Raw genomic sequence first — 72089 nt, forward strand, 5'->3', positions numbered from 1 at the left:
TGCACATTGGCCTGTGAGCACATGTTAAATTTCTTGTGTCTCCTTCCAAACGATCATGACCATGAAAGCAATTACAAACACACGTTCCTACTTTTGTCCTTTCATGACACCCAAGATAGATGGCTTTCTATGCACCTGGCTCTATACCTTGCTTTTTTAAACTTCAGAACGGACTCAAGAGATCCAGCCATTCTTAATTATATCGCAAGAGATGTCTCCATCTTGATATATAAAATGCTTTCTCGTTCTTTTTTCAGAGCTGCGTAACATTCCAGTGTAGGTTAGTGGGATGGATATCACTTAAGCTGTCCTCTTTGGTGGGACACATGGGTGGCTTTCCGTCTTCTCCTGTGACAAACAGTACTGCACATCTTCCATGTCATCGTGTCACTTGTGCCAAAATCTTGTCTGTGGGACACATTCCTACAGGTGAGATTTCTGGACCGAAAGCGGCCAGTGTGTGGAGCTGGGGGGGATCATTTTGGTGCAGCGGTAGCCACAGTGCTCATTTGGTTTCCTGTTTCAGTCATCACAAGTAGATGAATTAGCCAGTACGCAGTTTACATTTGCTTCTCAAGAGAATTCCTCACTTCTGTTATTGTTCATAGCACCAAATCTAAGGGGCAGTCAGAGCACTCAGAGTCTCACCTAAAAGGGTACCTCAGAACTGGCTGTGGGGAGGATGGCCCTGCCATTCAGAAGTCATGATCGGCACCAGAGGGAGACCCCCGGGAGATCCCCTCGTCCCTGTCCTGCTCTGCTTCTGTCCTAAGTGCAGAGGAGGTGAGGAAAAGGGAGGAGCCATGTCAGCTCTCCTAAGGAAGGGTGATCTTTGCCTCTGACCATGATGCGTGGACAGGAGTTCCCCAACAGTGTTCACACCCCGGAGTCCAAAGAAATTGTCAAGTCCACTAGGCAAAGTCTATTCTAGTGATTCTGGAAATAAGAGGAGAGGGTCAAGCTCATGCAGAATGATACGGAGTATGGCATCTCTGCTAGGAATCACCTGCTCGGTTTCTGCAGGTGGGCTGATGACACTGGCCCAAGTGACTACGGTCATGAAAGATGGCCCCCGAAGTCCTCATACACCAAGACTTCTTCTCGCCGTATTTCAATCCATTCTGGATCCCTCCTGCCATTCCCCCAAACCTGCCTTTGCTTGAAACACCCCAACTGGCTGTTCAGATGGCCCAAAACTGGGTCACTGAGGAACCCAACACCTCACCATGTCCACCACAGCTGTGTCTGGAGGACTCTGAGGAGGGCGTTTGGCTTTCCATTCCACACTTGGCACAGGTTGGAGGGGAAGGAATTATTTCAGTCAAAAAGGTAAAATGGATCAAGCTGGTGCAGACTGTGCACCAGCAAGAAAATGTGTGTTTAGGGGGAAGCACCAAGGTGAAGGGACATGTCCTATGGAGCGGTGATGGGATTCCCTGCATTTGTAATACTCTAGTGGTGGAATGAATACCAAAATACACACTGGCACACTCGCAGACGCTTGCCTTCAAATTATGTGTAGCAAGGACACGAATCGAATTCTTTCCCACAGTAGCATGACCGCTGGAGCAGGAAGTTCTACTCAGTAGACTAGCACATTCCCTACCACTCCATGGACAGGAGAGTGCTGTGACCTCATGGACTCACTTGATAACATGAGAGCAGCCACACGTCAGACTTTCCATAATAAATAATACTCTGTGTGTGTGTGTGTGTGTGTGTGTGTGTGTGTGTGTGTGTGTGAGAGAGAGAGAGAGAGAGAGAGAGAGAGACACGTTTGGCGATGTTTGAGAGTGGCTTTCTTTTTTTTTAAGATTTTATTTGAGAGAGAGAGTAAGAGAGAGCACAAGAGTGGGGGGGAGAGGGACAAGCAGACTCCCCGCTGAGCAGGGAGCCCAATACAGGGCTCGATCCCAGGACCCCAGGACCACGACCTGAGCCAAAGGCAGACACTCAACCAACAGCCACCCAGATACCCCCAGAGTGCCTTTCTTACACAGCAAAGATTATATATAGCAACACGAGGCTTAAATTCTATACCTACATATATGAATGTGCTTTTGTTTTATTTTCTATACACACACAGGATCAAGTTTTAGCTCTTCTATAACTAGTTAGAGATCATTCAAGCTCACAGAAACGTTGCGAGAATAGCACAAAGAACCCCTATATGCCCTTTACCCAGATCCAACAACTGTCTGCGTGCTGTGCCATTTCCTTCCTCCCTCCATATGGAGTATGTTTTCTTCCTGAACCGTTTTGAGAGTTAAGTTTCAGACATCATGCCCCTTTATGTTTAAATACTCCAGGTAAATTTTCTAAAAACTAAAACATTCTCTTGCTTGACCACATGACCATGATCAAGATAAACTTAACATTCAAGGTAACACCTACACAGCCACATTCAAGTGTTCTCACTGTGCAACGTCTTTCACAGTTATGTGTGTTTCCCTGATCTGGTCTAGGGTCTAATTCACGAGCTCCTGACATGTAGTCCTGTCTCTAATCTTCTTTCATCTGGAATGGTTTCTCTGCCTTTCTTGGTCTTCAAAGGCCTCGACGTGTTTTAAGAGTACAAGCCAGTGACGCTGTAGGATGTGCCTCCGTTTAGGTTTCTCTTATGTGCCCTTCGTGATTAGATTCAGGGTACGTGTTTTGGGCACGAATAGGACACAAGCGACGATGTGTCCTCAGCATGTCAGAGCTGGAGGTCCGTTACAACGGTCTGTCCCATTCTTGGTGATGGTAACTTTAGCCTTGGTGAAGGCGGTACCTCCAGGTTTCTCCACTTGGCATATATTTTTAAAAACCTAATTATTCTTAAGGCTTCAGGTTCACCTGGAAAATCCCACTATTTTCCTAGGTATTACTGTAGATATCTGTGTAAAATAGGCACACTTTCAGAGAGTTCCAGTTAAGATGACAACATGGGAGCCTCCTGAAGTCACCTCCTCCCACAGACACGCTCAGTCTGCACCTCCATATAGAACAAGTCCCTCTGTAAGAAACCCAGAAACTAGCTGAGTAACTCCTATCCTATCAGGCAAACGACAAAAAACAGGAGAAGAGACAGAGACACAAGGTCACCATAAACCCCATCCCTGGCACAGCGACACACAACCAGGAGGAAACTCACAACGTCCAGCTTCTCCCTGAGGAGTAATGGGTATGGACCCCACATCTGGCACCCCAAATTTTAAGACTTCCTTGAGAGATATGGGACCCCTAAACCTCTAGCTTCGAGAGCCAAAGGGGCATGTGTCCATGAGCTCCACAAGCTTATGCAGATGACCGGTAAAGGCCTCACGCGGACTCGCCATGGCTAAGCCCGTAGGGCACGACACAGAGGCAACAGACTGAAACGCCCAGTCTTCCCGTGAAAGAGGCCTATTTGCTTCATTACTCATTGCGGCCCAAGCAGCAGGCGTCTAACTGAACGCGTGCAGGGACAGACTACAACACTCCCCAGAGACCCCGGAGGACAGCGGATGCTATTTTTGTGCTCTTCCTCAGCCTTGCTCCGGCTTGCCAGTCCCTCTCAGAAAGGAGTTGGGCACACTTCTGGCACTCTGGTTTGGGGGGCTACTGTCCAGGGGATGCCCCTTCATCCTCTGGCTCTGGCAGCCAATTGGGCTTACCTTCGTGGCTGTGACAGGACTGCAACAGACAGAGAAACAGTTCTTAACCAGCTATCCCCCCAGGGCATGGCATAGAGGCAACATGCAGAAACACCCAGTCCTACCTTACGAGAGGCCTATTTGCTCCTCTTAATGGCTATGGCCTGAGAAACTGGCTCCTAACGTAAACACATTGAGGGGCTGATCGAGATACTCTACAGAAACTAGAGGATGCTCTTTGTCTCCCCCTCCTTCACTCCAGGACACTGGTGTCTCCCATAAAGGAGCTTCAGCACATGTCTCGTGCCCTGGTTTGTGCGGCTACTGCCCAGAAATGCCCCTTGATCACCTGGCTCTGGTGGCCAGTGGGGCTTATATTCCTCAGTCCTATGGGACTGTAACAAAGACACAGTTCTTCATCAGCTATCCACCTCCCCCTGCAGAGCAGAGTGCAGAGGCAGTGGACAGAAACACCCATCCCACAGTCTTCCTCTGAAAGAGAGGGCCCAGCTTCGGGTTAGCCTGCAGCCAGGTGCTGACACTGACAGATGTCGGGACACCCGCAACTACCCAGAGCCACTAAGAACAAAGAACGCTGCTTCAGCAATGTCCACGATTCCCAAATTATGGAAAGAGCCTAGATGTCCATAGACTGATGAATGGATAAAGAAGATGTGGTGTATATATACATAATGGAATATTACTCAGCCATCAAAAAAATGAAATCTTGCCATTTGCAACGACATGGATAGAACTAGAGGATACTATGCTAAGTGAAATAAGTCAGTCAATGAAAGACAGGTGCTGTATGATTTCACTCCTATGTGGAATTTAAGGAAAAAAAAAGATGAACACATAGGGGAAGGGAAGGAAAAATAAAATAAGAGGAAAACGGAGAGGGAGGCAAACTATAGGAGACTCAGATCTCTAGGGAAAAATCTGAGAGTTGCTGGAGGGTGGGGGGGATGGGGTAACTGGATGATGGGCATTAAGGAGGGCACTTGTTGTAATGAACACTGGGTGTTATGTAAGACTGATGAATCACTAAATTCTACCTCTAATACTAATAATACAGTATATGTTCATTGAATTTAAATAAAAAAATTTTAAGAAAAGAATGCTGCTAGATAATCACAAGGGTTTGAGAGACAACCTAGAGCTGGGTGGGGTTAAATGATAAGGTCCATCTCCTGCACACACCACTCCTTCAAGGCCAGGAGAAGTGGCTCTTTCATCTAATACATAAAAACAAATGCAGAGAGTCAAGGAAAATCAGAAACAAGGAATATGCTCCAAATGAAAAAACAAGATAAAACTGAAGAAAAAACACCTTAATGAAACAGGGGTAAGTGATTTATCTGTTGCCTGTGCCTTTGGTGTCATATCCAAGAAATCACTGCTAAGTCTGATGTCATGAAGATTTTCCCCTTGTTTTCTTCTAAGAGTTTTATAGTTTTAGATCTTATGTTTAGGTTTTTTATCCATTTTGAGTTAATTTTTGTATATGGTGTAACTTCATTGTTTTACATGGGGCTATCCAGTTGTGCCAGCACCATCCGTTGAAGATACTATCCTTATCCCATTGAACAGTTTTGGCACTCTTGTTGAAAAACAGTTAGCCATAGATGTACGGGTATATTCCTGGACTCCCAATTTTGTTTCATTGGTACATATGTCTGTCCTTGTTGAAAAAACTGATAACTGGACTTCACCAATGTTAAAAACTTTTGTGCATCAAAGGACACTATCAAGATTGTGAAAATAGAGCCCATGGAATGGGATGAAAATATTTATAAATCGTATATTTAATAAGGAATTTGCATCTAGAATAAAGAACTCTTACAACTTAATAACAGAAAGATGATCGTATTCTAAATGGGCAATGGATCTGAAAGACGTTTCTTCAAAGATACACATTTAGCCAGAAATGACGTTCAATATCATTAGTCAAAGAAACGCAAATCAAAACCACCATGAGATATCACTTCATACCCATTAGAATGGCTCAAATCAAAAAGTCAGGTAACAACAAGTGTTGCAAGGATTGGAGAAATGAAACCCTCCTACACTGCTGATGATAATGTAAAATGGTGCAGCCACTTTGGAACATAGTCTGGCAGTTCCTCAAATTATTAAACATAGAGTTCCCATATGACCCAGTAATTCTACTCTTAGGTATATTTTCAAGAGAAATGAAACATGTCCACACAGAAACTTGTATATGAATATTTATAGCATCATTATTTATAATAGCCAAAAGGTGGAAACAACATGAGTATTCATCAGTGGATGCGTGGATAAGTAAAATGTAATATCTCCAAAGGAATAGTATTCAGCCATAAAAAATGAAGTACTGAGGGGCACCTGGGTGGCTCAGTCAGTTGAGCGTCTGACTTCAACTCAGGTCATGATTTCAGGATCGTGAGATCGAGCCCCATGACAGGCTCTGCACTCAGTGAGGAGTCTGCTTGTCCCTCTGCCTCTCCCCTCTCATGCTCTCTCTAATAAATAAATAAAATCTTTAAAAAATGAAAAAAAGTGATTTATCTGATACAAAGTTCAAAATAACAGTAATAATATACTCATCAAAGTCAGGAAGACAAATGAACAGAGTGAGGATTTCACCAAAGAGAAAACATATGAAAATACCAAAAAGAAGGGCACCTGGGTGGCTCAGTTGGTTAAGTGTTCAACTCTTGGTTTTGCTAAGGTCATGATCTCAAGGTTGTGAGATTGAGCTCCGCCTCTGACTCCACACTTAGTGTGCAATCTGCTTGAGGATTCTCTCTCACTCCCCCATTCCCCCTCCTGCTTGTGTGTGTGTGTGTGTGTGCGTGCGCGCACACACACACTTTCTTTTTCGCTCTCAAATAAATAAATCTTTCAAAAAATACCAAACAGAAATCATAGTGCTTAAGAATATAGTAAGTGAAAGGACACGTTCAATAGTGGGGTTCAACAACAGGCTAGATGAAGTGTAAAAAGATCCCCTGAACTTGACGACAGGGCAGTGAAATTCATCCAGAGGAGCAAGAAGGAAAAAACAAAACAAAAGTGAAGATAGCTTAACAGACTTATGGGACACCACCAAGCATTAGAGGGGGCCCAGAGAAGAGAAAGGGGCAGAAAACTTATTTGAAGAAATAATGGCTGAACACTACCCTAACCTCAGGAACAGAGACAGACATCCAGAGAGCGGCAAAGAAGAGGACTCCAAGGAGCCCCGAGCCAAGACATATTATAATTCAAGCGTCATAAGTTAAAGACAGAGAGAGGATCTTTAAAACTGCAAGAGAAAAATAAATTGTTACATTTAAGGGAATGCGTGTAAGACCATTAGCAGATTTTTTTTTAGCAGAATTTCACAGGCCAGAAGGGAGTTTCATGTTATATTCAAAGTGCTGAAAGAAAAAACTGCCAACCAGAATACTCTATCCAACAAAGTTGTCCTTCAGAAATGAAAGACAGTTTTCCAGAGAAGAAAAGCTGAAGGAGTATAGCCCTAGACTGGCTTTAGGAGAAATGCTGAAGGGCACTTGTGCTCGCTCTCGCTCTTTCAAATGAATAAAATCTTTAAAAAATGTTAAAGGGAATGCTTCAAGTTGAAACAAAAGGGGACAAATAACTGGAAAACATGAAAGTATAAATCTCACTGGTAATGGTAAATATATAGGAAAATTCAGAGTAATCTAATGTTGTAATGGTAGTGGGTTAATCACTTATAAATTTAATACAAAGGTTAAAAATAACCCAAAGTATTGGGGTGCCTGGGTGGCTCAGTCAGTTAAGCATCCAACTCTATGTTTGGGCTCAGGTCATGATCTCGTGCTCAGATTCTCTCCCTCTCCCTCTGCCCCTTCCCCCACACTCACACTCACGTGCTCTAAAAACAAATCGAGTTTTAAAAAATACCAAAGTAGTAAAAATGACTGTAACTACAATAATTTGTTAATGGATACATAAGATCGACGTAAATTATGGCATCAATAACAAAATGTGCGGGAGAAGGTCAAAACGTAGGGTTAGAATGCATGTTAACTTAAGTTGATAACAACGTAGAAGAAACCATTATAAATGTAAATGCTTCGTGTGAGCCTCATGGTAACCACAAAGCAAAAACCCGCAGGAGATACACAAAAGATAAAAAATAAGGCATCTAAGCATACTACTCCAGGAAAGCATCATATCACAAAGGGAGAGAACATAAGAAGAAAGAAACAAAGGAATTCCAAAACAACCAGCAAACAATGAACAAAAGAGCAGTTAGTCCATACCTATTAATAATTCGTTTAAATGTCTGAGGGCTAAATTTTCTGATCTAAAGACACAGAGTGGCTGACAAGATGAGGGGGGAAAAAAAAGACCCAACTTTGTGCTGCTTACAAGAGACTCACTTCAGCATTAAGGACACACACAGGCTAAAAGGGAAGGGATGGACAGAGAAGTTCCATGTAAATGAAAACCTAAAGAAAGCTTGGGTAGTTACACGTATATCAGACCAAGCCGACTTTACAACAAAGACCGTAGTAAGAGATAACGAAGGTCATTGCATAATGATAAAGGGGTCAATCCAACCAGAGGATGTAAGATTTGTATATATTTATGCACCCAACATAGGAACACCTAAATATATAGAGCAAAAATTAACAGGCCTAAAGGGAGAAATACACAGCAATACAGTAGTAGGGGACTTTAATATGCCACTTTCACCAATGGCTAGATCATACACACAAAATCAATAAGGAAACATTGAGCTTACACAGATATTAACAGAACATTCCCTCCAAAAGCAACTAAATACACATTCTTTTTAAGCGTACATTTACCATTCTCCAGGACAGATCATATGTTAGCTGACAAAACAAGTCTTAAGAAATTTAAGAAGACTGAGATCATATCAAGCATCTTTCCTAACCACAGTGGTATTCAAGTAGATATCAGTTATAAGAACACTGGAAAATTCACAAATATGTTTAGATGAAACAACATAGAAAATCCAGAAAGACTCATTACTAGTTAAGAAGATGAATCAGCAATCGAAAACCTCACAACAAACAAGAGTCCAGGACCGGATGGCTTCAGAGGTGAATTCTACCAAACACTTAAAGAAAATTCATACCAGTCCTTCTTAAACTCTTCCAAAAAAATAAAAGAGGGAATACTTCCAAACTCATTTTACAAGGCCAGCATTAGCCTGATACAAAAACCATACAAGGACACCACAAGAAAAACCAACTATAGACCAATATCCCTCATGAATATAGATACAAAAATTCACACCAAAATATTAGCAAACCAAATTCAGTAATATATTAAAAGGATCATATGCCATGATCAGGTGGGATTTATCCCAGGAATGCGACAGTGGTTCACCATCCACAAATCAATGTGATAGGCCACATTAACAAAATGAATGATACAAACCATATGAAAATCTCAACAGATGAACTCAACAGCCATCTATAATAAAAACTCTCAAGAAAAGTTGGCATAGACAGAACATACCTCAACATAATAAAGGCCATATCAGATGAGTAAACAGCTAATGTCATATTCAGTGTTTAAAAAAAAAAAGAAAGCTTTTCCTCCAAGATCAGAACATGACTAGGATGTCCACTCTCACTACTTTTATTCAACAAAGTATTGAAAATCCCAGGCAGAACAGTTAGATAAGAAGAAGAAATTAAAGGCACCCAAATCAGAAAGGAAGAAGTGAAACTGTTTCTATTTGCAGATGGCATATTATACAGAGAGCCCTAAAAGAAAAAAAAAGAAAAAAAAACCTGAAAAAGCCCGCCTAAAACTACAGAATAAACAAATTTGGTAAAGTTGCAAGATACAAAACCAATGTACAAAAATCTGTTGTGTTTCCATACCGTAGACTAATAATGAAGTAGCATAAAGAGATGTTAAGGAAACAAGCCCACGGACAAGCAGTAACAAGCGCTGGCAGGATGTGGAGGGAACGCGTGGGCACTGTTGGTGGGAGTGTCCATCTATACAACCACGATGGAAAACAGTATGGATGGTTCTCAAAATTTTAAAAATAGAACTACCTTATGATCCTACAACTCTACTTTCCAGTATTTATCTGAAGAAAATGAAAACACAACCTTAAAAAGTTATCTGTACCCCCATATATGCACCCCTAGGTTCATTGTAGCATTATTTACAATAGTCAAGATACAGAAACAACCAAAGTGTCCTTCAATAGGTGGATTAAAAAAAGATGTGGTGTATACACACACACACACACACACACACACACTGAAATACTATTCACCCATAAAAAAAATGAAATCCTCCCATTTGCAACAACATGGATGACCCTTGAGGGTGTTATGCTAAATGAGGTAAGTCACTCAGAAAAAGACAAATACCATGTGATCTCAATTATATGTAGAATCGAAAAAGCACACATGTGCTCATCGATACAAAGACTGGATACACAGAACAGATTGGTGGTCGTGGGGACAGAGAGGAGGTGAAAGGGGTCAAATTTTCAGTTATAAAATAAATAAGTTGCGGGTATGTATAGCGTAGTGACTATAGGTAATAATACTGTATTGCATATCTGAAATTGATAAGAAGTCAATTTTAAATTTTTTTTCCTTGTGATGAAAACTTTGAACTCTGTAGGGCAACAGATGTTAACTACACTTACTGTGGTGATCATTTTGCAATATACACAAATAAATAATCATGCTATATACCTGAAATATTATATGTCAATTGTATCTCAATTAAAACATAATCATCATCATGAATTCTCAAAAAGAATCCCATTTATAATTCCACGAAAAGAATAAAATACCTAGGAATAAATTTAACCAAGGAGGTGAAAGATCTGTACACTGAAAGCTCTAAGACATTCACGAAAGATATTGAAGAAGACACCCATAAATGGAAAGAGATTTTGTGCTCTTGGACTAGAAAAACTAATACTGTTAAAATATCCATACTACCCAAAGAAATCCACAGATTTAACACACTTCAATTCCAATGACATTTTCACAGAAATATAACAGTCCTAAAATTTATACGGAACCACAAAAGACCCTGAATAGTCAAAGGAGTCTTGGGAAAGAACAACAAAGCTGGAGGCATCACGCGCCATGATTCAAACTCAAACTATAACATGAAGCTACAGTCATCAAAACAGTACGGAATTGGCATAATAATAGACACACAGATCAGTGTTGCTAAACAGAGAGCTCAGAAATAAACCCATGCATATATGGTCATTTACAACAAAGGAGCCAAGAACATACAGTGGGCAAAGGACAGTCTCCTCAGCAAATGGTGTTGGGAAAACTGGACGGCCATAAGCAAAAGACTGAAATTGGTCTGTTATCCTATACCATAATCAAAAATCAACTCAAATGGATTAATTTAAATGTAAGGCCTGAAACCATAAAGTTCCTAGAATAAAATACAGGGGGATCATCTCCTTGGCCTAGGTCTCAGCAGTACTTTTTTGGATCTACCACCAAAAAGCAAAGGCAACAAAAGCAAAAATAAACGAGTGGGACTACATCAAACTAAAAATCCTCTGCGCAGCAAAGGAACCCATTAATAAAATAAAAAGGCAACCTATGGAATGGGAGAAAATATTTGCAAATTATACATCTGATGTTAATATCCACACATAAAGAACTCATACAACTCAATGGCAAAAAAAAAAAAAAAACAATAACAATCGTATTTTAGAACGGGCAGAACATTTAAATAGACATTTTTCCAAAGATGCCATACAGATAGTCAACACATACGTGAAAAGGTACTGAACATACTAATTATCAGGGAAATGCAAATCAAAATCACAATGGTGTATCACCTCACACCTTTTAGAGTGGTATGACCAAAAAGACAAGCAATGGGGCTGAGTCGGAAAGACCCTGTTCTTCAACGGACAGGTTTGAGGACGAGGTGGTGATAGTCTCCTGGGAGGAATTCCAGGCACCCCAGACACCTCCCTGCTGCCAGGAGAAACGACTGGCCTCTAGAATAATGGGACAGTGCCTTTGGGTTGCTGTGGCTTTGGACTTTGGCAGACACCAGATGAGGCCGCCCCACAAGCCCAACCCAGAAACCCGGTTCCCCGAGGTCCTCTGGCTTCCAGGAAGATAACAGACTTTTGGCCTGCGCAGCTCAGTCCCCCTTCCCGGCTTTGGGTGTTCGCAACCCTACACAGCCTTTGGGCCAGATCCTGGTCTCCCATACCTGGCTGGGTCCCTGGAGCAGGTCACCTCCACACTGTGACTCTGACAGAGCTTTGAAGGAGGGTGACTGGAGTTGGCTTTATCCCTGGCATGAGCTACATTCTGTAAGAATGAGTCTGGGAGGAGGGGTTTCCAGCACTGGGGCACCCAGGCGTCTCTCACCCCAGGACTTCCTTGCCGTTCCCATGGAATCTGAGATCCCATGAGATGTGACTGCCTCTGGCAAGAATAGCAGTGCCTGGGGCTTGATTCTACCGTGTACTGAAGCTCAGAGAATCCTAACCCACCCTCTCCCTGCCCCTCTTGACCTGTAGTTACTGCCTGCCACCCCGCCACTTCCCCTGCCCCCATTGGCCAGCTGGGGGAGTGAACTACGCATGCGCTGCCCTGGGGTCTCTGAAACATCCTGACACCAGATACTCTAAACGCAGGCCGTTTTCTCAGACCATTCCCTGTGAAATTGCATTCTAAAAAGACACATTTGTCAACTGCAACCTAAGGCTAATCTTACCAAATCGTCAAAAACATGTTAAGCACTTTAACAAATTATTACTAAATTCAACCAAGTATTAAAACCATGGATTAGGTATACTTCATCTCTGTTTCATTCTTAGTCTAGGCTTTCCAGACTTACTTGGTAAGGCACAGCCTCTCCAAGGTGTGGCGCACTCCCGTGAGTCCGTCCCAGTTGTGCCGACGTCCTAAACCTTGAAGGCCTGGGGGTGGCCAGATGGAGTCTGTCACCTTCAGCCTCCTGCGGTTGACCCAGAATGCCCTGCAATTAAAAACCAATCTTTCTGTATGCCATCACATGAAAACAGTTGGGAAACACTGCACTGAGCGAATACTTTAACCACCCGGGTTAAACCAGAGTCCAGGTTACTGGTTCAACAATTCCAGTCGGTACTGAACCTAAGCATCTTAGGCGAGTTGACAATTCTCAGTCAGATATTTGTGGCTAGGATGGGTAACTCCTCTTAAGCCACAAGAGGGTAAACATTCACTTCCTTTTTAAGGTCACCACAACAACAAGGGACTCTAAGCCAGAAGGGAAGCTTTTGCATACATTCTTCACACCCTGTGTTCCCGGGTTTGACTTCGCCTTGACCTTGTGTGGATAACTTGAAGCCCGTATACTAAGGCCCCTCAAACCCTAGGCCCCTAGTTCACCAGCCTCAGTCATGGTTTATGCCGGTTGTCTTCACATCGTTATTAATAAAACCCTTCCGCTCTCAACAATGCCCTGGTTGGTAGAATAAACTGCCTGGCCATCCTACCTATGACCAGGTCGCACATAACTCATTTCAACCGCAAGTGTTTCTCAAGAGAGATGCTGTTGGTCTTTGCGTTGGGACAATTCATCACACACGAATCTCCCTCACTTTGCAGTCCTCCCGAGCATCGGGATGACCAAGGACCCTCCACCCATTGCCCGGTGCCTCGTCGGAAAATGGTAGAGGACAACTGGTTCTCTTTCCAACCCAAACACCAGCTGTGTTCTTTGCAAATTCTCCCTCACCGGCAGGCTCCAGCTCTTAGATTTTAATGGCGTTAGTTCTTGCATACTTTTCCTATTTTATCCAACCCTCTAGTCCCTTCCCTCAAGTAATTTACTGCCACCATCCCAGATGGAAACAATGCCCATCTGAGAAAAGCCAGGAAACGAGATGTTTTCCAAGGGTGGAGAAAGAAGTTATCCCCATTACTTTGCATTCATTTAAATATAACACCTGACCTCGGCACACGTGCGGCTTGTAGCTGCTCCTGGTGCAAACTGCGGGCCCCAGACTTCCCCTCTTGGCTTCAGGGCCACGCCACCCACAGCCCAGCTTCTGACAATACTGGCTGCTGCCGGCTCACAGCACTGCCCCTCTCTGGGCATTGCCTTCAGCCACAGAGAACTATCTTGTGCAGGTAACACCACCTCTCACGAGGGAACAGCTGGGGCCAAAAACTGGCTGATGGAATCATAGACACCTAGTCCCCTGGCCTCGTGTTGGGACAGCATTGAAAGGCCACCCCGGCTCCGGAGCCCCCTGTGGGACGGCTGAGGCCTCAGCGGCGATCACAGCACGGGGGAGCTCCTCTGCCCCCCTGCCCCCCTCACTGCCTTCACGTGTCCCTCCCAGCAGCACGCCCCGGTCCGCCTTCCACACGGGACCGAGCCCCGGCAACTTCCGGCAGGAGAGCGCTCCCTCCGCAGCCAATGGCCACGGCAAACCGCTGCCGTTAGTTTTGCTGGGAAACAGAGTTGCAAACCAAAGAGTAACTTGCACTGTCCCACCTGCCTCTCCACCCTGCCGCCCGCGGCCTGCTGTGCGCGGATACACGCTCCTGTTTGCACGAACAATCCGTCCCCCCGCGGTTTGGCCCCGGGCTCACGCCCTGAACCTCTCGTCTTTAATGTGGCTGCTCCCTTGGTGGTCTCGTTCAGTCTCGGGGCTATAAATACCTTCAATGCGGTGATGACTCCGCGGTCGGTGTCTCCAGCCGGTACTTCGGGCGTGAACTCCCCGTTTGTAGCCCCGGCTGCCTCCTCGACATGTCTACCTGGAGGTCTGGTGGTCTTCTCTAACTTGCCTGGTCTGAGACCGAGCTCCGGCCGTACCCGCCACAACCACCTCCGTGCTACCATCTAAAACGTTCTCGACTCCAGCCCTTAATGGCAACTCCATCCTTCCAGTTGCTCAAGCCAAACAGCGCCATCACCTGCGACTCCTTTTCTTTCTTACATCAGCAAATTCCATGGGCGCTCCCTTCAAAATCTGTCTAGAATCCGGTCACTTCCCTGCATGTCTGCTTCCACGGCCCTGGCCTGAGGCGTCCTAATCACGCGGCCGGATCATTACGATAGTCTTCAGCTGGCCTCCCAGCTGCCACCCTCCCTCCTTCAGGCTCACCTTCACGCAGAGTGAGGCTGTAAAGGCATAATCAGATCGGGCCTGTTTGGGGCTTAAAACCCACCCACGGCTCCCCAGCCCAGAGTAAAAGCCAAAGTCCTTCTAGCCTCTGCAAGGTTCTAACACAGTCTGACCTGCACCTCTGTCCCCAGCCCGGCTACCTGTCCCTTTGTCCACTCTGCTGAATGCATCTTATGGTCACCTTACTGTTTCTGAAACACATCAGTCAGTTCCGACCTCAGGGCCTTTGTATTGGCTGTTTACTCTGCAAACCACCGCCCCCCACCAGATGCCTGTTTTGCTGGCTTCCTCACCTCCTTAAGGTCTTTACTCAAAATTCAAGTTGTTGAAACAAATGTCTGGGCCCAAGAGGGAGCCACTTCTGTCTGGGTGCCACGTCAGCGAACTGAAACTTAGACTAAGTGTCGTGTCCCTTTAAATGATCGGCTTGGCCAGAAACACGGTATTTCCAGTCAGCCAATCCCCACCTGCCAAGCCAACTCTGGACTCTGTACTTCCTTGTTCCCTACTCTTTATCCTATAAAAACTTCCTGCCTTCCGCGCCATCCTCCAGTTCTCTGGACCCTTGGAAACAGAGGCAGCCCATTTCATAGAATATAAGGGTTTGTTTGTATCACCTGAATTGTCTTCTTTAATCATTTTTTCACAACTTTCTCCGTCAAACCTATCCTAGACACTAGTCAAACCGCAACCCCAAACTCTATCTTTGCCCTTCCCCAGTTCATGTGGCTACACCACATTGATTATCAGCTGGCATAATATAACTCTTGACTTACATATTTTGTGTATTATCTGTCTCCCCTAGCTAGAACATAAAGTTTGTAAGGGTAGGGATTTGGGTCAGTTTTGTTCGCTATGATATCCCAGAGCGTCTAGAACTCCTGGCACATAGAATGTGCTCCAAGTGAATGAAGGAATTAGGGAAGAGACAAAGGACACAAGAAAAGTCACATTTAGGGCTTTCGTATACTGGCTTCTCTTCCGTGGCCATTCATCATGTTCTCCTTATGGAGTAGTGTTCAGAGCTACAGGATGAAAGAGACAGCCCAGAGACATGACTGCTTAGCAAGCAAGATCCTAAAAGAACAAACAAGGGAACTGGAACTTCATACAAAAGGGGGAAAAAACTAACCAGGATGATTTAACATCTTACATTGAAGATGATGGCTAGTAGTTCTCCAGCCCTACTGAGTAGGGAACCGCCCCCCCCAAAAGGTGGGGGTGTTAAATCATAGCTTAAAAAATTGGGGAGGATATACAAGGAAGACTACAGTAGCAACCACCCTGGCTAAATACTGGATGCAGTGGGTTCTTCTCCGTCTGGAAGATTTTATAGGAGAATGCATCCCCCTTCAAGTCTGGTCCCATTTGACAGCAATGTAGGCAGGGAAAAGCTAAAACGAGAATGTGCAATGGCCTCAGAACAAACGTTTCCCTCCTCTGGTTTGCGTGGCTGGATATCTGGTCTAAGCCTGGCCTTTTCCACATACGACAAGACTTCCACCCCACCTCCCAACCGATGTAGCACCTTGCGGCCCATTCTGGCATTCTGCTCCAGCACAGGTCAAAAAGTAATGTTAAAGTCTTCCTTAAATCTTTTCTTGACCTCCTCCCACTCTTCTACCATGTTTATCTTTAAAAATTTTGGTATTCTAGCTCCTAGATACAGAGAACAAATGGGTGGCTGCTAGAGGTGTGGGGTGGGGGGTGGGCAAATGGGTGAAGGAGGACAAAAGGTACCAGCTTCCCCTTATAAAATAAGTAAGTCCTGGGGATGTAATGGACAGCATGGTGACTACAGTTAAGAAGACGGGACTGTATATTTGAAAGTTGCTGAAAGAGTAGATCTTCAACGTTCTCATCACAAGAGGAAAATGTGTAATTACATATGGTGATGGGTGGTCACGACACTTCATGCAACGATCATTTGGCAGTGTATGCAAATGTCGAATCATTGTGTCACACCCCTGAAACTAACATAATGTTATAGGTCAATTATACCTCAATAAATAAATAAATAAAATATTTTTGGTATCCTGAAACTGTATATGATACTCTGATGTACTGATACAAAACTCATACAAAAATTTTGTAAAATGTTGTAACTATAAAGTAGTGGTTTCGTGAAGGGTTTTTTCTAGCTCTGAAAGCATGACAGTCTAAACAATTACGTGAATATTCATAAAATAAGCATCTACTGGGCTTCTAGTTCATGCCAGGCACTTAGGACATGAAGTCAAAAGGGGGTTGGTGTGACACTCCCAGTCCACTAGAGGATCTGGGTAAGAAATAATTGCGGTGGGTCATGATCTAAGCTCACACAAGCCAAAAGTGGTAGCCCAAGGATGGTGTGCTAAGCAAATAGGGAGAATCAGGCAAAATTTCATTGGGGAAGACTCCCACACTGGATCAGACACTATATTTGCACACACTATGATAATAACCTTTCCTGTGTTTTGTTTGGAAAAGCCCCTTTTCAATTAATTTGATCTTCAGAGTAAATTAGTGTTCCCTGCCATATATGATGGCCATGAAAAGGTCCTGCATGGAATTGGCAGCCAGATGTCTAATAGAGTAACATGCAGCCCAAGGATCATAATTGCCAATAAAAAAAATCCACATTCCTGGTCACATTTAGCAAAGATTATTTAACAGAAAAGCAGCTTGAATCCACCAACAACCCCATCTGCATACCAACTGAAGAGCATTGCTGTACAACAAAACACACACAGTAGGTCCTAATTAATTTTTGGTTGGATTTCATTCTTACGTAAATGAATCAATGAATTAAACACATAATATATGCATGTCTTTGATCAATGTATACAACCCCCCTTTCATAAAAGAGGCAGTGTATTTGGAGCTTTCTATTAAACACTGCAGATTTCTAAACTATAAAAAAATTTAGAGAAGAAATGAATGATTCATATTAATAGCAAGAATTGTTATGCTAATTGTGAGTTATTTGTGCTCTGTACTATTTTTTGCTTTCTACTGAATGAATAGTCATTATCTTCCTCCATGTTTCTCTTTCAAATCATTTGGAAAATAAAAACGAAGAAGCTGAATAAGGAGATATGGTCCGACATCTGCATTCTGAAGTGTCAAATCAAAGTGCCCGTGTAAGTCCTGCCCAGCTTCAAAACAAGCAGAGTTATAAAAGTTTCTTTGGAAGATGATGCAGTCAGGAGAAGCTAGGTTGGGCTGCAACAACAAATAGACCCCACAATCTCGGATGCTAAACTCAACAAAGACTTCTTTCTAGGTCACATCAGAGATCAGGGCCCCATCTCCTAACATCTTGCAACTCCACAATTTCAGAGGCCTTTGAGTCCAGCCACATGGAGCAGAAAATGAGAATATGTAGAAGGCACATTGGTGGAAGGCACAGATCATTTCTGTTCATATTCCCATTGGCGAGAATTCAGTCACAATTTCCCAAACTCACTGCAAGGAAGGCTAAGAAATAGTTTTTCTGGGTGCCCAGGAAAAGGAAATGGATTGATGAACATACAGCCGGTCTTCAACACAGACGCAGAAAACTAAAAACATAGTTTTATTTTATTTTTTTTTAAGATTTTATTTATTTATTTGACAGAGAGAGAAACAGCCAGCGAGAGAGGGAACACAAGCAGGGGGAGTGGGAGAGGAAGAAGCAGGCTCATAGCAGAGGAGCCTGATGTGGGACTCGATCCCATAACGCCGGGATCACGCCCTGAGCTGAAGGCAGACGCTCAACGACTGAGCCACCCAGGCGCCCCTAAAAACATAGTTTTAAGTCAAACAACGTTGTATGTTATGATTAGGTTCCCAAGTAAACCCATCCAGAATGCACGTGAAGAACAGTGCTAACAGTGCAACACCTCAATGACATAAAAATGTCACCTCTCTGGCCATCTTGTCTACCAGGACCAAAGTTGAAAATTCATCAACATAATAGAGGTTCTGCATTCTATACATTCAGCATCTTTTATTCCATGTTTGTTATGTCTACCTGTGCTATGCACTATTCTAGGCACAGAAAAAACAAAGATAAAATCTAGCGATTGCTCTCAGTGGCAATAATGAAACTAACTCCTGTGAGACCAAGATAAGAACCAGGGTGTTAGGGCACCTGGGTGGCTCAGCTGGTGAGGTGTCTGCCTTTGGCTCAGGTCTTGATCTCAGGGTCCTGGGATCAGGCCCCACATGCATCAGGTTCTGGGCGTGGGGAGTCTGCTTCTCCCTCTACTTCTGCCCTTCTCCCCACTCGTGTTCTCTCTCACCGTCTCTGCTCTCTCTCTCTCTTAAATAAAATCTTTAAAAAAAAAACAGGGTGTTTTCAGGAACTGCACATACATCAGTATGGCTGGAACAGAGTGGGCAAGACAAGTGCAGCAAGAGCCAAGGACCAAGATGCTGTGTACAATGCTAAAAACAATTTGGGCCTTAAATGGGAATCCACTGAAAGAACGTAAGCACAAGAGTTAACACAATCAGATGAGTACTTCTGAACGACCACTCAGACTGCCGGCTGTATGGAAAATGAACTAGGAGGACATGGCGGAGAGGGATGTGACTCCGCTACAGCTGTCACTGTTTTGCCATCAAGGACATTTTGATGTAGACACCTTGACCTTGACGTTTCACATGGGGTAATTTTGAGGCAGTATACAAAAACATATCATTAGGCATTCTCTTTCCACTTTCAGAAAGAAAATTGCTTTGTCATTTTTCCTTCTGATTATATGCTCATTGTGAAATATTCAGACAATACAAGGAGGTATAAAGCAAAAGTAAAAATTACTCATAATCCAGTGCCTGGTAAAAACCACTGTTAACATACTCAGTGTATATATTTTTATAACTTTCCCCGTGCCTACTGTTTCTAATAGAAACGTGATAATACTTAAACACAGGTATAACCTGCTTTCTTTGTTTAGCAATAAATTCTGAACATTTTCTCAAAGCAGTAAGCATAGCTATCATAATTTTTTTTAAGATTTATTTATTTATTCCAGAGAGAGAGAGCGAGCAAGGGGGAGGGATGGACGGAGAGAAAGAGACTCTGCTCTGAGTGTGAAGCCCGACCGGGGTTCAATCCCTCAACGCCAAGACCACAACGTGAGCTGAAACGAAGAGTCAGATGCCCAACTGACTTTGCCACGCAGGCACCCATCACTATCATAATTTTTAATGGCCATAAAGCATTCCATTGGTTGGATGTTTGTGTATGGTAGTGTCTTAGAGTGTAAGCTCTACATCTGAATTGTCTGGATTCTAATCCTGGCTCTAAGCTAAGGGTTAGAAAATTTTTCTGTAAAGGGCCAAATACATGTTTTAGATTTTGTGGGCTATATTAGTCAGGGTTCTCCAGAGAAAGAGAACCAACAAGATACATAGATCTAGACACAGAGCTACAGATCTATATAGATGTAGATAGACAGATCTGTAGCTCAGTGTCTATAGCCATCTATCTTTCTACCTGTAACTTTGTGTCTAGATATTTCTATTTCTGTCTCTATCTCTTTCTCTATCCATATATTTATATATGGAGAAAGAGAGATCTTTTTAAGGAATTAGCTAACATGATTGTGAGGGTCCAGAATCTGCTGGGCGGACCAGCATGCTGGAGACCCAGGGAAGAGTTGCAGTGTGAAGGCAGTCTGCTGGCAGAACTCCCTCTTTCGTCAGGAACTGTTGTCTTTTTCTATGAGTTGATTGGATGAGGCCTACCCATACTATGGAGAGTAATCTGCTTTACTCAAGGTCTGCTGATTCAACCGTTCATCTTGTCTGAAAAATGCCTTTACAGAAACATCTAGAATAATGTTCGACCAAATATCTGGGTACCATGACCTAGCCAAGTTGACACATAAAATTCACCATCCCGTGAGCCACGTAATTTCTAGGGCAATCTACACAACTCTGTCATTGTTGTATGTGATAGCAGACATATACAGTATGTAAACAAATGGGCTGGCTGTGTTCCAACAAAAGTTTATTTACAAGAATAGGTGGCAGGGTGGATTTGGTCCATGAGCTGCAGTCGTTGATGCCTGCCCTTAGCTACTTTCTCACTGTGCAACTTTAAACAGGCCCTATCGGTTCTTTAAACCTTGCTTTTCTCATCTGTGAGAAATGGGGATGATAATAGTTCTGAATTCAAAGGGCTAATGTGAGAATCAAGAGACACCTGACACAGTATCAGGCACATTGTTATTTATCCATTATCTACCGACGGAATGTTTCAAACACCTTTATCAAGCTATAACTGACATACAATAAACTGCATATATTTAAAGGATATAATTTGAAAAGCTTTAATAGATCTATATGCTCATGAAATCATCACCACAAAGATCGTGAATACATCCAACACCCCCAAAAGCTTCCTTCTGGCCTTTTGTAATCCTGCCTCGGTATCCCTTCTACCTCTCCCAGCCCCCACTCCCACCGCCAAGCAACCACTGATCTGTGTCACTCTTACTAACAAAACGTCGGTTGTTTGCAACCTTGCACTGTTAGGAATAACGCAGCCCTGCACATCCCTGGGCAGACCTCTGCATATGTGTTCACTTTCTTCCTTAGCCTAAAATACCACAAGTAGGATCACTACTTTGTAGAGTATGTTCCCTTGATATTGTTACACATGTTGACAAATTGCCTTTCAGAAAGGTACCGATCTGCAATGACTGTTCCTCCCCACTTATTTTCTGTTGTTATATTGACAGTGTTTCTTTGTGCCCTAGGTAATTCTCTGTGCTCAAGTTGGGAGTGTGAGCGTGGGCTCCCATTTCAAGTATCCAGACATACTTAAACAGCACTTGCTGGGAGCTAGTCAAGGACCGACATCCACAGAGGTGGTGACCTAGCACTTGAGGAATGAAAAGAGGTATTTTTATGGGTGAGGTAAGTGGTGTTCCAGCTAAAAATGTGGCACGAGCTCTGCAACCCTTGTAGGAGCAAGGTATGAAATCCCAGCCCTGGTGTCTGATGGTGCCACTGGGAGCCGCACACAGGCTCTCATTCTGCCACATGCTAACTCATCTACAAAATGCCAGTCGCATTGGGAGTAGAGGAGCATCTCCCCCAGAATAAACCTTCCAACCTCTTTTGTACTGGCTTGCTAAGAAGTGTCTGTATGCTTGAGATATTAATATTAAATTAATATTTAATTCCATAGTAATACACCAGCCACTAGCGAGGTTGTGAGGACAGCTAGATATGGCCACCACCCAGCTTTAATATGTTCACTAAAGGACCTGGACGTTTGCTGGACTGCCAAATTGGTTTAGGTCTCTTTGCAACATCTTTCTTGTCCCTGCCAGTCTGACAGGGAGATCATGCCTTACTGTTTTCATTTGCATTTTTATTAATAGTTAGGGTGAGCATCTTTACATATGGCTGTTGACTATTTGCCTTCTTTTGTGAAGTACTTGTACATATCCTCTGACCATCTTGATACTGTGGTTTTAAAAGTTTTCTTACTGGTTTGTAAGAGATTTTATTATATTAAGGACGTTAGTCTTCTGTCGTATGAGTTGCAAATGTTTTCCCATTTGTCAAATGTTTTAACATTGTTTATGGTGTTTTTTTCTGAAGTAGCAAAGGTTATCAATGTTTTCCTTTATGGTCTCTGGCTTTGGTTCATGCTTAGAAATTTCTCCCCAAGAATACATAAATAATCATGTACATTTTCTTCCAAGGGAAGGGATGACTGTTTTACACATTCCTTGGGAAAAAACATGTAACAGTGGAAAGTTTAATGATTTGTAAAGAGTAGTACTCAGAGGTTTTAAATTCCCTTTCTGATGGGATGATAAAGTAGTAAAAATGGGTTTTGGTGTAATTTCTGAAATTTGGCCTTCCTCTTTACAATCTCTCTCTCTCTCATATCCTTCTAAATAACTAATTCAGAACAGAGGGGGAGATCAGCTTGTAAGCTATGGGAGGCAGAGGACACGAGAATACAGACATAGGACCCTAACCTTCACCAGTGAGACACACCCATGCCAGCCTTTGAGTCAGAAGCTGGTGACCCTTCCACCGACTGTTGGATTGTAAAATAAAAAATAAACTTAAAAATACACATAAATTAAATTTTTAAATAAGTAAATAAATAAACAGAGGTTGAGATAAATAAATAGAAAAGCCAGCACTGCCTGAGTCGCTGTGACAGGGCAGCAGCAGATACACCCAGTTTCCAGAAGCATCGGTGGCAGGCTTCCCAACAGTCGTGCCCCTCCCGCTCATGCTCTCTCTCTCAAATAAATAAATAAATCTTAAAAAAAAAAAGAGTTAGATTGGATCTACCATACCTCTCATCCCCCAAAACCAACCTGTTCACAAATGGTCAAATATTGTGAAACTCTTACGAGTTACATATTAGTGGGAAGGAGAGATACCCATTCTCTGTACTGAAGCTGCAGCAGCAGCCAGAGTAGCAGGAATCAAATATCCTTGTAACCAGCTTTTTTTAAAAATTGACCACTGTGCTAACATTAAACATGAGAATATTCGGTATATGACCGAAACTGACTCAGTGCTTATGGCCCTGAAGCCGTCTCTTGCTTGAGTTCCTGGAGGACACTGGGGCTATTTGTATCCAGGGAACTGGGATTCTATCATAGAACTTGCTAGGACATGCACACACACATATAATTAAGACATCTGGTTACCTTCTGTTGAAAACAGGACTGACTCTTTTAGCCTAAAAGTATTCATTTAAATGTAGGCCATACCAAGCTATAATTTTTTTAGCACAAAAATCATAATCCATTCTTAAAAGACAGTAAATAAAAATGTATGGAAAATATGTGACAAATAATTGTCTTGCCTCAACAAGCAGACCCTTACATCAAACTGCTAATAATAATACATATTAGATGTTAGAAAAGCTCATGAGAAGATTATTTTCTAATAGAAGCTCTTTAGCCCGTCCTACATCTAGGAAACTTGACTTAAGGGTGAGGTAATACTTTAAGTAAACAATTTAGGAGGTCTATCCAAATTGCTCAAAGTGCTTTGCAGACATGAGCTAATTCAGCCTTGTAAGTAAGTTTGCCTAATGGGATTCATGTCTATGGTTCCCTTTGAAACTGTTTCGTAGGTGGTAGTTTGTTGAGGGAAAGGTGTCTGTGGTAACGCAGGCCAATCCCCAACCTCAGGGCATCTTTGGAGATCCCGAGACAACCCTCAACTTTCGTGGGCAGACTTCCTGGTTATATCATAACACCTTCCTGCCTCGGTCTCTTGGGGCTTCAAATTGAGGAAACAGCTGTGGAGGAATGCATATGGGGGAAAACACCTTGAGGGAAAGGAGGCTGGTGACTGTTGTGTTTTCTTTTTTTAAGGAAAAAAGAACTCCTGAGACCACACAAACCTGGGTTATTTCAGCCATTGCCTCCTCTGAACTTCAGCGCTCCCAGTAACAATGGGGATTAAGTTGAATGAAGATGGTGACTTGGCTCCACCCGATTGTAAGACCCGCTCATCGATTCTCCCAGCACTCCACTTTGAGATGGTTCATCCCCGCTGTGGTGGTGCCTATGGTGTCCACCCAGATCTCCCCTTCAGGACTGAGGGACAGATCCTCCCAGCTGCTGGCAGTGGCGGCTGGTGCTGGCTCACATCTCCGTCCCTCTCTGGGAATCACCGTGATGAGCTTTCTCATCCAAAGCTGTGTCCCCTTCCTGGGAGCCGCCTGCATCCAATGACCAGCCAATGGTACAAGGTCCCTGTTCCCTCACCTCAATTTAGGACGACTCTGGAGGCCCACCCCAAGTCTAGAGCTCACTACGGAGGTGGCTGAGGGGTCTGCATCACACTTCAACTTCTCCCTCTGCCCAGCCCTGCTGCCCTCAGTCCCCCACAGGTGTGTCTCCCTAGGGAACTCCTCAGGGAACTTCCTGTCCACGAATCTCCATCCTACAGCCTGTTTCCAGGGAACCTGACATAAGACACACCCATTTTAAGTACAAGGCTGCATTTGGAAAACTGAAAAGATAATTTTTCTGGTCTAACTAATTTAATTCTTTTACATTTTTATTGCCTATAATTAACTCATCTCTGAGGGAAATACTGACTAGCCTTGAACTTTGCCTCATGATCACCAAAGGCATGGCCTGGTGCCAAATAAAAGTTTAGTTCAGGGTTAGCAATCATCTAACTACAGCAAAGGCAGCAAAATGAGAGTTGGACACTAAGGGTTGTTCATGTATTAACTCCTGAGGGAATTAATGTCAAACATTACTTGAAAAAAGAAGGAAAAGAAAGAGAAAGCGTTAGTTAGCTAAATCAATAAATATGTACTGAGCACCTACTGTATAAGCAATAGGGTACCAACAAAGAGGAAAAACACTATACCCCCCCTCCCCCGTGAAGCCCACAGTCCAGCTGGAAAAACAAGCGAACACACTATTAGAGAAGGTGTGGTAGTTTGTAAAGGGGCATATATATAGGGCGCCATGACAGTCCATGGCAAGAACCCCTAACCCTGCCAAGTGTAGGGTTAGGACAGGAGAGAGAAGAAAAGAAGTGTCTATATGGAACAAAATAAACAAGTCATGGCCAGGGGGGAAGGAGGCCTTTAAGAAAGTTAATCCAAGGAAATTATAATCTACAAGGCAAAGGAAGGAATTTGCAGGAAGCCATTCTATTTATAAAGTCGAAAAATTGGAAACAACCCAAATGCTCAACAATGGGGGAGTGATAATAATAGAATATTATGAAGTAGTCTAAATGGAAATAATGAGCATTATGTCCATTCATGGAAATGTGATGTGAAATATTAAATGAGTAAAGCAGGAATGGTACACACTCACTGGGTGTGACTAGATGCAAATACGTGTCTTTATAAACAATGACTGAGAAAACTGTGTACCGGAGGAACAAGTGTTTCATGTGACATGTTTCCTTTCGGCCCGTTTCCCCCTGTTTGATTATGTCACCTTTCTGGCCTGATTTTTTTGAATGTCTCCTTTTCCCTGTTATGAAAGCCTTATATATATGCATGCACCGGCCTAGAAACGAGTTTTAAGTCTTTCAGAAATATTCCAAATTCCTACCTTTACTACAACAAGAAAAAAATAGCAAAATCACCCCCGAGGGATGACCAGCATCTTAGACTGCAGATCTTTGGCTTAGAGGGAGTTGAACATTCGGAAATGACAGAAAGGAGATACCCATGTGAATACACAAGAGAGTTACAACCTTTTTGGAAAGCCTCCTCGATAACATAGGTGAATAGCTTTTTTTCAAGTGCATATTCTTCGATTGATTAAAGTATACACCGGATGGTTCCTTTTACATACAATTCTAGAAAATGCAAATTATTGCATCAGGAAGCTGATCAGTGATGGTTTGGGAATGGCAAGGAGGCAAAGGGAGGGATTACAAAAGAGCAAGACAAAACTTTCAGGGGCGATGGCTATGTTCATGACCTTGACTGCGGTGATCGTTTCATGGGTATATACATGTCAAAACTTCCCCATCGGCTTATTGCGTGTCAATTGCCTACAACAGAACTGGTTCCAAAAAAAGACTAATCAGGGGCTTCTGTGTTCCTGTCCCCTCTGATCTCAAACTTCTCATGAGCCCAGCCTCACTTCCAACAGCAAACAACCACATCTTTGTCAGAAGCCTGCCCTCAGGCTGCCCAAACCCACACTGTTCAACGAAGTGGGTGAAAGTGCCTAGGAGTCACCATCTCATGCCTCTCCCGCCCCTTTGCCTCCACTCCCCTGGGCAGCCTTTACTGCTCGGCAAGTACAAGGGCAGCTCCCTCACACCTTGGCCAGGATAATTCTGAGGCGGATTGTTGAAACTGGTGGGATGAAATTCCAGATGCTTCTGCTGGTAGCTGGCCTAATAATGACCCCAATAAAGGGCTATCTTCTCTTCCCTGTATCACCACTCCACTGCCCTACCTATGTCCACGCACCCACATAAACTCCAGGCACTCCAATCCTTGTCCCAGGGCCAGCTTCTGGGAAAGCCCAATTCAGACAGGGTCAAAGCTCTGGTGCGGATTTGCCCCTAGAAAATGGAAGGAGATTGATTTGAGGATTTGAGTTTTAAGGTACTTCCCCTCAGTCCCCTTTGAGTTAAAGTACAGTTTCTAAAGCTAACATCTGGCACTAAAAGTTGTTCACGAAGATGGATGCGTAATAAAAAACAAAGCATTAAAGGTAGGTCATCGTGATTTCTCTTATATTACTGAAAGACAATACTGGAAGAGATGGAAAAATTATAGGAAAAGGACCTATTGATTTAAAATATCAAGATATTTGGAGTGCTGGGCTGACTCGGTCAGGGCAGCGTGCAACTCTTGATCTCAGGGTTGTGGGTTCGAGCCCCACATTGGGTGTACAGGTGACTTAGAAATAAAATCTTCTAAATAAAAAAGATATTTGTAGAAGTTGGGTCTGGAAAAAAAAAATAAGTGGCTTTCCAGGTCCTTCTCCCTGTACCAGTATCTGCAGCTAACATTTGTTCTCATCAGGCCCCTCGTCTCAGCCAGAAACTATTCTATGGGCCAGGAATATGGCATTGAAGAAGACAAATAATATCTTTGCTCTCACGGAACGCATGCTCTGACAAACGGACGCAGGCAACGAACGTAACAAATAACCACAAAAAATATCAGAGAGTGATAAATTATTTGCAGAGGAATTACAATTGGGTGAAATGAAAGTAAAGGCTGCTGCTGTGGCTGTTCTAGATTTGATAGTGTGGTAGATTTGATGATCGCTCTGCAAATACCCCCTCCCTGGGAAGAGTGCCTTCCCTCCCCATTGATGTTGGTCATGTGAATTGATCTGGACCATGGGGAGGGGGCAGTGCGTGAGCTCTGAGTTGGGGCCTTAGAGGCTTGAGGGCTTTCGATTGCTCGCGTGAGAGGCAACCTGGACCCTAGACTGAGATGTAGAGCAGGGCTGACCCCATCACCCCACAGGCCTGCGAAGCAGAGAGTCCTGCCTGTTGTTGTGAGCCACTGAATTTGGGGGTGGTTTGTTAAAAAATATTATTATAGCAGCAGTTGACTGATCCCCATAGTCAGGGAAGTCTCTCTGAGGAGTTGATTTTTTTTTTTTTACTATTTATTTCTAGAGAGGGAGAAGGCACCCACAAGTGGTGGAAGGGGCAGGGGGAGAGGGAGAGAGAGAATCTCCAGCAGACTCTGCTCTGAGTGAGGACTTGATATTTAGGCTGAGATATGAATGGCAAGAAGCCAGTCCTGTGACGAACCTTCCAGGCAGAGAGAACATCTCCCATGAGTAAAAAGATGCAAAGGTGGGCACTGGCTTGGCATGTACAGAGAATGGAAAGGGAACGTGGAAGGCTGGACTGCGCAAGTAGCTGAGTGCGAGGGTGAGGGCGTGAGATGAGAATGAAGGGGAATCAAGCGACGGCCAGTGTACAAAGGGATGTGCAGATAAGAATAAGGGATTTGGTTTTCATTGGAAGTACAGAGGAAAGCCCCCAGACGATTTTAGGCAACATAGTGATGCAATCACATTGATTTTTAAAAGAGCACTCTGGCAGCCATGTGCAGAACAGGTAAAATGGGAACCATGCATGCTTTTTGCTAAACTGGAATGCAGTCTCAGAATCTCCCTCATCACAGAATTCCCGAACTACTTCACAGGGTTAAAATCTATATGCCAACTTAAATTCAGGTGGTGATAGACACCTAGATAAAATATATACAAAAAAGAGCTTAGGTACTATTTCATGTATATGTAACAAGCCACCCCAAAACGTAATGACTTAAAAAAAAAACAATCATTCATTGATTCACAGATCTGCAATTTCGACAGGGCTTGGTGGGGACAGCTCATCACTATTCCATGCGGAATCAGCTGGGGAGGCTCGTTCGGGGGCTGGAGGATCCATTTTCAAGATGGCCACGTTCAGAGAGCTGGCAAGTTAGGCCTAACTATTGGCCAGGGGCCTTTGTTGTCTTGCATGTGGCCACATGGACTTTCTCACAGTTGGGTGGCTGGGTTCTAGAACAAGCATTACGAAGAGGACAAGCCCCAATGTGTAACTGCTTATCAAGCCTCTGCTTGGGTCACACTTGCTAATTTCCCATTGGCCAAAGCTAATCACGTGGCCAAGCCCAGAGTCAGAGTTGGGGATGGGGAATATCCAAGGGCAGGAACACGGGGGGAGTGCAATTTGTTGGGGGTCAACGGTGTCACAAAATGAAAGCCAGACCAAACCAAGCTTTAAGCGAACTTTGAAAAGAAACCCACTGATTTTAAGACTTGCTCTAATAGTCAAGGGGAAGAAGGTCTGTGTACTCAAAACAGGTTCATTTTTCAAAATCTCTTAGTTTTAAATAACTGCATAGCCTTCTTTTTAGCACCTATGACATCCACCTTTTTTAAATGTATTTCATTCATGGTTACAAATATATAAAAACGTAAATACTTACCATGATATAAAAGGATAACAGGTCATAACAGGGGTTGTTCATTTTCAAAAAGTTAAAAAGCATGAAGGACCAAAAAAAAAAAAAAAAAGACATAATTCTTAACAGCGTTCCAAGGCAGAATATCAGACAGTGGTGGGATTTTTCCTTCTTTTCTCCTCCAAGCCTCACATTTCAGTAAATGCAGACTAGATACCAACCCAGTGCCTCTGCAAGCTTGTAATGTGATCCTTTGTGGCATTAAAAGGGGACATATTTGTCCCCCTTCCTTCCTTTCTATCCTCTCCGTGCACGTCTACCTCTGCAGTCGCCACAGCTTTGCCCGCGTCCGATGCGGCTCCTTTCACCTGCCAGAACCACGCTGACACATTAAAGATGAATAGCAGGTAGTGCATTCCCTTTTCAGCACCTGGATGACCAGGGGTTTGGCTTTAATCTTGCACGGCATCATGTATTTCTATTGATTCTAAGTAGACAAAGAGGGAGCTTCTCTGTAATTGTGCCCTGCCGCTATTGAGACCATGAGCTGTTAACAGGAGATAAGCGAAGCAAAGGCTGGCCAACCCCATGTGGTGATTCCAACCCCATTGTAGCTCTTATATTCTCCCTGGGAGACAGTCAAGTTGGGACAGTTAAATTTGATTTCCTCTGACTCAATTGACCATGGGCGAGGACATATTTCTTCAATATTTCTTCAATATTCCCTGAGAAAAAGAAGCGAGAACAGCTGCAGAGAAAACAAGTTAGGTCAGGGTCCCATAAGCCTGATACCTTGAATTTATTTTGTATTTCTGTAAATCAAAGTATAATTTACATACCCTAGAAGCCCAGATTTTAAATATTCAGCTTGAGGAGCTGTAACACCTCTGTAACTGCCATCCCAACCAAGTCATGAATATTTCCATCATCCTAGAAAGTTCCCTTACATTTCTTTCTAGTCGATCCCCCTGCCAGAGGCAACCACTTTCTAACTTTTATAGTCGTAGCTTAGTTTGGCCCATTGTTGAGCTTCATGTAAGTGGAAATACATAGTATTTTGTGTGTCTTAGACTTCCGTTGCTCATCACAATGTATTTGGGATTCGTCCATGTTGTTGCGTGTATCCATGGCTCGTTCCTTTTTATTGTTCAGTATTATCTAATTGTATGAATATACCACAATTTACTTAATCACTCACCTACTGATGGCCGTTTGGGTTATTTGCAGAGTGGGGATATTATGCCTGAAGCTGCCATGAACAAGTCTTTTCCAGGTCTTTTAGTGAACATGTGTTCCATTTCACATCCCACGTACTTAGGAGTAGAATTTCTGGGTCATAGGGTAGCTGCACTTTTAACTTGATAAGGAACTGCCCTACTATTTTCCAAAGTGGTTGTACCATTTTATATCCTCACCACTTCCTCACCAATACTTGGCATTGTGTTTTAACCGTTCTAAAGCTAACATAGTACCTCACGGGTGACACACTGAACCATTACCTTCAAAATCCAGGGAGTCAAAAAGTTAGAAGTGAGAAAATGTCAGGCTGAACACTTCCTGTTCAACCAGGATGTGAGTCCAGATCTCAAGCTGCACTCAATTTCCACTTGCTCCGTGTCGGCATGGACTTGACATTCCATAAACAAAGGGCTTTGAAAAGTTGATATCATACCACATTCAGTAGAACTGAGATACTTCCGTCTTTAATTCCCTCGTTTCCCCCAAATCTCAAACAAATATTCAACCAAATATATGATATGTAACTGATAAATACTCAGATGGAAACTCGGAAATTTCAATTTCAACGCATTGCCTGTTACACCAAAAAAAAAGAAAAGCTCAGATTCGCTGCTGAAATTAAACCCCTCAATGTATTACCACAGGCAAGCTAAAGGCTAAGGTGTAAACCCTAAAAGATAGCCATCCTCAAACTACAGTCATTCACCCCATGACTTTGGCTCTTAACCAGCCAGTGGTCCTGAGTACTCATCTATGAAATGGGTGTGCCAAATCTGGGGGTCCGATGTATTGGATGAGAACTGATTATGAAAAAAATCCAAACGTCCTTAAAAAAAGTCTTCCTATAAAGTACAAGATTTTTTTTTACTTCACAACCCTGCGTTAATTTGCATCTAAAGAAGAGAAAGAAACAAGAATAAAAATCAAAGGCAAGATCCCACAACTTTGGTCTTCCCTCTTTATTTTATATTTATATTTTATATTTATTTTATATTCTGTCCTTTATATTTCTGGAGCCCACAACTATAATAAATCATGCCCATTGACTGACCTTCACTTCCCACAAGGGGTGACATAGAGTAACTCTATTTAGGATAACATCTCCTCTGCAGAATATATCCCAAAGTTTTCTGGAGTTATGAAATAGATCCCACAAGGGAGAGGGAGAGAGAGAGGAGCGGTGCTCTTTCTTCAGCTGAGGTTTGACAAGCCTCGGCAGCTAGAGCCGCTGCTCATGGCAGCAAGAGAAGCGCTTCCCTTCAGGGCTACTGCTGTTCTAGCATGTTGCAAATGCCTTCCTCAGCAGAGCAGGTGACGCTAAGGAGCACAGCCCATCCACCTGCCGGGCCTCCGTGTGCCGCCAGTCCTGCGCCATCAGCTGCCTATCCCCGGAACTCATCATACGCCCCGGTCGTGAGTTTCGAGAGCTACGGGCACAGTGCAATGGGCTCAGTGTGCCAGTGACCTCTGTGCTAGAGACCCTAACAAATAAAAACTATGGAAACCATTTGGAGTGGTCACCAAATACTCTCAGGTCACCACCTTCCAGGCTGTGGTGAGGCAGCATTTCTCTGTCCCCCTTGAAAGCAGAGCACGTGATTTTCTTCGGCCAGTGCAATGTAACCAGAGTTGACAGGGGTCACTTCCGCTGGAAGCTTGAAGAGCCCGTGCGCACTTTGCCAGGTTCTTGCTCTGCGACTCCGGTGACCGCGCCTCTGTCGGTCTGGATCTCTGCGTAGCAACCACGAGCAGGTCCTCTACTGACGCACAGCGGAGATCCCGGGAAAGCAGGCCCCGTGCCTTCCTGGCCCTGACAGCAGGTGCCTTCTTCAGTGTTGTGCCCTAGGCCCTTCACTTGCCTCACTGGTCCCGAGCGACGTGAAGCTCTTCCTGTGCCGGGACCCTGAGACTGGGGGCGGGGGCATTGGGACGGCAGCGCCCCGTAGCACGCGCCCGGGCTCGGGACTGGAAACAGGAGCGCGGGGCCTGGAGGCTCCGGCTCTAAAATCATTTCTGGTTTGGGTCGTAACCAAGCCATGACATTTGGGAAAATACAATCATATTAAGTCATCAAATTACGTGAATTTACAGATATTCCTGTATGTGAGAGGAGGGGCCGGAAGAAACAAACGAGCGAGTTGGGCCCATAACTGCAGATCATCCAGGGGGCGGGGATGACTGGACGTAAATAGAAAGTAGTAAGCCAACAGACTGGTCCAGATTCGGACGAAATGCCTGCTGTGCTCTCCTCAGGACCCAGTAAAGGTAGTAAAATTCCCTGTATAACATCCACACACAGAGCACCGGGTCTGAGCAGCTCTGCCAGCAGAACACAGAAAGCCCCTAATACTCTTCATTACCGAGCTTTAGATGCCAGCCTGCAAGTGTCCATTTGCCTTCAAAATAATCACCTAGTTAAGAATGCGGTAACAAAGTTGGGTTCTTTGGAATCACAAAACTGTGATGAGCTCTCAGACCTTTTCTAAAACATCAAAGTCATTTCCCTGGGCCGCAAACCTTTAGATATATCATATAATTAGGATGATTGGCACATCATGCGGCCTTATGTGGGCGATTGCTCAGGTGTTTGGAGAGTGGGCCTAATAAGGCCAAGACTGAGCGTAAGCCCAGGTGGGTCAGTTAGCTTCACACAGAGAAAATCCTTCACAGCCACAAACTACACCCACAATTGCAGTCTCAGGACAAATTCGGTCAAATTAGCCACAAAGGAGCCTGGATAAGCAATGTCTATAGCTCTCCACAACCCATCAATGCTAATGGAAAAATAAGTCCGAGCACTCCTCTTACTGCTTACGTCATCTCTCCAGGGGCCTGGCTACTCACACACCATCTTTCAGACATGCTCGTCTCTAAAACATTAGTACTTTACAACAGGATAAATACCCACAAAGGAGATTCCTTTCGGCACAGGTCCTGGACAACTTTTACTTTTTTTAAATTTATTATGTTAATTGAGCCCTTTCTTCTGAGTGTTGAACTCAGTAGTCACCATCCTCCAGGGCCTCTTCTCTTGGACGTTCTAGAACTCACAGGGCTCAGTTAAAACCCAGGTCACCACCTTCTTCCCCCACCGCCTTGGCATCCTGCATTGCCAGTGTCCAGAACGATGAATTAAAGCCTGAAAGCTGGGAGTCCAATTCCTCTCTTTCCCTCACTACCTGCATCCAACCAAAAACGCTGTAGATTTCCGACCTCAATGCCTTTCACGCCCCACCCTTTGTCTCCATGTCCCTCCGTGCCTCCTCACCTTCTCCCCCTGGGTCACCACAAAAGTTTCCTGGCTATTCTTCTCTGTGGTGCCATGCCCCTCTAATCTACCTCTCACTCATGCCAGAGTGATCTGAGACAAAAATCTGATTTTGACACCCTTCTGTTTTGAAAAGTCCCAAGTACCCCATTGGGTAGAGAATCAATCGCAGAGCCGGGCTCCTGGGTTTTCAGATTTCTCTCAAAATACCTGTAGCTCCCACTTGCATTCACACACTGCCCATCACAAACTGCTTGTAAGTTCTCTGTACACGCCACATCGTTTCACACCTCCGTGCTTTTTCTCGTGTGGGGTCACTAACCGGAAAGCCCTTCTCTTCAGTTCTGCCTGGGGTATTTCTACTCATCAGCTCGGATGTCTCCTCTCTGACGGCATTCCTGAACTTCTTCATCCTTTTCCCTCCTGGGTGGACCCATTATACTGGTAAAACTTTCTGACCCTGTGTTTCAGTTATCTCTTGCTACAAAATCAACCCTCGTCCCCCCGCAAAATATAGTGGTTTAAAACAACAACCATTTTATTAACTATAATGTTACCATTCTGCGTGTGAACAGAATCTGCTCTTTGTGATGTCAGCTGGGGCTGTGGTCCTCTGGGATATCTAAACTGGCTCACTCACGGCTGGCAGTTGGGGTTGGCTGTTGGCTGGGAACTCGGCCCCTTTTTCTCTCCTTGTTGCCACTTTATGGGGTTTGGTCTTTTCACAGCATGGTGACTGGATGCAGAGGGAGAATGGAGTTCAGAGGGAGAGAGTGAAACTTCTGAGTGGAAAAAAGAAAATTCTTCCCATCCTCCTGCAAGTCCCAGAACGCTGCTCCTGCCACATTCTATTGGCCAAGGCAGTCACTGGACAGGAAAAAGAAGTGCCAACTCTACACGAGGAGCAGCTCCCTTGGAGCTGGGAAGGAATTGTTGGGGCTATGTTTGGAGACTAGCTACCACACTCTGCTGGCTTGAATTCATTCTATCCCTAAAATTCTGAAAGCCTCCAAAGGATAAGCACTATGTTTTAATCATCTCTTTACCCACAGGTTCTTTGCACAGATCCTAGAACATGGTACTTAGAAGCTTAATACATATTTGCTGACTCTATCAAACCACTTAAGTCAGATTAAAGCAGCCCACAGTTTTTGAGCACCTATTCTATCTTGCTGGGTGCTTTGGAGTTGCAGAAAGGGTGTTTGCCCTCCAAGAGGTTATAAGTCAGGACAACATTGTGCCAAAGGGACACAACACAAAAGGAGATGATTAATAGTTCAAAGCAATTAAAGACAAGCCATCAAGGAGTGGTCCATAATCAATTGCCATGCTAACTGTATGGGCACTAATCCCTATAGATCTTCAGAGGAGGCTGTGTTCACTTCAGACAGAAGAGATTTCAGGTAGGAGACGGAGTTGGATCTGAGTCTGAATGTCAAGTTAGGACCTGGGACGGGAGAGAAATGTGATCACAGCAGCAATTATGTAGAAATGGGACCACACAAGTTGTATTACTTAGTGAGCCTCCACACACACACACAGTGGGAATTTGTTTCAAAAGAATCCTTACTATAATTACACTCTAATAAGGAAATAAATAACATTGGTCAAAAAGTGAGTCCTAAATATTTTTTAAATATTTTATTTATTTATTTGAGAGAGAGAGCGCATGGGCACAAGCAGGGGTGGGGGAGAAGCAGACTCCCACTTAGCAGGGAGCCCAATGCGGGGCTCAATCCCAACACCCCGGGATTATGACCTAAGCTGAAGGTAGACGCTCAACCAACTGGGCCACCCACGCGCCCCCTAAACAATTTTTTTAACTAACTAAGAGAAATGGATAAAACATGGATGGCAGAAATTATTTGGCTCACTAAATATCATGTTTTCCCCTATATTTCTCAGTCTTCTTGAGGTTGGTTTGGGCTAAAGTGCATATGACCTCCAGTCCAAGGCGATAAAGAGTAAGTGGGAGGTCTCCGCGCTTCCTGTTTCCCTTCTGTACAGTTGGAAGGGAGGAATTCTGAGAAGGTGAAACTGAAGGGTGGAACGTAGCCTGCATGGGTAAGTTAACCGTTGTTGGAGAGCCGCGGAAGAGGGGCATTTCACCTGCTCCAGACCGTGATGTGAGCAAAAATACACATTGCCTTCAGCCATTGAGCTTCTTAGGTTTGGTCTGTGACTACAACATAGCTTGCCCTATCCTGACTATTAATACCTAATGTTTTCTGTGAAGGAATTGAATGTCACCTAATAAACATTATTCATCCTCTATTTAGAAAAGATAAGAAGCACAGAAAACTTGTAAAATCCACTTTTGGCTATCTGCAGTTGAGGCTTGTACCTTCCTGCCTCGGAGCAAACGCTGAAGAGCTACCTAATTAAATAGTCAGCTGCCACAATCCCTTGTGTACACTGATCGGACTCACTTTCCAGTGCTGCACGGAACGGTCTGTGATCGCTCTGATCATGAGCAGTAGAAGGTGAGCAAGGAAAGACAAGGGTTTACTTGAAATAAAGTTAATCCTCAAACCTTATTAAGTCAACATTTCCCCTAACCGGACAGGCCTTTACTGCTCACACCTACTTCTCTGCCTTTCCTTAGCATGCACTGGGCCAGCCTCAGCCCCATAGGGACTGCAGTGTTCTATGGATGGGATCCCTCCTGTGGCCAATTCTCTAAGTGCCCCCTTCCTCCACTGGTTTGCCTCCTTCTCCTCAGGGATGCTATCATTCCAGTCCATATCCCAGTCAGGAATTCTATGCCTTTAGATCCCAAATATTTTTCTGGAATCACATCTCTGGTGAGCAGCCCAAAAAAGTGCTTAATGTACCAAGACAACTCCTGTGGGATTCGTTACATTCCTAGTGAGGTGGGGATGAGAATGAGGAATGTTAGAGGATAATTAAAGGAAAAGAAACTAAAATCTCTTACCAGTCTGAGATAATACATGTCAAAGATTTTATTTAACTCATTAATTAATGAGAAAACCAGTAAGATGTTACAAATGATTCAAAGGAGAATTCAAAGAGCCATAGATATCTAGGCAGGCAATAAGGGACGTTGAGATAAATGCAGAAATTGGTGCAAAATGAGTCCGAAATAAGTTGCATTTCAGCTGACATAACTCACTTGCATTTCTGTGGACAAGAATCGCTTGCATTATTACTAGTTTTCTGCAATTTACAGAGTAATAAAATAGCACAAAATCAATGAAAGGTGGAGATAACCACAAATGGCGCTCTAAAAAGGACACCCAGGAAACGTGGTTTGTTTTTTTATTTTTTGGTTTGGTTTTGTTTGCCAATTGTAAGGTCTTTCACAGTTTTTCCTGATAAGAGAAAGGCCTCTCTTCCTTTCCCATACCAATCTATATCTAGTGTTAACTACTGGAAGCACTGTGTGTGAGGTGGGAACAGGCATTTCTGTTTGTGGAGACCAATACATGGGTTCTCCTTAACTCCAAACTTCAATAAATGCTGTAGACTCAATGTGTGCTTCTACCCCCCAAATTCATATGTTGAAATCCTAACCCCCAGTGTGATGGTATTAGGAGGGGAGGCCTTTGGGAAGTGATGACATCATGAGAGTAGAGCCCTGATGAATGGGATTAATGCTCCTTATAAAAGAGACTGGAGAGCTCCCTCTAGGCTTCGGCCATGTGGGAATACAGCAAGAAGATGGCCATGTGTGTTGCAGAAGAGGGTTCTCACCAGAACCCAGTCATGCTGCATCCTGATCTTGGACTACCAGCCTTCAGAACTACAAGAAATAAATTTCTGTTGTTTATAAGCCACCCAATTTATGTACTTTGTTATAGCAGCCAGACTAAGACAACAAGGGTTGAAGTCTCCTCCCTTTTAGAGCATTGTTACTCGGAGTGTGGTCTGCCATCACCTGAGAGCTTGTTTAGAAATTCATATTTTTGGCCTCTGTCTAAATCAGAATCTGTATTTTAAAAGATTCTAGACCTGGACTCAGGGTGAGGAGAAAAAAAAAAATCCCAGACCTAAAGAAATTGAAAGACCTCCCATATTGATGGATCAGAAGAATTAATACTATGAAGATTTCAACACACCCCCAAATTATACACAGATCCAATGCAGTCCCTATCAATAGTCCAGCTAGCTTTTTTTGGAAGGAAATTAGGAAGCTCCAGAATAGCCAAAACAATCTTGAAGAAGAAAAATACAGTTGCACAACTCATACTTCCCTATTTCAAAACTTACTACAAAGCTGCAGTAATCAAGACAGTGTTGTATCAGCATAAATTTAAATATATAGATCTACAGAATAGAACTGGGCATCCAGAAATAAACCCGTATATCTATGGTCAACTGATTTTCAACAAGCGTACCAAGACCATCCAGTGGGGAAAGAATAGCCTTCTCAAAAAATGTGCTGGGATAATTAGAGATCCACATGGAAAAGAATGAAGTTAGATTCCTACCTTACTCATACCCAAAAATTAATTCAAAATAGATCAGAAACCTAAATGTACCTAAATGTAAGAGTTACAACTACAAAATTCTTAGAAGAAAACCTACATATAAATTTTTGTGACCATGAATTAAGCAATGGTTTCTTAGATATGACACCAAAAGCACAAGTGACAAAAGCAAAAATATATTGAACTTCATCATAATTAAGAAATTCTGTGCTTCAAAGGACACCATTAAGAAAGTGAAGACAACCCACAGAGTGGGTGAAAATATTTTCAAATAACATATCTGATAAGGGACTAGCATCAAGAATATATAAATTCGTACAATGCCACAATTAAAAGACAAACAACGCTGTTTAAAAATAAGCAGTGGATTTGCATAGATGTAACTCCTAAGAACATATACAAATCTTCCTGGGAAGAGAGCAGAAGAGGAGGATCCTAAAGTCACTCTGTCCCACAGTTACACCTAGATAACACCCATATCAAAGTAAATAAACAAGAAAACAAACTGAAGACTGGTAGAACACACTCCACAGCTAAATGTAGAGAAGAGGCCACAATGAAGAGGGTAGGAAGGGTGCAGACATGGTAGGGAGCTAAATGGATGCACGACACTGTCTGGGGGAGGGAAGGTGCTACCAGTGCAGAAGGGGGAGAGGAATAGGCCCCCACACCAGGCACCTCAGGCCTGGGGAACCCACAAGGGAAAACAAATCTCCATAACATTCGGCTTTGAGAACCGGAGGGGTCTGGCTTCACCAGTTCTTACAATCAGCAGGTCTTAACACCTGGAACTTTAAAGATCAGCTGGCTCACTCTGGGAAAGCCAGGAGGGTGAAAGGAAAATGAGTCTCCACCCGTATAGAGACAACACAGCAAACAGCCCCATGGAGATACAGCGTAGAAGCAGCAGTTTGAAAAATGCCCGGGGTATACCAAAGGAGATTTATTTACTAATCTCAGAGCATGTGCTGGAGGGGCAGGGATCTTTGGGAGACCTCTCCAAGAACAAAAGAGCCGGTAAGCACCATTTCCCTTCCCGGCCCTCCAGCCTAGATACACAGACACCTCTGGGGACCGATGCAGCACCAACACTCAACAACCAACTTGTTAACAACATGCCCCACCTCCCTGCACTTCTGCAGATCCACCTCCAACCCAGCTGGTCCTGGCAGGAATTTTCCCAGGGGGCTGCAGGTCCCCTCCTGCAACAGATCAGCAAGGACCTTGCTGGCACTGCACGCCTCACCCCCATGTTCTCCTGTAGACTTGCCCTCTCCAGTGTGCCTTTGGCCAAAGCCCATCCAAAGGAGTGCTACAAGCTTGGCAGTGTGCAAGCAACCCCTGACAGGGGCCAGCAGCACTCCAAACTGACTCCTGCCCTGGGGAGAGAGCAAGATAACTACAAACACCAGTCAGAATGCAGCCCCAGCAGTGGGCTGGGGGAAGACATCTGGTCTGGCTGCAGGCCCCACCCACCAATGAAAGCTTCTTAAGGGACAACACAGGGAGATGTTCAGTGCTACTGGCAAACACCTGGTTTGTTTTAACTCAGGCCAAGGTGACCCCAGACTGGTCCACTAATACAGGGACCAAACCCAGCCCACAACAGACAAAGAGAGCCATTGCAAATGACTGGACTAAAGGCAAAAGCAGCCCAGCCGCAATAGCAAGGTGCATGCAAAACACATAGGCAACAACACCTGAAGTGCCAGGTTCTGGTGAACACAGGGCATTGCACTGCAGGGCACTACAGGACCTCTTCTTCATAAAGCCACTACTTTCAAGAGCAGGAGACATAGGTCACTTTCCTAACACATAGAAATAGACACAGAGGGTTAGACAAAATGAAGAGACAGGGGAGTGTGTCCCAAATGAAAGAATAGGACAAAATCATAGTAAGATAGCTAAATGAAATGGAGATAAGCAATACTCCTAATAGAGAATTTGAAGTGATGGTCATAAAGATACTCACTGGAATTGAGAAAAGAGTGGAGAATATCAGTGAGACTCTCAACAAAGAGACAAAAAAACATAAAAAAGAACCAATCAGAGATGAAGAACTCAATAACTGAAATTAAAAATATACTAGATGGAATAAATACTAGACTAGAGGAAGCAGAAGACAGATCAGTGACCTAGAGGACAGAGTAATGGAAAGCAATTGAGCAGCACAGGAGAGAGAAAATAATAATACACAATGAAAATAGGCCAAGGAAACTCAGCACCACCATCAAGCATAGTAACATTCACATTATAGGGATCCCAGAAGGAGGGGAGAGAGAAAAGGCAGAAAATTTATTTGAGGAAAAAATAGGTGAAAACTTCCCTACTCTGGGGGAGGAAACAGAAATTCAGATCCAGCAGGCACAGAGAGCTCCTACCAAAATCAACCTAAGGAGGTCCACACCAAGACACATAGTCATGAAAATGGCCAAAAGCACATGGATCTTACTGGTGAAAAAATGTGCTCCATGGTCAAAAAATGGCAGACTATGATTGAAGTCCATGTTGATGTCAAGACTACTGATGGTTATTTATTTCATTTATTTTGTGTTGGTTTTACTAAAAAATGCAACAATCAGATTTGGAAGACCTCTTACACTCAGCACTAACAGGTCCACCAAATTCAGAAAAAGGTGATGGAAATCATGACCTGAGAAGTGCAGGCGAACAACCTGAAAGAACTGGTCAATAAACTGATTCCAGGGGCACCTGGGTGGCTCAGTCAGTTAAGCTTCTGCCTTCAGCTCAGGTCATGATCCTAGGGTCCTGGGATTGAGCCCCATATTGGGCTCCTTGCTCAGTGGGGATCCTGCTTCTCCCTCCCTTCTCCCTCTGTCTGCCACTCCCCCAGTTTGTGCTCTCTCGCTCTCTCTCTCAAATAAAGAAATAAAATCTTTTTTAAAAAAATTAAAAAATAAATTGATTCCAGATGGCATCAGGAAAGATAGAGAAAAATCTTGTCAGTCTATTTATCCACTCCATGAATTCTTTATTAGAAAAGTAAAAATGCGGGGCACCTGGGTGGCTCAGTCGGTTAAGTGTCTGCCTTCAGCTCAGGTCATGATCCTGGAGTCCCAGGATCAAGGTCCAGGTTGGACTCCCTGCTCACTGGGGAGTCTGCTTCTCCCTCTGCTCCTCACCCCACTTGTGCTCTCTCTCTCTCTCTAGCTCTCTCTCTCAAATAAATAAATAATAAGAAGAAGAAGAAAAGTAAAAATGCTTTAAAAAAAAAGCCCAACTTTTAATTGAGAAAGCTCATGGTGCTTCAGTGTGAAGGTAGTAGTTCTGGAAAAGCTACTGGGGATGAGACTGGTGCTAAAGTTGAATGAGCTGATAGATATGAGCCACCAGTCCAAGAATCTGTTTAAAATTCAGACATTTAATAGTGACAAATAAAAAATCTTATTTGTGATGTTTAAAAAAATAAGATAAAATGGCCAAAGGCAGTGATAAAAAGAGAATTTTAAAAGCAGCAAGAAATCAGTTACATACAAGGGAAACTCCATAAGGCTATTACCTGATTTTTCAGCAGACACTCTGCAGGCCAGAAGAGAGGGGAGTGATATAGTCAAAGTGCTGAAAGAAAAAATCCTGCAACCAAGAATACTCCACGCAGAAAGGCTATCATTCAGAACAGAAAGAGAGATAGAGTTTCCCAGGCAAACAAAAATTAAAGGAATTCATCATGACTAAACAAGTGCTACAAGAAATATTAAAGGGGACTCTGAGTGGAAAGGAAAGACTCTTGGTAGGAGTAAGGAAAGTAGGTAGCAGAAAAACAAGACAAGAAAGTATATCTCTAAAAATCAGTGAAGGGATCCACAAAATAAAAGAATGTAAAGTATGATACCATATATCTTAAACATGCTGGGAAAAAGAGTAAAGAATGGGTTCAAACTTAAGCAACCATTAACTTAACATAGACTGCTATGCATAAGATGTTATATATGAACATAAGGGTAACCACAAATGAAAAACTGGTGATAGACATGCAAAAATAAAGAGAAAGAAATCCAATTATATCACTAAAGAAAGCCAGAAAACCATGAGAGATGAGAGCAAAAGAAGAAAGAAACAGAGAAGAACTGCAAAAACAACCATTAAAAAAGTAACAAAATGGAGGGAGCCTGGCTGGCTCAGTTGGTAGAATATGTGACTCTTGATGTCAGGGCCATGAGTTCAAGCCCCACATTGGGGGTAGAGATTACTTAACAAATAAATTTTTTAAAGTAACAAATGGTAATAAGTAATACCTATCAGTAATTTCTTTGAATGTAAATGGACTAAATCCTTCAATCAAATGACATAGGGTGACGGAATGGATCATAAAGCAAGTCCCGTCTACATGCTATCTACAAGAGACACATGCAAAGTGCAAGTGAAGGGATGGAAAAGCATTTATTACACAAATGGAAACATAAAGAAAGCCGGGATAGCAATACTTGTATCTGAAAAAATAGATTTTAAAATAAAGACTGTAACAAAAGACAAAAAAGGACACTATTTAGGGGCTCCTGAGTGGCCCCGTCAGTTAAGCATTGATTCTTGATTTAGGCTCAGGTCATGATCTCAGGGTCATCAGATCGAGCCCTACACAAGGTTGTGCACTCAGCAGGGTGTCTGCTTGAGATTCTCTCTCTCCCTCTCTTCTGCCCCTCCACCCCCAACCTAAATAAATAAATAAATAAATGTTTTTTTAAAAAGGACACTATTTAATCATAAAGGGAACAATCCAACTAGAAGATATAACAATTATAAATCCCAAATTTATAAGCAGCTAATAACAAACATAAAAGAAGTAACTTAAGTAACACAATAATAGTAGGGACTTTAACACCCAACTTACATCAATGGCTAGATCATCCAAACAGAAAATCAACAGGGAAACAGATGCTTTGAATGACACATTGGGCCAGATGCATCTAACAGATATATTCAGAACATTCCACCTTAAAAACAGCAGGATACACATTCTTTTCAAGTGCACATGGAACATTCGCCAGAACGGATCACATGTTAGGTCACAAAACAAATCTCAATAAATTAAAAAAGACTGAGATCATTCCATGCATCTGTTCCAACCACAATTCTATGAAACTAGAAGTCAACCACATGAAAAAAATCCGGAAAGAACACAAATACATGAAGGTTAAATAGCATGCTACTCAACAATTAATGGGTCAAACAAGAAATTAAAGAGGAAATAAAAAAGCTACATGGAGACAAATGAAAATGAAAACCCAATGGTCCAAAATCTTTGGAATGCAGAAAAATCTGTTCTAAAAGGGAAGTTTATGGCAATACAAACCTATCTCAAGAAGCAAGAAAAATATCAAATAAGCAATCTAATTTTACACCTAAAGGAGCCAGAAAAAGAAGAACAAACAAAACCCAGAAACAGTGGAAGAAAGGAAATAATAAAGATTAAAGCAGAATAAACAAAATAGAAACCAAAAAACCAATAGAACAAATCAATGAAACCAGGAACTGGTTCTTTGAAAAGATAAACAAAACTGATAAAACTTTAGTCAAACTCATAAAAAGAGAGAGAGAGTGAGGACTAAAATAAACAAAATTAGATGAAAGATGAGAAATAACAATGGGCACCAAAGAAATACAATTGATTACAAGAGAATGTTATGAAAAATTATATGCCAACAAAGTGGACGACCTAGAAGAAATGGATAAATTCCTAGAAACACATAACCTCCCAAAACTGAATCAGGAAGAAATAGAAAATTTGAACAGACCAATTACCAGCAATGAAACTGAATCAGTAATCAAAAAATTCCCAAGAAACTTAAGTCCAGGACCAGACGACATCACAGGTGAATTCTACCAAACAATTAAAGAAGAGTTAATACCTATTCTTCTCAAACTATTCCAAAAAATAGAAGACGAAGGAAAGCTTCCAAATTCATTCTATGAGGCCAGGATTACTCTGATACCAAAACCATATAAAGACACCACAAAACAACAGACATGCAGACCAATATTTCTGATGACCATAAATGCAAAAATCCTCAACAAAATATTAGCAAACTGAATGCAACAATACATTTTTAAAAAATCATTCATGGGATACCTGCCTTCAGTAGCTCAAGTTGGTTAAGCGCCCAACTCCTGGTTTTGGCTTAGGTCATGCTCTCATGGGCCATGGGATCAAGTCCTGCATCAGGCTCCCTGCTCAGCACAGAGTCTGCTTGAGATTCTCTCTCTCTCCTCTGTCCCACCCCTCTCAAATAAATAAATAAATCTTTAAAAAAATCATTCACCCCATCAAGTGGGATTTATTCCTGGGATGAAAGGGTGGTTCAATATTCACAAATTAATCAATGTGATACATCACATCACATTGAGAAAGGATAAAAACTATATGATCATTTCAATAGATGGAGAAAAAGCATTTAATAAAGTACACAAACGATTCATGATACTAGCCCTCAACAAAGCAGGTTTAGAGGGAACATACCTCAACATAATAAGGGCCATATATGAAAAACCCACACAGCTAATATCATATTCAGTGATGAAAAGCCGAGAGCTTTTCTTCTAAGATCAGAAACAAGACAAGGATGTCCACTCTCATGATTTTTATTCAACACAGTACTGGAACTCCCCAAAAAACTACTAGAACTGATAAATGAATTTAGTAAGGTCACAGGATACAAAATCAATATACAGAAATCTATTGCATTCCTATACTCCAACAATGTAGTACCAGAAAAAGAAACTAAGAAAATAATCCCATTTACAACTGCACCAAAAATAATAAAATACCTAGAAATAAATGTAACCAAGGAGACGAAAGATGTGTACTCTGAAAGCTATAAAACACTGATGAAAAAAATCAGAGATGAGGGGCGCCTGGGTGGCTTGGTTGGTTAAGCATCCAACTCTTGATTTCAGCTCAGATCTTGATCTCAGGGTCCTGAGCTCAAGCCCTGAATTGGGCTCCACTCTGGGTGTGGAGCCTACATTAAAAAAAGGAAAGAGAGAAAGAGAGAAAGAAAGATAGATAGATCAGAGACCACACAAACAAATGGAAAGATATTCCATGCTAATAGATTGGAAGGACAAATACTGTTAAAGTGTCCATACTACCCAAAGCAATCTACAGATTTAATGCCATCCCTATCAAAATACCAACAGGAATTTTCATAGAACTAGAACAAATAATCCTAAAGTTTGTATGGAACTGAAAAAGACCCCAAATAGCCAAAGCAATCTTGAACTAGAAGAACAAAACTGGAGGTATTACAATCTGAGATTTCAAGATATACTACAAAGCTATAGTAATCAGAACAGTATGGTACTGGCACAAAAACAGACATATAGATCAATGGAACAGATTAGAGAGCCCAGAAATAAACCCATGATTATATGGTCAATTAATCTTCAACAAAGGAAACAAGAATATGCAATGGGAAAAAGACAGTCTCTTCAACAAATGGTGCTAGGAAAACTGGACAGCAACATGCAGAAGAATGAAACTGGACCACTTTTTTATACCTTGCACAAAAATAAACTCAAAATGGATTAAAGACCTAAATGTGAGACCTGAAACCACAAAAATCCCAGAGGGGAGCACAGGCAGTAATTTCTCTGACATTGGACACAGCAACATTTTTCTTGATATGTCTCTTGAGGCAAGAGAAACCAGAACAAAACAACCTGTGAGACTACATCAAAGTTAAAAGCAGAGCAAAGGAAACAATCAGCAAAACTAAAAGACAAACTACTAAATGGGAGAAGATCTTTGCAAATGACATACCTGATAAAGGGCTGGTATCCAAAATATATAAAGAACATATACAACTCAACACCAAAAAAACCCCACATAATCCAATTAAGAAATGGGCAGAAGACATGGACGGACATTTTTCCAAAGAAGACATCCAGATGGCCAACAGACACATGAAAAGATGCTCACCATCACTCATCATCAGGGAAATGCAAACCAAAACCACAACGAGAGACCACCTGACACCGTCAGAATGGCTAAAATCAAGAATACAAGAAACAACAAGTGTTAGTGAGGATGTGGAGAAAGGGGAAATCTCTGGCATTGTTGGTGGGAAGGCAAACTGGTGCAGCCACTGTGGAAAACAGTATGGAGAGTCCTCAAAAAGTTAAAAATAGAATTACCCCCCAATCCAGCAATTGCACTACTAAGTATTTACTCGAAGAATACAAAAATACTAATTCAAAGGAATACATGCACCTCAATATTCAGAGCAGCATTATCTACAATAGCCAAATTATGGAAACAGCCCATGTCCGTTAGTTGATGAATGGATAAAGATGATGTGATATGTATTTATATACAAAATATTACTCAGCCACAAAAAAGAATGAAATCTTGCCATTTGCAAAAACATGGATGGATCTAGAGGGTATAATACTAAGCAAAATAAGTCAGTCAGGGAAAGACAAATACCATATGATTTCACTCATATGTGGAATTTAGGAAACAAAACAAACGAACAAAGGAAAAAAAGAGAGACAAACCAAAAAGCAGACTCTGAACTACAGAGAACAAACAGATGGTTATCAGAGGGGAGATGGTTGGGGGGATGGGTGAAACAGGTGATGGGGATTAAGAGTACACTTAATCATGATGAGCACTGAGCAACGTATGGAATTGTTGAATCACTATGTTGTACACCTGAAACTAATATAACAGTGAATGGTAGCCATGCTGGAATTAACGTTTAAAAAAGAAAAGAGAAAAAGAAGATATACAAATGGCCAATAAGTACATAAAAAGATGCTCAACATCATTAATCATTAGAGAAATGCAAATCAAAACCAAAATGTGATACTACTTTGCATCCACTGAGATGACTAAAATTTTAAAAAGACACAATAACTGTTGGAAACTTCACATGTCATTGGTGGAAATGTAAAATGGTATAGCCACTTTGGAAAATATTTGGCAGTTCCTCAAAATATTAAACATAAAGTTGTCATATGACCTAGCAATTCTCCTAGGTATAGTCCCAAGAGGATAAAAATATTTCTACACAAATACCTGCAAACAAATATTCATAGCAAAATTATTCATACTCACAAAATGGAAATAACCCAAATTTCCATCAACTGACAAAAGGATAAATAAAATGTGGCACATCCGTATAAAAAGGAAGATTAGGAACATTATGCTAAGTAAAGAAATCAGATACAAAAGGTCACATACTGCGTGATTCCATTTATTTGAAACGTCCAGAATAGGCAAATCTATAGAGATAGAAAATAGATTAGTGTTAGCCAGGTCTGGGGAGTGACTGCTTATGGGTAGCCAATTTCATTTTGGAGTGATGAAAATGTGAAATTAGATTGTGGTGATGGTTGCACAACACTATGAATATACTAAAAACCAAGCAAATGTTCACTTTCAGAAGGTGAATTTTATAGTATATGAATTACATCTCAATAGAGTTGTTATTTTATTCTTCTTTTTTGGAGGGGGAGGGACAGAGCAAGAGGAAGAGAGAGAATCCTAAGCAGGCTCCACGCCCAGCGCAGAGTCCAACATCACAACCCTGAGATCACAACCTGAGCCTAAATCAAGAGTCGGATGCTTAATTAACTGAGCCACCCAGGCACCCCTAGAATCGTTATTTTAAAAAATGGCCTCAAGACACTGCACCAGGGCATCTGGGCGGCCCAGTTGGTTAAGTGGGGGATTCTTGGTTTCCGCTCAGGTCCTGATCTGAGGGTGGTGAGATCTAGCCCCAGGTCGGGCTGGGAACTGAACACAGAGTCTGCTTAAGACTCTCTCTCCCTCTGGCCCTCACCACTACCCCCACTCCCACCCACCCCCTGCTCTCTCTCTATCTCTCTAAAATAAATCAATCTTTAAAAAGAAAGAAAGAAAACAAAAAGACACTCAGAATTGCCCTGGGCCTCCTGCCTCACCCAGACTCAGATGGAATGTTGAATGTGGCGCCCCGCCCCTCGCCCCGTCCCTCGCCCCGCCCCCTCATCTGCCCCTGCCTGCGTGACCACGCCCCCTCGCCTAACGGATCCAACCTCCCAACTCCGGAGTAACGGACCTCATTCCAGCCTCATCGCAGAGAGCACCGCCAGGCTTTCTTCTTTGCCTAGCTTGAAAACACACAACGGACCTGTCGCCCCCGCCTTTGGCCCGGCAACCTTCGCTTCGCACCGCAGTCACCTTCTCCTTGGTTCCTGGGCCGCCAGCCATGGCCACCGCGCCGCTCTCACAAGTGCGCCAGAACTACCACCCCGACTGCGAGGCCGCCATCAACAGCCAGATCAACCTGGAGCTCTACGCCTCCTACGTGTACCTGTCCATGGCCTTCTACTTCGACCGTGACGACGTGGCCTTGAAGAACTTCGCCCAGTTCTTCCTGCGCCAGTCCCGCGAGGAGACCGAGCACGCCGAGAAGCTGATGCAGCTGCAGAACCAGCGCGGGGGCCGCATCCACCTCCGAGACATCAAGAAGCCAGATCGCGACGACTGGGAGAGCGGCCTGAAGGCCATGGAGTGTGCCTTGCACCTGGAGAAGAGCGTGAACCAGAGCCTGCTCGACCTGCACCAGCTGGCCACCGACAAGAACGACGCCCACCTGTGCGACTTCCTGGAGAGCCACTACCTGCACGAGCAAGTCAAGTCCATCAAAGAGTTGGCGGACTATGTCACCAGCCTGCGCAAGATGGGGGCCCCGGAAGCCGGCATGGCGGAGTACCTCTTCGACAAGCTCACCTTGGGCGACAGCGACAATAAGAACTGAGTTGGGACTGCCTTCCCCACAGCCCCAGAGGGCATGGTGACGTTCCCTGATCACCATGCCGAGCATGAATATTGCAGTATTGCCTTTGCAAAAGGTTCCAGGTTTTTTCTTCCAGTTTTGCCGTAAATAGAGTTGTTTGGTTTCAATAAAGTTATTTGGCTCTTAAATAAAGGTCTCTGATTGATACGTGTGCGCAAATGTCTCACCTTTTAAGTTTTTAAACAGGTATCCAGGAATCTCTCCAACCACCCAACGCCATCCACATGCAGCTCAGGATCTTGGGAGAGGGAGGGAGAAGGTATTCCATGGGACCCTGGAAAACAGAAATCAATCTTCCCCTGATAAACGATGTAAGGGTGGGGATGGGGTGGGGTGGCATGGCGTGGGGTGGGGTGAGATGAAGTGGGTGGTCTGGGGCCCTGATGTCTGTGGGTACATGTGTATGATGAAAGTATAAGAAAACATGGTCTAGAATTCATCATAGTAGTTGCCCCTGGGGAAGAAGTGCAGGGAGTGGGATTACACAAGGATCCACCCTGGGCGACGGTGATATGGGAAGTGACCCTTAGGCTGACTTCCCCATGGACATGGGTGTGACAAAGAAAAGTAACAATGGCACTTGGCAAATCCAAGTCCTTTTATTTACATTATTGTATTTTATTTTTATAAGACCCCCAGGAAGTAAGAAGGGCAGGTGTTACAACCATGTCTTAACAAGTGAGAAAAAGGGAGGCCACACAAAGAAAAAGTTCTGGAATGTTGACATGGACACAGATCTTCTGACGCCGTGTTCCATTTTGTTGTTGTTGCCCCACAGGTATATCAATGGGTTAAGCAAGACCGTGTGGGTAGACTGGAAATCCAGCCAGATAACCAGACCCGGAAGAGAGGGAAATCCCCAACACTTAAAGACAGCCCTGATCACTGGAGTCTCTCCCCTAATTACAAGTGTGCCTTCCAGCCTAGGGTGGGGATGGCTTCTAAACCTCAGCCAAATCCTTCTCCCATGAAAGGCGTCTTCAGAGCTAGCAGCAGAATGTAGGAGAGGAAGGATACCTCACAGGAAGGCAGGCAGCATCTGTGCACCCGAATGCCTCTGTTCGGGCTTTCTCCCCCGCACAGACAGCCACGTGGTTACCTGAGTTGGCCCTGAAGATCTGGGAAGACCTCAGGCCTGGAAATCCCCCGCAGTGTACTCTCCACCCACGTGGCTTCGCTCTCAGGGGCTTCTCTTCAGGCCCAAGGGGAGGGTGCAAATCCAGCTCAGGCGAAGAGAGAGCACCAATATCCCAGCCGGGCCCAGGGGCCCAGAACCTCTGTGCTGAACTATGGCCTGTTGCGCTCTCCGCCCTGGGCTCTAAGGCTGACCCTAGTCTGGTTCTGTCTTGGCTGCTGGGCCTCCTCTTTATCCCATCTTTCCCTTTCCTGTGATTCAGAGGAACTCCCCGGGATAATGCAGAGAAGTCTGCTTAGGTCTACATCCTCTTAGTTTACCTGGAAAAGAAGGATTTCCTCACCCGCAAGACTCAAAGAGAATTGTGATTACACGCGAGCGCCTCTTACAAGCCACTGCTAGTAGCGTCACATTTCACAGCTTTTCTTTAAGCATCCCTGGCAGGGGAGTCTAGACACAGTGGCAGCTCAATTGCTGCTCTCCTTCTTGTTCTGCAAGACAAAAGGAATGTTCGAAATCCCCTCCTTTGGGTCCAGTTTTGGGGTCCACCAACAGCCTCTTGAATATGTGGGGCGGTGGTGGAACGAAGTGAGAATTCAGACTAATGGAGTTTGCCCCGTCGCTCCCTCCAGATGTCTTAACTTTGTCCATCGTTCCCACCTTCCTCTGCCTTCCCACCCTCCTCTGCCACCTACCCCTCAAAAGGAGTGAGCGAACTTTTGTGGGTGGGCCACCTTCCCGCATACTCACAGCTATCCCAACCCCTCGATAACCTGCCCCTCAGTACATCTTGAGTGAGTTGTGACTTGGCGGTCCAGCCCTGGAAAATACCGCCCGCCCCCCCCACCCCAGACTCACAGCTGGGTGCTTGTCAGTCAGTGGCCACGCTCCGTTGCTTCGTTGCTTCGAGGAATGATGTCTCAAATAGTCGCTGTTGCTATGGGTACTGGGGTCTCAGGCAATGATAATATCAGGACAGACTGAGGGAAAAATGGTAAAATTGATAACTTCATCGCAGGCTCAAACACGGATTCAAATTAACTGTGTTGAATAATTTACCTCTGGGGACAAAAATCCTCACTGTATCACAAAAGGAAATTTCTTAATAGACGGTTGTCACTGACAACTTGCACTTCATTTTCCAGGAAAAGGAAATGTATTTTTTCCCATCAGAAATGTGTGACAAGAAGTACAAAGCACCCATTAATTTCTTCTGAATCTTCTCTACTCTTGAAATTTGTTCTACATTTCTGATTTTTAAATTCTCCTTCAATTTTTTTCATCTGTCAGCAATTTCGGTTTCTTTTTGCAAGCCCAAGAGACATATTTAATCAAATATTCAGTAGTGAAAATCATTATCATTAATCTTGGAAGTGATACTATGCTTCAGAGTTTAAAATAATGAACACTTTTACTACAAATCGTTTTCCTTCAGTCCTGAGTTCCGATTCAGAGGGATATTGACGGAGAATTTGCTGCAGGAAGACTGAAGTGAAGGGTGAAATAAGGGGAATTAGCAAAGCGTTAGAAGACCTAAAAGGTAAAGAAAAGAAAATTATGCCTTGATTGACTAGTCGAGGAGGACGTAAAAGTGGAGTAAGTTACAGTGAGAAAGCAAAGTAATACTGGCTAACATATGTTTAAGAATCTTATCTGGGGGGCGCCTGGGTGGCTCAGTCGTTAAGCGTCTGCCTTCGGCTCAGGGCGTGATCCCGGAGTCCTGGGATCGAGCCCCACATCAGGCTCCTCCGCTGAGAGCCTGCTTCTTCCTCTCCTACTCCCCCTGCTTGTATTCCCTCTCTCGCTGGCTGTCTCTCTCTCTCTCTCAAATAAATAAATAAAATCTTAAAAAATAAAAAAAGGAATCTTATCTGGGACACCTGGGTGGCTCAGTTGGTGAAGGATCTGCCTTCGGCTCAGGTCATGATCCCAGGGTCCTGAGGTCGAATCCCACATCCAGCTCCTTGCTCAGCAGGGAGCCTGCTTCTCCCTCTGCCTGCAGCTCCCCATGCTTGTGCTCACCCTCGCTCTCTCTCTGTCTCCCTGACAAATAAATAAATAAAATATTTTTTAAAAAAAGAATCTTATCTAAGTTTGGATTGCATTTGGTTGTGAGTAACAAAACTCAGAAAAGCAGTAGCTTTAAAAAGATAGGGTTTCTCTCCCGTATGTAAACAAGTGTGGCGGAGAACAACAGTTCAGGCTGCAGCAGAAGCTCCTTCATCTTATTTCACTGATTCCAAGAGGTGCATTTTTCACATTTTAACATCTCTGAAATTGGGATGAATCTTACAATCGCTGTTGGCCATAGCTGTCACTGCCTGAGCAGTCCCATCAAGACTTAACAGAGTGGGGCGCCTGGGTAGCGCAGCGGTTAAGCGTCTGCCTTCGGCTCAGGGCAGGATCCCGGCATTATGGGATCGAGCCCCACATCAGGCTCCTCTGCTGGAAGCCTGCTTCTTCCTCTCCCACTCCCCCTGCTTGTGTTCCCTATCTGGCTGGCTGTCTCTCTGTCAAATAAATAAATAAAATCTTTAAAAAAAAAAAAGACTTAACAGAGTGGCATCATTGGCTAGGAACTCTTAGAGGCATTCGAAGGGCACGCTTAAGAACTGCTGCGTCATCACTGGGGCACCTGGGTGGCTCAGTCAGTTGAGCGTCCGGCTCTTGGTTTCGACTCAAATCATGATCTCATGGTCATGAGATCAGGCCCCTCGTCGGGCTCCGTGCTTGTTTGGGAGTCTGCTTGTCCCTTTTTTCTCCTCTGCTCCTCCCCCCACTCATGCTCACTCACTCTCTCTTTCTCAAATAAATAAAATCTTTAAAAAAAAAAAAGAAATGCTGCATCTCCAACACTCTTGATGGCACAGAGGATGACAGTAAGAGACATCAATGATTCCAAGTACAAAGTGATTTAGAAGAGTTCGAATTTGCTTTCTTAAAATCATTTTTTTTATTCCAGCTTTATTGAGATATTATTGACATATAACATTGCGTAAGTTTAAGGCATACAATGTGATGACTCGATACATGTATATATTGTAAAATGATCACCACAATAAGGTTAGTAAACATCTCCATCACCTCTTTGTGAGTGCAGGGTGAGATCATCTAAGCAGCTTACAAGTATACGATACAGTCTTGTTAACTGTACATGCTGTACATTAGATCGCCATGACTTATTCATCTTATAACTGGAAGTTTGTGCCCTTTGACCAACATCTCCTCATTTCCCCCACCCCCAATCCCTCGCAACCCCCATTCTACTCTGTTTCTGTAAGTTCAGCTTTTTAGTTCCCCATGTGAGTGAGATCATACAGTATTTGTCTTTTCTGTCTGACTTATCTCGCTTAGCATAATACCCTCAAGGTCCTTCCATGTGGCTGCAAATGGAAGTATTTCCTTCTTTTTTCCATTGTATATATATTTTTTTCTTTATGTATGCATCTGTCAATGGCCACTTGGGTTGTTTCCGTGTCTTGGCTACTGTGAATAGTGCTGCAATGAACAGGCAGATATCTTAGAAGAGTTGAAATTTGAATCTAAAGAAGTCCTGGCAGTACCTTACCGAATTAATTTACCACATAGTTTCCTTTTCGTGCGTATGCGCAACGGTGACCTAATGACAAAAAAATTTATGTCTTAATAAATGTAAAAGAGATTTTTTAGTAAGTATAAATTGGAAAATCTAAGGAAAATCTAATGGATGAGAAAAAAAATGGTGTCCTGATTTGATAACATTTTCTTCTTTCTTTGTGGTACATAAAATAATGGTGTGCCTTAAAATTGATGTTTGATTTGGTAAAATATATTCTTTTGTTGTTCCACAGTACAAGGTTTCCAGTCTTGTTTATCTCACATTCCAATACAGCTACTAGAGCTCCAACCATTACATCAGCATACCAGGAAGAAGACATATATCGATCTGTTGGCTGCAAAGGGATAGTGGCCTTCAGAGAAAGAAGTTGCGAGAAAAAGAAAACGCCCAACTTGTCTAAGATGTTAGAAGTGGAGACCTGCATGTGGCAGGAAGATGGAGAACCCAATCATAATCATGATCATTATGGCCCAGCTCATAAAGGTGTTAAGGTTGGCAGAAAGGCATGCTCTGTCCAGGAGGATTTCACATATTAAAAAAAAAAAGAACAAAGCAAATTTAATAAACAAACAAAAAAATGTTTGCTTTTTTCCCCCCGACTCGTTCTTCAAAGTATGTGGATGTGTATGGAAAACCAAGAATAAAGAAATGAAGGAAAGAATATTCTACTGATTAAAAAGCCATGATCTGGATCATTCTCTGGGAGATGATTAGCTTTAAGCTGAACCTTGTAAGATGAGGAGGAGCTTGCCCAACAGCTGTGAAGGAGAAAATACCATGAGACAGACTTCCAAATTTGGGCCTGCCGGAACTGAGGACAAAGGCCAGAGAGAGAGTCCATCTGGTGTGAAGGGAAGAAGTATAACTCAAAGTGAGGTGATGAAGGATGACGTATGGCGGACAGCTGAAGGGCACGCGTGAAGTTTTCACGTTTAACTAGAAGGTCATTTGAGGAAACCACAGTTTCGGATCTGGGATTCGGAAGTGAGTTGGTAAATCCCTTCTTGGAGAAATCCTGGGAGGATGAGGGTGCCCAGTGACAGACACTTGGGATGAATATTAAAATGTGAAACCTAATGGTCCTGCATTTGCAGAGGCAGGGAGAGTATTCTCTCGGATCAGGCGAGTGGCATCAAAAAGTTCTGTGTAAGGTCTTGCTGTCCTTTCGCCTTCTATACTAGAGTTCGACTATTGTTTCAATTTGCTGCTTCAGAAGAGTGCAGGTCCAGATGTCCGAATGCCAGAAGTGCTAGAAGAACATCAAAGCCTCTGGTGGTGTCGGCACGAGTGTATTAGAGCAACATCAAAGAGACACAGGGTTTGCACCCTTCCTCCCAGAGAAAGAACATCACACACAGCTCCCGCACTTTTTGCCTGTCTTAAAAAGCTGTTCACTGTTTCTGTCAGACACTTGGAAGAAGGCAGTTTATCAGCAGCCCCTGAAGCTTACAAGATGCCAGTGCACCTTATCCAGCCGGTCACTGCCAGGGCACGCGTGCATGTCAAGACAGAATCCAGAAACAACAGTGAGCTTATACAGCACGCATTTACCCATTTGACGATTCAACTCATAAAACATGACCACGGGGCACCTGGGTGGCACAGCGGTTAAAGCGTCTGCCTTCGGCTCAGGGCGTGATCCCGGCGTTCCGGGATCGAGCCCCACATCAGGCTCCTCCGCTATGAGCCTGCTTCTTCCTCTCCCACTCCCCCTGCTTGTGTTCCCTCTCTCGCTGGCTGTCTCTATCTCTGTCAAATAAATAAATAAAATCTTTAAAAAGATAAAATAAAATAAAACATGACCACCATCGGCAGACTTCTACACCTCTATAGACAGATGTGAAGAGAGGTCCCCTGGAAATTCCCAGCCTCCACAACTGACGCCTCACCATCACTGTCTGCCTCACGCTCACAAGGTCTCATCTCAAATGGCCTTTAGCTCTGCTTATGTTCCTCACCACAAGAACCACATCGCCCACCCACTTCCCAGAACACTCCTCAGCCTTCGCACTCTAGTCCTCATGAGGCTGGGCACTTCCCCTTTCTGTCCCCTTCTCTCACCTTCCCCGAACTCTTGAAAGCCTTCCCTTGGCCTGTTTGGAAATTATGGGCCATTGTCAGCATGATCTCCTATTACATTCTCAACCTCTTTTCTGAAAATGGTCTTCACCTTCTCTCTCTGTGGGCAATCGGCAATGCCCTTAAGGACACTACTTCTGGGGAAGACCCCTTGAGTCATGGTCACTTCCCCCCCACCAACACACACAGTACCACCAGGCCTGAAGGTAAGGCAGGGGTCCTCCTTCTTCCTTGTTCACACTTCCAGGCCATTCGCCCTCTTGTCCCTCTGCCCTTAAATGTCCCATTTTAGAACTGAATGCCATACATCATGCCCCCACACTATCACTTCTTGTTACAGTTATCTAGGGACCCCCCACCTGATGTTTCTTGACTATTTTGCTCCTGGCTGATGGCAACCTTCCCCAGTATTAGCCCTGTCCTAATTCCTGGTGATTTCAATATCCACATAGATGATCCTTCCACAACCTGGCCTCTTATTTTCTTGCTTCTTCTCCCACAATCTTGTCCTCCAATCCAGTTAGCCACTCATTGCTATAGTCATATCATAGACCTTGTCATCTGCAGTAACTGTCCTCTTTCTATAATCTCTAATTCATGTGTCAGACTCTTTGACCATCTCCTCTTTTTCTAGGTCATTCTCCCTAGTGTCCTGATGCCAAAAATCCTTTAACCCCTCTGGGAAATCCTATCAATTGGTCCAACAACATTTTTACTGCATCTCAACTCCTTGACCCCCTCTATTTTCTGAGGTTAAAGCCCACGATAAATGATGATACTCATTCCCTTGTACATATTTCCACTTCACCTGACGCCCTGGCTTTGTACTTGCTTGGCAAAAATCCCTGACCTGGTTAAATTTCTTTCTCCCCCAGACCATACCTGCACCCATGCAACTGAATGTGGCTAGAGAAAAATCCAACCATCTTGACTGAATGCACTTAAACTTAATGAGTATGACTCTTAAGTGGTCCCTTGGTACACCAGCCACCAAACTGTATTTCCCTATTCTACTATCTCTCTTACCCTTCCTGCCCATTATCCATAATTCTCCTCTGTATCCGTTAACCTATGCTACATAGCAAGCCATCCCAATAAATAATGTCTTAAAGCAGTAATTATTTTATTTGCTCATGATTTTGTGGGTCAGCAATTGGGTTGGAATCAGTTGAGTAGTTCCTCTGCTGGATTAGCTGGCTGTCGTCATCTCGTGACTTGAATGGGATTGGTTCATCTAAGATGGCAGTTGGTGCTTGCTACTGGATGGGTCGCATGTCTCCAGCAGGCTAGCCTGAGCTTCCTCAAGTGGTGGTGGGAGAGTTCCCAGAAACAGGCATTTTTTAAGCCACAGTTTGCATCATATTTGCCAATGTCTTGTTAGCTATAGAAAATTACATGGCAAGCCCAGAATCGTGTAGGAGAGGAATGGCAAGGGCCTTATGCGCTGGGAGTTGTTACTGGAACAATCTACTACTTCCTCCAGCCGCTAACCACTCACACATCCTCCCAATCCTCACTCTCAGCTGGTAACCTTGCTTCCTGTTTCACTGAACAAATAGAAACTATGAGAACATCCATAGACTCCCACCTACCACCATACCTTCCACCCACCAGCTTGTGGGCACATTTACTCTACCCCCTCTCCTCTTACTAGATGAAACCTCCATGCCTCTATCTAAGGCTAACACCTCCATTTTTGCCCTGGAGCTCATCTCTTCTTGTCCACTCAAGGACTTTGCTTCTGTGTCTCATCTGGAGTTACTCATGCTGACGCAGTGATCTGGTGGCTTGAATGGGCTGCATGGTCTAAGATGGCCTCACTCTCTTTTCTGTATCATCATTTTCTCTCTCTTTACTGGATCATTCCCTACAGAATAAAACCATGATATCTTTTATCTTACTCTAAAATATTCCTCAAATTATCCTCTGGCTACTGATCAGTTTCTCTGTTGTACTTCACAGCTTAGTTCCTCTAAACACTCTCCATACTCACAGTCTTCATCTCCTCTCTTCCTAACTTCTCTTAAACCCACGCTTATCAGGCTTGCATGTCCATAACTCCACCAAAATGGATTTTGTCATAATCTCTGATTTCCTCCGTACAGATCACTTCAAGGGTTAATTCTCAGCTCTCACCTGCCTTGAACACTTTCTTGAGCTGACCTTCAGGATATTTCACTCTCCTGGTTTCCTTTACACTTCTCTGGCCTCTGCTTCTTGGTTGCCTGCTCCTTTAGTGTTCAAATCCTCTTCATCATCTCCCTGACATCTTAGTATTGGAATGTCCCAAGGCTCACTTCCTAAGGCTTTTCTCTTTGCTGTGTCTGTGCCCTCCTTTGGCAAACTCATCAATTTCATGCATTTAAAATGCCTTCTCTGTGCTGATGATTCCAAATTTGTACCCCCAATTCAATCCTCTTCCTTGAACTTCAGACCTATGTATACAAATACCTACTCAAATGCCTAACATACATCTTAAACTTTGTGTGCCACATAGAACGCCTTATATTTTCCCACAAAACTTCTCTACCTACAATCTTCTCCATCACAAATTAATGGCAATTTCTAGGTTTTCAGGACAAAAGCCATGACATCATCTTTAATTCCCTTCTTTCTCCTCTAGCCCACATTCAAGCTATTAGTGCATCTTATTTAAAATATACCCAAATTCAGATCTCTCTCACAACTTCTGCTGTTACCACCCATGTCCAGTCGACTGAACCTCCCACCCAGCTTATTGCAATAGACTCTTAACTGATCGCCCTGCTTCTACCCTTGTACCCTAGAGCCTATTTTCAACATAGCAGCTAGACTGAGCTTTTAAAAACATAAGTCACATCATGTCACCCCTCTGCTACAATGGCCTTCACAGCTCTTACAATCTGCCTATCCTTTCCCTTTATCCTGTTTCTTCTGCACTAATTTTTTTACTGTTCTTCTCCTTGTTCACTTGGCTCCAATGACATTGCTCTATTAATAATTCCTGGAGTATCCCAAGCGTGCTTCCTTGTTAGGGTTTTGTATCTGGTTTCCTCTGCCTGGAACACTGTAGCAGTTACCTTTTGCTGTGTAACAAACTGATCCAAAAAGTAATGGCTTAAAATAACAATGATCGCTTTTCATGGTTCTCTGGATTGACTGGACAGTTATTATCTAGGCCAGCTTGGCTGAGGCTAGATGGTCTAGGAGAGGAGTTGGCAAGCTACCGACTGCTGACCAAATCTGGCCTGCCACCACCTCTTTTTGCAAATCAAGTTTTTCTGGAGTACAACCATACCTGTACGCTTATGTATCGTCTGTGACTGCTTTCATACTATAATAGCAGTGGCTTGATGTTGATGGGGCAATGAGGACGGCTTAGCCACATGTTTCTCACATCCATGAGGGTAGCCCAGGCTCGTTTACACATGATGGTCACACGGGTTTCTGAGATCAGTTGGATCAAAGCTGATATTGTCACATGGCTAATCCTAGAATCTGTGCGGAAGGGCCTACCCAAAGATGAGGCTATAGGAATGGGAACTTTTGTGGCCATTTTTGCAAACAATCTACCATAAACATTATTCCTCCTTCATGACTTGTTGCCTCACCTCCTTCAACTTGATGCCCAACTATCACTTTTCTAGTGAGCCTGCCTTGATGAATTCCTCTTCCCTATTTCCTATGTCCCCTTTTCTATTTAATTTCCCTCTGTAACATCTATCACTTCCTTACCTTACTTATTTTGCTCATTGTCTGTCTTCTCCTTCTAGAATATAAACTTCATAAAGGCAAGGATTTTTGTCTGTTTTATCCATGGTTTTACCTCAGGTGCTTAGAACACTGCCTAGAACAGAGTAGGAAATCAAAAAATATTTTTTTAAGATTTTATTTATTTATTTGACAGAGAGAGAGAGAGTGAGCACTAGCAGGGGGAGGGGCAGGCAGGGGAAAGGGAGAAGCAAGCTCCCTGCAGAGCAGGGAGCCCAATGCGGGGCTCAATCCCAGGACCCTGGGATCATGACCTGAGCTAAAGGCAGATACTTAACCAACTGAGCCACCCAGGCGCCCTTCAAAAAACATTTTTGACTGAATGAGTGAATGATCTGATGCTATTTAGGATTTGAAGCAGGAACAGTCCTTGCTGGCCATGACAGCGTTACTGATGTTTGTGTCTACAGCCCACCAGTTATTCTTCTCAGTGCAATACTGCTCATGTTATGATGCAATAATGTATACTAAGCACTTTGAATTTAAGAAGTTAAGAACAGAATTTAAGAAATTAAGAACAGAATTACTATTGCTTTGCTTTTTATTCCCTAGATAAGTTTTGCCTTAACTCACTCAATAGGTAATAGTCACTAATTATTATATTTAACCCTCCTAAGTGGACAAGGGCACTGCAATTATCTATTTTGGCATGGTAATTTCTTAGAGGAGGGATTATTCCTAAAACAATGCTCCAATCACATTGAACATACCCATACCCAACCATCTTGGGATTTTTTTTCTGCCTGCAGAATTAAGTCCTCCCAAATTAGTATCCATTTTGCCTTTGAGGCAATATACACTCTTTATAGGTTTAGCTACATCTTGAAAGAGTATGACTTAGAAAACGGTGATATGAGGAGTGGGGGTGTCTGGGCAGGAGCCAGAACATGAAGCATTTCCAGAACCAAGCTGTGGAGTGATTTGGCTGGGACCGAGAAGCCACATGATGCAATATAATATTGCAGGAGTATGGCAAATGCATAGGAAATGCCATGTTTTGAATTATCATAAAACATGATCAAGCCCCAGGTCCACCAGATGTCCAAAAAAAGACATGAAAGCAGAATAGTTTGGCAATATGTGAGTTTTTCTTATGCATTTTGGTTCTTGCATTTATCCCTGTTACTGAATTACATATACTTTCTTTTTCATTCTAAATTCTATATAGGTTTAAGAAACTGAAACCACTGTGCCAATAGATTTTTTTTTATTTGAATAGTTTCATCAAGAGCAGAATTCTGGCTCGTTGGATTGTTGATCTGCTATTATTTCTCTACCACACCACTTCCCTGGTGGTTATTTATACCTCATCTATAGCTCCCAGACATTAAAATGAAAGGTCTTGAAACTTATGGGAGAAGTTTAGAGGGAGAGCTCGCTATATCTTGTGAAATAGACAAGGTCACTGCTTAGTCAACCTTTCTTACAAAAGAGTTCAGTGATAACAGCCAAATTAGAGCCCTGGTCAACCACAGCTGATGATGGGCTCTGTTGATGGGTGCCCTTGGCTAGACCTTAAAGTGATGTCCTGAAAAATGATTACACTTCTACTCCATAAGCCAAAGATGTATCCATTAAAGGCTGAGCAGGAAGGAGAAATACAAGTGTAAATGTAGCCTCTTGATCAGTTCACATATTTGACCTATTACTCTCAGTCATGATCTCTAGTGTATCTATCACACTTCTTCATGTGTGTGGGATTATTCCAGTGCAGTTTTAGACACAGAGTTTTTTATCGTTGAGGTCCTTATAATCTTAGAAAGATATGCTTATGTGTGTAAACCAATGAATAATTCTTTAAAAGCCATATAGAGAAACTTCGAACTACATGCTATTCATTCACTGAATAATTCTTTATGAGGACTTCATTGTGGTCAGGTACTGTGGTAGATGCTATGTGTTCTACCCTCAAGATGTTCATACTTGAGTTGGAGAGACCAACATTAAAACTGATATTTGAGTGCTGTGATGGAATTAAGGACACACAGAGAAATGGGATGTTAGCTTGCCTTGAGAGTGGTGGGTGTCCTGGAAGCTTCCTCAGGTGTGATGATACCTGAACGGAATTTTGAAGACTGACTAGGAGATGCTGAAGAGAAGAAACAGGGGAATACACCGCAGACAGAGAGAGTGGAGTGGGCCACATTAGGCTTCCCATGTTTAGGGTCAAGGTGGAGGAGGATAAGGCAGAGAGTAAGGAAAGAGAAAAGACGCTGGAAAAGAAGGAGAGATCAGAGAAAACCTGGCAGTTCAATCAATGAAGAAGAGAAGAGAGAGTGATGTTGAGAAATATGGAAGACAGGAAACTATAGTTCTTGGTGACCAGATGGGCAATAAAGGAAAGAAAGGGATTTTGAAGGACAATGTTTTAAGTTTTAGCTTTGTGTGTCTGGGTATAGGGTGACATCATTGTTAGAAAGAGGGAACCCAAGAGGAAGTATGCAGATGTTGGCAGAAAGTAGAGACACTTCTCAAGTTCAAGATGCCATGAGACATCTAGGTGGAGCTGGAAATGGAATGAAATGTAGCAATTATATATTTAGACTACATGGAACTAAAGGTGAGGGGTGGAGATAGTCCAAGATGGCAGAAGAGTAGGAGACCTTACTTCCGTCTGGTCCCAGGAATTCAGGTATGGCTATCAAATCTTTCTGAACACCTGTGAATTCAACCAGAGATCTAAGAAAAGAAGAGCTGCAACTCTATGAATAGAAAAGCGACCACTTTCTGCAAGGTAGGAGGTGCAGAGAAGTGAATCCCAGACGATATATGGGAAGATAAAATGCAAGGGGAGGGAGCCTCTGTAAGCCGGCTACCAGAAAGCAATATAGCAGTGGAGCACAAAATCAGAAGTTTTAGAAGTCTGCTCAAGAACTGGGTGTTATACGCAAATATTGAATCATGGAACACTACATCGAAAACTAATGAACTACTGTAAAAAAAGAAGTCTGTTCAAGTGAGGGACATCACTGCCTGAAAGGTGCTCAGGTGTTGAAGCGGGGTGGAATCCTAGGTGGGACAGTGTGGTCTCAGGATCCCTGGGGTCACAGGAAGACTGGGGTGCCTGATTGTGGCAGAGTTCCCGGGCATCTGAGCAGGGAAGCCAGCTGCAATCAACGAGCCCAGGAGTGGGCTTTCAGCTCCGGGCTGCCATATACTGCGAACTGCTGCACAATTGGGCGACTGCTCTCAGAGCAGGGGCCCAACAAACAGCAGAACCGGGTAGAACGCCCTTCCTCCCCCGGGAGGAGTGGCGCAGTAGCACACCGCAGCAGTCTGCAGGGTTTGGAGACTTGAAATGGGGTCTCGTGCCTGATGTAGAAATGCTCAGTCACAGGCCAGGTGAGCATGGAGTGAGGACAGAGACCAGAGAGACAAGAGTGATTGAGTGCTTTTCTCTTAGGGGCACACTGGGGAGTAGGGCCCCAAGCTCTCAGCTCCAGGGCTGGAGATTGAGAGGCCACTATTTTCACCCTCATCCTCTAAAGCTGCACAGAAAGCCTTCAGGGAACAAAAGCCACATAGAACATTCTAGAGCAATCCAGAGCAAATTACTTAGCCTGGCCCCCTAGCAAAGGTGGTGCAATTCTGCCCTGGGCAAGAAACCTGAGAATCAGCACAACCGGCCCCTCCCCCAGAAGATTAGCAAGAACATCCAGTTACGACCAGTTTATGGATCATTGAGAACTGCACAACTTCAGCACTAGGGGAAAACAGTATATAGGATTCATGGTTTTTCCCCCACGATTCTTTAGTCTTTCAATTTTAATTTTTTTCTCTTTCCTTTTTCAACCAATTTCTTATTTTATCAACTCTTTTTAAAATCTTTTTTTAATTTTCATTTTTACAACTACATTCTATCCTTTCATTGTATTTAATTTTATTTTTATACACATATAAGTCTTCTTTCTTTACAATTTTGGAATCTAGTTTTCTAACAAACAGACCAAAATACACACAGGATCTAGTGTATTGCTCTGTTCTGTTCACCTGTTTGATTATATTCTTATTTATTTATTTATTTATTTTCGGTTTTGGATCTCTTCTGATTTGTTTGGTATATATTTCTCTGGGGTCATTGTTGCCATTTTAGTATTTTGTTCTCTTGTTCATGTATTCTTCTCTGGACAGAATGACAAGACGGAAAAACCTCAGAAAGGAGAACAAGAGGCAGTACTGACTGCCAAGAAACTAATCAGTATGAATATAAGATGTCAGAACTCAAGTTCAGAACAACAATTATACACTAGCTGTGCTTGAAAAAAGCATAGAAGACACTAGAAAATCCATTTCTAGAGAAATAAAATAACTAAAATCTAATCAAGTCAAAATCAAAAAGGCTGTTAATGAGATGCAATCAAAAATGGAGGCTCTAACTGCTTGGATAAATGAGGCAGAAGAGGGAATAGTGATACAGAAGACCAAATGATGGCAAAAAAAGAAGCTGAGGAAAAAGGAGATAAACAACTACTGGATCATGGGAGGAGAATCTGAGAGATAAGTGATACCATAAAGCAAAACAATATTACAATAATTGGGATCCCAGAAGAAGAGGAAGGGGGGCGGAAGGTATATTGGAGCATATTATAGCAAAGAACTTCCCTATTCTAGGGAAGGAAACAGGCATTCAAGTCCAGGAGGCAAAGAGAAGCCCCCTCAAAATCAATAAAAATAGGTCAACACCCCGACACATAATAGTGAAACTCTCAAGGGCACCTGGGTGGCTCAGTCAGTTAAGCGTGTGACTTCTGCTCAGGTTGTGATCCCAGGGTCTTGGGATCGAGCCCTGCATCAGGCTCCCTGCTCAGCGGGGAGTCTCCTCCCTCTCCTGCTCCCCCTCCTTGTACTCTCTCTCTCTCAAGTGAATGGATAAAATCTTTAAAAAAAAATAGCGAAACTTTCAAATCTCAGAGACAAAGAGGAAATCCTCTTTGGGAGGATTTGGGAGAGAAGAAGGCTCCCCACTGAGCAGGGAGCCCATACAAGGCTTAATCCCAGGACCCTGGGGTCATCACCCAAGCCGAAGGCAAACGCTTAACCAACTGAGCCGCCCAGGCACCCTGAGACTCTTAATCATAAGAAACAAACTGAGAATTGCTGGCGGGGAGGGGTAACTGGGAGATGGACATTAAGGAGGGCACGAGATGTAATGAGCACTGGGTATTATATAAGACTGATGAATCACTGACCTCTACCTCTGAAACTAATAATACATTATATGTTAATTAATTGAATTTAAATAAGAATTTTTTAAAAATTAATAAGAAATAAGTATAAAAACCAAAAGAAAAATGGACAAAATACTAGAATAAGCACTTCACAAAAGAAAATATACAAATTGTCAATATGTATGTGAAACAGTGCTTAATTGTATTAGTCATTAGAAAAATGCAAATTAGGGGTGCCTGGGTGGCACAGCGGTTAAGCGTCTGCCTTCGGCTCGGGGCGTGATCCCGGCGTTGTGGGATCGAGCCCCACATCAGGCTCCTCCATTATGAGCCTGCTTCTTCCTCTCCCACTCCCCCTGCTTGTGTTCCCTCTCTCGCTGGCTGTCTCTATCTCTGTCGAATACATAAATAAAATCTTTAAAAAAAAAAGAAAAATGCAAATTAAAACCATAATGTGATACAACTATGCATCTACCAGAATGGCTAAAATGAAAACAAAGAACAAAAAATCCAGAAATACAAATTACTGATAAGGAAATAAAGCAACCAGAATGTTTGTACGTTGTTGGTTAGACTGTCAGTAGGAATAACTACTGGAATATTTTGGGAAAAAAAATATTTGGCATATCAATATGCATATCCTATGACCCAGCAATTCCACTCCTACTTATATTCCCCCAAAGAAATGCAAACATGTATTCACAAAATGACATGTGCAAAATTGTTCCTAGTGAAAATATTTATATTAGCTCTGAACTAGAAATTTCCCCAATTGTTCAATAGTAGAATCAATAATAAGTTGAAGTATATTAATGTAATGGAATACTATGCAGCAATGAGAATAGAGTATATCTTCTATACGTAACAACATACATGAATTTCAGAAACAGCGTTCGAGGAAAGAAAACAGTCACAAAAGAGTGAATACTCTTTTCCGACTTGAATAAAGTTTGAGTTAGTTAAAGCTAATGCATGGTGATAGAAGTAATGATAGCGGTTATCCTAGAGGATGCCGGTAGAGACTGGACGTGGGCACACGGGTGACTCAGTTTCTGCTCTGTTTCTTGATCTGGATGCTGATAAATGGGTGAGTTCACTTTGTAAAAAATCATCAACCTGGACACTTATGATCTGTGCCTTTTTCTGTGTGTATGTTATACTTGAATAAACATGATTTTTTAAAAAGCAAACTAAATAAATAAACAAAGGTGAGGGGTAAACTTTCCCACACCTAATTCTCTTCTGTCTTTGTAGATCCTGGCTCCTTTCTTGCAGGAAACGTCTCTAACCGAATGATAGGAAGATAAAGAGAGAAGGCCTCGTGGATGGCATGGAAGGTGAGTGGGAACTGGAGGAAAGGCAGGGATTTGAACAAGCAGAAGGGAGAAGGAAAGTCAGTTCAGGGAGGGAACCCAGAACCAACAGGGGGAGAAGCACAGGTATCAAGCAAGGCAAGGGCAGGGGGTTGGAGATGTGGAGAAGAGGAAAATAAGCATTACCGAGTGGAGGGCACTGGATTTCCTAATGAATTTGTTCTCTGGATGGGTGCTGGGAAGTTTAGACTTGAAGCAATCAGCAAGAAAAAGCCGTGGTAGGTGTTTGAACAGAGGAGGAACATTATATGTGTGTGTATACACACACACACACACACACGCACGCACGCACACACGCTATATATATAGCATCCAGGAGAAAAAGTAGGCACAAGAGGAGGCAACAGATGTCGACAGTTGACAGGGATCTTCCAGCACCTCCGGGTTCTATGTAGGGGGAGGAAGAGCTCCCAGGGCTTCTGCTGGCACAACTCTCTCCTGTCAGGAATATGGCAGCCTTCGGGTGACTAGGATTGAAGAAGGTCATGCTATATACTCCTTCCAAGGGGATCTGACTATAGCTTTCTTGAAGAAGCAGGAAGAGATCCATGAGTATTTTTTTCCTTTAGAGAAATACAGAAGCAAACAAAAAAGAAAGCTTGCGGTAAGGACTATTTTTACCCCATTACACATGCATTACTAAGTGTCACAAATCCCATGAGCTGGAAGGTGTGATTTTCTGAGTCGGCTGCTGTGTTGAGATGAGAGGAACTGCTCAGTGTTGATAGCACTGCTGGATGTTGCTACTGTAATTACAGTTTCCCGGGCTGGTCTCCAAAATTAAGGTTCATGTATTCTCTATTTTCCTTTCCACTCTGGAGAGATAATAATAATAAAAATGTACAAACTTGCTTGGTTTGACTTTACACCCGGTTTTCGTGACATTTTTATTGTGTTTTCTACCAAACAGATTGATTTTTTTTCAACTTGTCTTTGAAAATGTCATTTACACAGAGAGATTGAATGGACTTAATTTGTTTAGCCTCCCAAAGTGATGCTTCTAAGTGGGCCACAATAATTCAGTAAATACATCGTGTGAAGGGGGATGGTATGAACAACTGAAAGAATTATTCATCGTGTGTGGGGAACAAAGATGGATAAAAGGAAGTTAGCTAGCAAATAGGACTGCAATGATAGAATAAAGATGGCTGTAGAGTGCTCAAATTCATTGCTCTATTAAAACACAATGTTAACTTAGAGAATTGCTGTGTGTCTTTATTGTCGCTGCTGCGGTTGCTATTGAAGTATATGCAGGGGCCGCACAAAACAACTCATGTAAATTTCTCCTCCATGCTTCCTTGAGCATCATCGACAGTTGGACTTAACTGAATTTCTGCTTCAGAGAATTACAAAACACCATGATAGGATTTTAAATGTTTCCCATTTCCTGTTCTTTACCAGTGTTTCTATTCTAACATAGCCTCCGCATTTGGGTCTTCAACTTCCTAATTCATTATAATTATGTGTGTTGCAACTGCTGATAACCATAAACTCAGCAAGTTTTGGAATACTTTGTAGAGGATATGTAAATGATCAGAGAAGTAACTGTTTTAAGTGGCATTCTTAGGCATGTAAAATTCATGAATGATCTGAGAAGCTTTAAGCATGTACCACGTATTTGGCCTCTACAAAGGTCTCTCGTGTATAACGCCTCATGGAAATCTGTCATTTACATTTGAATCAGGCCTTTAGCATAGCATGGTCAAGGTGATTAAGTTAAAAATGCCAGCAACTGACCACGCGGTCTTCAACATGGGAACTCCATTCTCCCCCTCACGTCATCTTGAAGTACCCATGTTCTATGGAATGGACCTTGAAAACTTGGGAGAGAGAAATCTGAGGATAAGGACTTCAGATCTTCTCCTTTCACAAAAATCAACCAATAACCCTAAGTAATATTTTCCAATTATGCACTGCACGGGGAGGTGAGGCTAGATGGAGTTCAGAGTCAGACTTCCCAGGTTCAGATCCACTTGCTAGCTGGCCCTGGACAAATTAATAAACCTCTCTGTGCCTCAGTATCCTTATCTATAAAATGGGAGTAATAACTGTCTTACCTCATAGGGCTGTTGTATATGTAAAATACTTCACATGCAGAGAGCAAAGTAAAAGCTCAAAAACGTTAAAGAAGAATGATAAATAAGAACTTGACACTGAGCATTCTATCCTTTGCATAAACATGACACATGGAATATTGTAACCTCAAGTAGTTCCATTTACATTGAAGGGACACCTCTGGTTTCTACATAATAAGAAATTCATTATCCATAGTTTAACTTAAAGTCTTACTGAAAATAAATTAATCTATGCAAGTTCTTGACATACACATAAAAACTAGCTTATTGGCTCTTGCTGGAGAATTTTATGGACTGCAGTGCAGCTTTCTCAAACCAGCAACAGCACCCATGCCGCCCGGGCAAAAGAGCCGCCGCAGTGATATCATACTGTCCAGACCTCTATGGTTAGAGTAGGTCCAGAGCACTGCACCCAGCTCTGGAGGCTCAGTTTTGTGGAAGCCATTGATAAATGGAGCAATCGGAGAATGTCAAAGGCCATGAAGATCCATGTTATATGAGAAACCATTCAAGGGACAGGAAATGTAGCCTGTAGAAAAGAATAACCTAGACACTGTTCAGAAATATCCAAGAGCTGTCTTGGGTAAGAAGAATTGGACTTGTTCAGGAAATCACTAGAAGTAGCAGGCAAACATTATGGGTCATTTTACACAAAACAAGACATCCGGCCATGGAACAGGTTGCTTCTCGAAAGAGCAAGTACCCACTACTAAAATGTACTTATGCAAAATTTGTACAGCCCACTTAAATAAGTGATGAAGATAAGATTCCATCTCTGTATGGGAAACTGGAATGACAGCTTCTGGATCCGAGAACCTAAGACCTCTTTTAATTCTAGTTGAATTCTAGTTTCATGTCAATCTTGCTGGTAAGTTTCCATATGCCTACCCGTCCCCCACAGCCTTCTTGGGCTACGCGCTACCGCCCAAAGATGGAGACGCAGTGGGCATCTCTATGCCACCATTACCAAGATGAATTTACCAAAAAGTTAATTAGAACCTCTTGGAGAATTTGATAAGGTTTGCAACTTCTAACGCTTAAGTTCACATTTTCCATCATTTTATTTTGGCCCTGTGCTAACTGGAAAAGAGGTGCCATTTTACGGAAATGAACAGTTCCGTGAGGACTAAAAATCCCCTGAGTAGGAGACATTTGCAGTCTGTTTACATCACTTTATCTCATTTGATCCCTTAGCAGGGCCAGTAATATGATTATCTCCATTCCACAGATGAGCTTCTGAGGACTAAGTTGCAGAGCGGAGACATGAGCACAGACCTTCTGACTCCAATTCTAGTGCTCCTTCTATTTGCCCCCCCTCGCTTGCTGCTTCAAACTCTTTAGTCCACGTACATCGGAAGACCAAAAGCAGAGATAGGGGAAAAAAGCCTCTCCAATTAAACTCAGTAATGAAGGAAAAAAGACACCAAGTAAATGCTCTGCCAGAAGGAAACCTCATAAGAAAATATGGAGCTGGAAATTCAATTAGAGAAAATTGTGGAGAGATTTTGAGAAGAAAACACATAGGGATTAATTAAGGAAATAAAATTAGTTAACTAAAAGGGTCAAGGTTTAGAATCAATGTATTCTTGGAGTTGGAATAAAGACCTGTCAGGGATCTGGGAAACTAAGAGGGAGTGGAGATTTAGGAAAGGATGCAGATAAAGTGAATGAATGTGGTAAACGAAGAGCGAAAATCTTCAAGAACAATATAGAAATAAGCCAGAGCAGCGAATAGGACAGTAGAACCAGCAAGACAGGCATGAAGAGAGGTAAATAAAAAAACACCCCTAAATGGAAAATCACTATTAAACACAAATAAAATAGACACAAAAAAGCGGGCATGGAAACCGGAACCTGAATTAAGAACAATACATTCGTGTTTGCACATTGTTTTCCACAGGGGTGAAATTCTGTTTTCCTTTCTTTGGGCTGCTTTTCTTCCCACTATACCTCCCTTTGAGCTCTCCAAAAGGGAAATGCAGAAGGTGTGAAGGGGATGAAAAGTCAAGCTGCATATTTTTAATGTGTTTCCAAACGCCGCTGAGAAAGCTACCGCAGCCTACTTGGCATGTAACATACATTTTTAAAACTACTAAACCGTGATAGTCATGATGATGGCACTAGCTGGCATCAGTGAGGGGAGAACCAGGAGTCAGACTGGAAAAATATTAAATATTAGCAGCTCGTTACTCACATTTGGGGTCTCCAACAGCATCATGAGTCCGTATTTAAAACTGTCTCGTGTTATTCGACATTGATACTTTGAAAAAGAACTTTTAGATCATTGATTTAAAAAAAAGTACCCTAAAACTAAAATACAGTATTATCATATATATTAGAACGAGCAGAACAGTGCGTTCGAACCCGCCTCAGTGTATCATCCAAACACACACAGGCTGCCACAAAGATATTTTGAAGCTCTGAATCAGGCAACTTTTTAAATCTTTTTTTTTTTTAAGATTTTATTTATTTATTTGACAGAGATAGAGACAGCCAGCGAGAGAGGGAACACAAGCAGGGGGAGTGGGAGAGGAAGAAGCAGGCTCATAGCGGAGGAGCCTGATGTGGGGCTCGATCCCAGGACTCCGGGATCACGCCCTGAGCTGAAGGCAGACGCTTAACCGCTGTGCCACCCAGGCGCCCCTGAATCAGGCAACTTGATCTGACCTTGGCTACCCCATCAAATACATGCTCTAGAAGCAGCTTCTCCCCAGGGAGCAATGTCCTCAAGGAACGTCCAGAACAAAGGTACTTCTCTCCATCATTGACATCAGGAATTTTCTCCACTGAGAAAGGGTGAGTGTAGATATAAAATGGACAGAGGAGGGAGAAGGGAGTGAAAAGGAATATGAAAGAAGCTATTACATGACTCAAAAATGTTACCACCAAGGGGTGCCTTGGTGGCTCAGTTGGTTGAGCGTCCGACTTGATCTCAGCTCAGGTCGTGAGTTCAAGCCCCACATTGGGCTCCACACTGGGCATGGAGTCTACTTTTAAAAAAATGTTACCACCTACGTAACCTTGAGCAACTTCTTATCTGTTGAATGGGGATAAGAATAGTATTTATCTTAGAGTTGTGGTAAGAATTGAATAGCATAACATACGCAAAGCATTTACCCAATGCCTAGCATTACGTACACTAAGTGCTCAAAAAATGTAGGTAATATGATTATTACCATTCTTCCACTTCTCCTTTTGTCTTCCTGCATTCTTTGCTTTATTCAAGCAATGTTTGTTGAATACCTAGTATATGCCAGGCACTATACTGGGTACTGGGGATGTGAATCTGTATAAGTCAGATAGCTCTCTGCCCTTGTAGACTTTACTGTATCGTAGAAAGACATAAGGTGAAATTTAACTATTAAATTAATTGTTCAATTACCTCTGTCATAAGTGTTATGAAAGAAAAGTCCAGGATGCCAGGAGAGAGTATAATGAGGGACTTGATGTAATCCAGGGCTTCCTTTAGAAAGTAAGTTTTGAGCTAAGTTCTAAAGGATGAATAAAAATTAACCTTTCCAGGGCACCTGGGTGGCTCATTCAGTTAAGCCTCTGACTCTTGATCTCTCCTTAGGTCTTAATCTCAGGGTCGTGAGCTCAAGCCCCATGTTGGGCTTCACAATGAGAATCGAGCCTACTTTTAAAAAAAAATTTAACCTGTCAAGGGCAGGGGCAAAGTTTGAGGTAGAGAGAAAGATGGAAGAGCACCATAAATAAAGGGAACAGCATATATAAAGGCTCAGAAGCAGGAGTTATAGAAAGCAGATAATTGATAGTTTTTGTTGCTTTCTCTACCCATGACCTTATTTTACTTAACCAAACTAACCTAGCTGGCAACACAGATGACAAAAGATAGTAGTTCTCAGTCATTTACTTCTTGCCAGAAAGAATAGCCAGAACAAATCAGAAGGAAGCTTTGGCTCGCCCATCCTATATCCCAAAGTCTATTTTGTCAGAGGGAAAGAAGTGATAAAAGTCCATTCCAGAACCCAA

At 42.9% G+C, this 72089-nt stretch overlaps 1 protein-coding gene and 1 pseudogene across 1 annotated transcript; both read left to right on the forward strand.

Annotated features, from left to right (window-relative positions):
• The first annotated feature begins 40557 nt into the window (after positions 1-40557).
• On the forward strand, positions 40558-41487 carry LOC103668212 (annotated as a pseudogene).
• A 6840-nt stretch (positions 41488-48327) lies between these two features.
• On the forward strand, positions 48328-48879 carry LOC103668210 (ferritin heavy chain-like). Its single transcript, XM_040626137.1, has one exon. It carries the CDS (start codon positions 48328-48330, stop codon positions 48877-48879), a length of 552 nt encoding a protein of 183 aa, XP_040482071.1.
• Positions 48880-72089: the final 23210 nt, after the last annotated feature.

This window comes from Ursus maritimus (assembly GCF_017311325.1).
Source record: "Ursus maritimus isolate PB19 chromosome X unlocalized genomic scaffold, ASM1731132v1 scaffold_X1, whole genome shotgun sequence".
Taxonomy (NCBI): domain Eukaryota; kingdom Metazoa; phylum Chordata; class Mammalia; order Carnivora; family Ursidae; genus Ursus; species Ursus maritimus.

Bases quoted from the DNA above. Each gene is read 5' to 3' on its own strand.
- LOC103668210 (XM_040626137.1), top strand. From the start codon at position 48,328: ATGGCCACCGCGCCGCTCTCACAAGTGCGCCAGAACTACCACCCCGAC.